At 36.4% G+C, this 72089-nt stretch overlaps 4 protein-coding genes and 1 non-coding gene across 6 annotated transcripts; all 5 read left to right on the plus strand.

Moving 5' to 3' along the window:
* The first annotated feature begins 178 nt into the window (after positions 1 to 178).
* On the plus strand, positions 179 to 3811 carry LOC113069054 (uncharacterized). The gene is made up of 8 exons (XM_026242026.1): positions 179 to 325; positions 448 to 547; positions 649 to 818; positions 1120 to 1250; positions 1889 to 2027; positions 2299 to 2398; positions 2668 to 2761; positions 2879 to 3811. Exons 2-8 carry the CDS (start codon positions 492 to 494, stop codon positions 2996 to 2998), a joined length of 810 nt encoding a protein of 269 aa, XP_026097811.1. The 5' UTR covers positions 179 to 325; positions 448 to 491; the 3' UTR covers positions 2999 to 3811.
* Positions 3812 to 4226: 415 nt separating this feature from the next.
* On the plus strand, positions 4227 to 4300 carry trnar-ucu (transfer RNA arginine (anticodon UCU)). The gene has a single exon. It is a non-coding gene; the product is annotated as a tRNA-Arg (tRNA).
* Positions 4301 to 8204: 3904 nt separating this feature from the next.
* LOC113069055 (kin of IRRE-like protein 1) lies at positions 8205 to 38019 on the plus strand. 2 transcript variants are annotated; one of them, XM_026242027.1, is made up of 15 exons: positions 8205 to 8416; positions 22163 to 22312; positions 24686 to 24835; positions 25022 to 25179; positions 25955 to 26105; positions 26993 to 27098; positions 27337 to 27485; positions 27615 to 27742; positions 28093 to 28219; positions 28757 to 28857; positions 30599 to 30815; positions 31160 to 31267; positions 32034 to 32161; positions 32970 to 33083; positions 34227 to 38019. In XM_026242027.1, exons 1-15 carry the CDS (start codon positions 8368 to 8370, stop codon positions 34839 to 34841), a joined length of 2451 nt encoding a protein of 816 aa, XP_026097812.1. In that variant the 5' UTR covers positions 8205 to 8367; the 3' UTR covers positions 34842 to 38019. The 2 variants fall into 2 exon arrangements, with proteins under 2 accessions (XP_026097812.1, XP_026097814.1); XM_026242029.1 differs by having other exon boundaries at positions 8206 to 8416; positions 33006 to 33083.
* A 1311-nt stretch (positions 38020 to 39330) lies between these two features.
* LOC113069056 (NADH dehydrogenase [ubiquinone] iron-sulfur protein 2, mitochondrial) lies at positions 39331 to 49214 on the plus strand. Its single transcript, XM_026242030.1, has 14 exons — positions 39331 to 39495; positions 40229 to 40332; positions 42017 to 42207; positions 42392 to 42512; positions 42722 to 42834; positions 43206 to 43280; positions 43403 to 43480; positions 44712 to 44797; positions 45147 to 45266; positions 45753 to 45882; positions 46265 to 46360; positions 46848 to 46931; positions 48145 to 48202; positions 49049 to 49214. Exons 1-14 carry the CDS (start codon positions 39395 to 39397, stop codon positions 49084 to 49086), a joined length of 1395 nt encoding a protein of 464 aa, XP_026097815.1. The 5' UTR covers positions 39331 to 39394; the 3' UTR covers positions 49087 to 49214.
* Positions 49215 to 49522: 308 nt separating this feature from the next.
* On the plus strand, positions 49523 to 56573 carry LOC113069057 (high affinity immunoglobulin epsilon receptor subunit gamma-like). Its single transcript, XM_026242031.1, has 5 exons — positions 49523 to 49668; positions 51585 to 51682; positions 52320 to 52352; positions 54431 to 54460; positions 54998 to 56573. The coding sequence occupies exons 1-5, from the start codon at positions 49596 to 49598 to the stop codon at positions 55058 to 55060; spliced, it is 297 nt and encodes a 98-aa protein (XP_026097816.1). The 5' UTR covers positions 49523 to 49595; the 3' UTR covers positions 55061 to 56573.
* The last annotated feature ends 15516 nt before the right edge of the window (positions 56574 to 72089 follow it).

Here is a 72089-nt window from a genome sequence, read left to right on the forward strand (position 1 = left end):
TTTTTGTTAAGTGTCTCATCCTTACTCATAATGGAGTAATGCGCACTCACACACACACACAGTAACACAAAATGAACACAAGTACAAACAGACTGTATTTTATTTTGATAATTAACATGAAATTCAATGTCGTCAACAGGACTGTTCTGAAAGAGACAAAAATAAGTCACAAGACAGACAAGTTTCCAGGAGAATCAAAATTTGAGTTTCAAACTGGATATCTCCAATGAGAACGGACTGTGCATCAGTGTTACAGTGAACCCTGAAAACTGTGGAATCAAACGACAAAGTCGACCTTCGGAAATTAGCATCCCTCCACCATCAGGTACTCTGCATGATAGCCACCAATCTGACGTAAAATGCTTTTTGGTTGTCTTTGTCCCTTTTTTAATCGTTCATAAATTTCCAGTCTTGAGGACTGATTTGAAATCTCCACATTTATTCCAGTGAGGCTGGTGGAAAACAGGAGTTTCGAGTATTCCCACAACAGGATGAAGTGCACTTGGGAATCTGATGTTTATGTCCCAGACCTTGGTTTTTATTACTCGTATGTAACTGTTTTTCTTAACATTGTTTTATATATTTAACTTTAATTTGTTGTTTATATTCCTTTCATCCATGCATTGTTTGTAAATATATGCATTTCAGGTCAGATCAGAATAAAACGGTAGTTAAGTGCAATCAGATGAAGACCGGAGAATGCGTCATACACGATACAATTCTCAAGGACATGACAGAAATGTTCTACCTGTTCAATGGCACTGTTAATGGTCAACCTGTAAACAACACATTCATGACTAAAGGTCCAACAACTTTCGGTAAACATGCACTTTTTGCATAGAACATATATATATTTTTTATTTTACCTGCACAGTAAGGCAGTTAAACAGACAGTTTTCTCAAATACAGCATACTATGTTGAGAGTTGTCATATTCACAATAGCAAATTATTTGAGAAATATTATTAGTTGATCATGTTGCTCTGCATATACTACATATTGCAATAGTTGTATTAGAGAATATGAGCTACATTTTTCACATTTTCTAATGGCAGTTGCTACTCTATTAGTTTGTTTCACTAATTAATAGTCTCTTTGTGTTTTTGGGCTTCCTTTGCAGTGAAACTAGACAAACCTCAGCTTACAATCCAGAAAGTTGGACATGACCTCCATTTTCAAACACATGGATCACTTTTAGAGTTTAAACCTCACTGCTACAAATACAACTTCACATTCAGCAAATGCAATGAGGTAAATCATGTTCTATATTTTCATATGAAAGTGAAAGTGAAAGTGAAGTGACATTCAGCCAAGTATGGTGACCCATACTCAGAATTTGTGCTCTGCATTTAACCCATCCGAAATGCACACACACAGAGCAGTGAACACACACACACACACACTGTGAGCACACACCCGGAGCAGTGGGCAGCCATTTATGCTGCGGCGCCCGGGGAGCAGTTGGGGGTTCGATGCCTTGCTCAAGGGCACCTAAATCGTGGTATTGAAGGTGGAGAGAGAACTGTACATGCACTCCCCCCACCCACAATTCCGTCCGGCCCGAGACTAGAACCCACAACCCTTTGATTCCCCATATACTATTATATTTAATAGTATAAGGTCTTTATTCAATATTAAGTACTAATCATTCTCACTAAAGATTCTTTTTAAAATACACATAAACTGCCATCTTTTAATAGAGTTATAGAATCAATGAAAAAAGGAAAATGAAACAATGCAGAATGTACCAATCCACATTTTAAGTATTGCCTTGGTGGAGCTATTATTGGCGTCATGTAGTGTAGCACATAATGTCATGTTAAACAAGATCCAGCTTCTTTTATTCTGTGATTTTCTAATCCTTTATTTTTCTGTTGATGTGTTTATAGGAAAAACAAGTCATACAATCTAATGAAACACTTACAGTGGAACATGACTCAAACTGCAAGTACAGAGCCAGAGTGCAGATCATCTTCTCAGACAAATGTGGTGATGGGAAGAGTGACCTGAGTGACGAGGTGGAATATGGTACGTCTGGTCCTAGAAATAAGCACATGATAATCACTTGGTTTAGATTGTCAAAGAATTAAGAAGGTTATTAATTATTTTATGGAAAAGCAGCAGGAAGCCTACAACAAAGGTAAAACAGTAAAAATAAAATTTAGTTTCCAGGACAGTCTTGCTGAGCCTAAACTTGATGTTAATGATAGTTTATGTACAATTACTTCACATCCTGCAAATGAAATTCATCTGGTCTTTGATAGTTGACTTGAATGCTTTTCTTTGTGCCGTTTCGTAGGAGAGGACCGATATCCAAATTTGCCTGTATTGCTGGCTTTCATTATTATCCCGCTCATAGTTTCCTGTTGCCTGATATTTTCTCTTGTGCTGCTCAGAAGGTGATGAATGATTTTCATTTTCATTTTTCTGCCCTTCAATTGAAAAGAACAAATGTGAAACAATATTAGTGCATTATGTTATTGCATGTGCATGTTATTGAATATTGATATTTTGAAGATTTCTTTATATCCTATGTCCTGTGGATCACAGATGCTATTGAACCTAATCAGTCTTCAGTTAGAAGTTAAAAATGGCCAAATCTTTTTAAAAACATAATATGAACTGAATATTGATTACCGAGGTCTGAAATTCACTTCTCTTCCTTTAGACATAAAGACATCATATTCCCGAAAATCCCAGAGCCAACGCTTATCTTTAAGGACATGCTTATCAACAACATCAGAATGGCCGAGGATCTACGGGTAAATGATGTAGCCCATAATTATTCGTTAGTTTCCCAATCAGAACCATTTCAGATTAACGCATTCAAAGGGAATGTAAAATGTCATTAATATTCTTGATTCAATCTGTTCCAACAGAGTACTGCAGATGGCAGACTGTATATCCCTTTTGAAGAAATCGTAGAAAGCAGGATAAGTCTCGAACCTGAGACACCACTTATACCAACCGCCACAGATATGGCATTCAAGAAGGTATAAATATTTCTGATGACTAAAAATATCTGGGTAAATCAGGATGGACTCAGGGTGCACTGAAAATTTACACTGTCGGGAAAATGTCTATGCAAGGACGAGGACTAAACTCCTGCTGTCTGTTGATAAATAATGAACTCAGGCTCCATATACCTTTTTTGAATGGACTTCGACCTCATTTATTGCAGTTGCTAGTAAACTGCTCTTCTTGGCACCACAGTGGCTTGTTTTCATTGAATGTATTGTGAAGATAAGAAAAGCAATCCAGAGACCATCCTGGGGCAGGTTGGTTGGCTCTGATTATCTGTTTTGTGAAGCTCGCACTGTACCCACTCAGTGTATCCAGAGGCCGGCAGACGACAAGCAGCTTCGTAGAGGAACACTCCAAAAAAAATCATGGAATATGGAAATTGTGACCTTAGATCTCTTGGACCTTTGAACTCTTGTGCACCATTACTGAACTTTCCATGCTTGTTCATTCAGCCACAATTAAAAAAAAGATTTTGCAAAAAATAAAATAAAAAATGCTTTTAAGAAATTAGGGTTTTTTTATACGTTGTGAATTGTTACTTGTATAAAAGTGTGGTTTACTGTATTGCAGAAAGAAAAATGTTCTTGACTATAAATGTTTGATTATAAATGATACAGAATGTCACATGACAAATATTCAGACATTCAAAAAATAAATATATTATAAATATGTTTTTATAAATTGTATATAAAATGATCCAAAAAGTGTATATATTTTCATACGTTGTTTCATGTCAAGATTATGTGAGCATTCTATTTCCCTGTAATTAAATTGCTTGCAAAACTGGGCGCCCTGTTTAGAGTTTGATCATTTAATTATTCAACGAAAAAAAAAGTTTGTCAGTAAAGGAAAGACTAGGATTTAATAAGAAGGAAAAAGTATTGTAACATTTTGTGGTTTTACAGTTATAACAGTGTTAGTTCCTATAGTAATTATTATATACTCTGTTTTTTATAGGAACTACTTTAAATATTTGCTTTTCTGAATCTAAAAGTAAATGTTATTTAAGCAGCATAAAACAGCAGTCGGAGTCCGCCATGTTGGCTCAACACTGCTGTGTAGTTGTGCGTAGAGCTCCCCCTAGCGGCAGACGGCGGAGAACCAGAATGGCGTCAGCGTGGTCCTGATGCTGCTGGATGCTGGTGAAGCCATAGGCTGTGCAGTGTGTCTCTAAAGCGGGTCTGATCGATTTTTATTGGCTCGGTCTCTGTGGCGCAATGGAATAGCGCGCTGGACTTCTAATCCAGAGGCTCCGGGTTCGAGTCCCGGCAGAGATGCAATGCAGCTCCCAAATGGGGCGTGTTAGTTGCTTTTATTGTGCATTGTGTACACATGGACGATATGAGTGTTAAAGTATAAGCAGCTTCCTATCCGTGTGCATTGACTAAAAGCATACAGAATAATTTAAGAAGTGTGAACCCTGAAAAATGAAGAGCATTTAAATAACTGATGAATTGAATAAAAAAAGAATATCCAATCACTGTAATTTAAAATGAGTTTAAATGAAATTGCTTCTTAATTTTATAGTCATATTAATGTTATATATTGTTATTCTAACGCCTAATACTAAACTCAACCCTGTCATATACTGTATGCACATATAATTTTATTTTAATCCCGTAAAACATATCAAGTAACACCCTGTTATTCCATTTGAATAGTAATTAATTAAAAGAATGTGTGTTTCTTGGCTGACAGTTTGACATTTTGGCTGAACACACTGATGCTTAGACAGAGATATATATCTGATTCTGACATTTCAATTAAATTATTTAAATAGCAAATATTTAATTTTGCATAAAAGACTCCTAGCCACCAATAATTACAAATGTATCTATAATAGGGACAATGCAATACAAATTCGCCAGAATTGTATTTATTATTCCCATATGATATAGGTTATACGTTGCCTATATCAGAAGCGAATAATGATAAGTTATAAAGTTATCACACTAATATCCCATTTAATCAGGTCACTAGTCCGGGTTCAGTCCTGTAGTTTGAATTCTGTCCAGCAAGTGGCAGATCACACAAACTTATGTAGGCTATGCGTTCAGTAAACGATACTCAGAAAGAGATGATGACAGTAACCCCAGGGTTTCATGTTTGACAGTCGAGTGATCTTAAACATCCTTGTACAGTTGTACAATTGCCAAACTGCAGTTCCACCTCTACGTTTAAATTCACAACTGTGTTCACTAGCAAATTACAGTTCATCCAGTGACCATCAGTTAGCCCATGACATGTCAATATTCTGCCACTCTAAATCCTTCTCTTTACAACAGGACAGTAATAAGAAAAATGCGAGTCTACTCCGATGCGTTTGAAGGAGAAGGTTTATTTTCTTTGCACCCGCGGGGTCTATTCTTTTTGGCGCTGTAGAGTTCTAGAGAGGGAGGCCAACTGAACTGATCTGAGCAAAACAATAAATAGCGATGGGCAGTTCGACTCAGTTCAGCGAATCGGTTCTTTCGAACGTTCGTTTTTAAGAACCTGATCAAAAAACTGTTTAGCGAATATTTTAAGCTCTTAAAAGTATAGAGATAATTATTTTATTTTTTGTTTACATCAAATCATTTTGGAACGTGTAGTGTATTCTCGTAAAAATACGAAAAAGACAAAAATAAAATAAATAAAAGTCTAAAGAATTCCAAAATGATTTTTTTTTCTTTACAAAACAAACTCTTAGGTAAGACGGTATTAATTAATTAATTACTTAATCAATCTTTGAAATGTATAAATTTCTCTTAATTTCCATTTTCTATAAATGTTTTTCTCTCTGGCTTTTTCTTTATCTTTATTATATGTATGATTGTAGGCTATGTATAGCCTACCTATTTAGGCTACTTGTTTAAAGTTGTTATTGTTTAATTCTAGTTGATATGATTTTATATATCCAAAAGTATATCTTAAATAAATATTTCAATAAAGCTACATGTCTACAGGGGAAATAATTATACATTCAAACTATTCATAAAATATTAATCTACATTCAGCATCATCACGTCTTAGACATCCCGGCTTTTTAATTTTTCCTGTGACTACCTTACAAGCTTTGACAACTGATGGATGATTAATCTCATAAAAACATAAAGTCTGTGTTTTATTAAAACACATTAAAGTCTTTTTTAACACTTTTTAAAGTCTTTATGTTTTATGTCTTTCTCATTCTCATTATGTAAAAACATTTCTTCTGCTGTCTTTTGTCGAGACACGTCTCACTGCTCGCGTCCGGTCTAGAAACGGTTTAAGTATCATACATAAACCTGTTAATAATGCAAATCTGCTTTATTCATTCCGTGATTGGAATCCATGCTGATGTTTTGCATCGTGAACAAACATTACAGTATAATCATTAACTTCCACTTATATAATACACATTATATATATTATATAATATAATATAATATATATATATATATATATTGTGACATGCGTCCCGAGCGCTCGTCAGCGTCGCCCTGGCAACACACGGGAATCACCGGCACGAGCTCATCACGGGCTGAGCGGCCGCACCTGCAGCTCATCAAGCGGAGCCTTCTTAAACAGAGGAGGAAGACAGAGTGGTGAGGAATGTCTCCCAACAAGGACGCTAACCCTTTCCTCCTCTGTTACAGAGAGCAGCGTGTGACCGTCAGCCCCACCAAGGAGAGCACAGCACGGGATCCACCACGCAGGACACAGCGAGCACGAGGGACTTGAAGCGCCACAGGAGAGCACCGCCTTCACCCAGAGCACTTACCTTAAATAAATCCACCCTTCGGGGACTTTCTCTGTCAAACGGTTGTCGTGTAGTTCCTCACCCCGCCACTATATATATATATATATATATATATATATATATATATATATATATATATATATATATATATATATATATATATATTAATTGGTTAAAGTCATGTAAGAGGAGGCAATGATCATTTATGATTCAATGTGATTGGTTCTTCATACAACAAATCCTGTGTGTACTGCCTGAATAGGCAGAATTCTACTTTGTGTCACGTCAAAATAAAACTTGAAATGGTCTGAAAACAGGATGACTGCAACAGATTTTTAGTGAGCATTCCGGGGGCTTGGCTTCTCCCTGGTCTTGTTTGGTATGGAAGGTTGATTTGTGATTATTTTTTAAGTTACTGTAGGCTATAGTGATTTTATAGCTACTTTTAAGCTGTGAAGAATATCAGCAGTGACATTTTTGCGAGTATGTTTTGATAATGAGAAAAGGGGGCCTTGGGAGTAAAAACAAAATTGACTACAAATGTTTCACATGCTTAGAATGCTAACCTAACATATAAGTAGCCTATATAATCCATAAATGTTTAAGAAACACTAAAGGTAACTAAGGCAATCAACTAAGGCAACCTAATCAACTAAGGCAACCTCTGGGCGATTTATGATCAGTAGATCTTATACCACATACTCACACCAGAAAACTAGCCTAATAATTGGCCAAAACGCTTCGTTTGACTTTTCGGAGATCATCTAGCCTACTCTTCCATAAATCTGACCTACTTTCTATAAGATCTGAATTTTTTCATATTGAGTTTTAGAATTTTTAATTTGATGTTCCGAATTTCCTCTTCATCTTGAAAACTTGAAGCTGTATAAAAAACAAAAAAACAAAACAAAAAAAAAACAGGATATTTGAATAAATACTCAGTCATGTTAAATTTCAAATGTTTTATATTCAAGTAAAAAATAAAAATGAAAAAATTCAGAACTATTTTAAATGACACTTGTCAATAATTAAAATGTAGCCTACACAATATATATTCAGTTAGTTTTGTCATATTATAAGCTCCATACAAAAGACATTACCAGCGTTAAGGATCAATGTCCGGGGATGATCTTAAAGGACACACCGGCGAACTTTTTTCACATTTCTGACGACTTTCTGCTTCGAAAAACAATGTTCGATTCAGTTACTCGGTTTGAGAACCGCTCGGATTCCATTCGTATAACAAACTGTTTCAGGCAGTTTTGTGAACCGACTCATCGAAAAGATTCAGTTCAACAGAATGACGATTCGCTCATGAATTGGACACCTCTGAAAAGAAACAGAGAGGGAGGGAGCAGCTGCTGACACGAGCAATAGAGAGAGAGAGAGAGAGAGAGAGAGAGAGAGAGAGAGAGAGATGAACAAGGAATGTGCCACTAATAAGAAACCGGAGCGTTGCAGTGAGGAGGGCAAAAGAGGGAACGGCGGAGGAATAACGACTAGAAATGCGTTAAAAAGTAGTGCAGGGGGATAAAAGTGCCAATACACAGCCAGCACGTGAATGGAAGGATTATAATCCACCGTTGGAGTGATTTTGACGCTCCCCATGCGGAGATTTGAACCATGCAGGGACTGCTGCTGCTTCTGAGTTTGGCGTTGAGTTTTCACAGAGGTACGTGACTCCGTTTAATGAAGCGCGAGCTCCAACTTAGTGCATGCGTGAGCGTGTATGAGAGAGAAAAGGGGAAGAGATGTGCAGAGGATTTTATAGCGTTCATATCTGACCAAGTTGCAACGTGACCTTTGCATTCCACGCGCAGAGTTAACGGTGCTGTCGTTCAATTCCGTTATGACGGGATGAGTAGAAACTCTGCCAGCGGCGTTCCCTCCCGTCAAACACGCTCTCTTCATGAGAATACAAATTAGACAAGAGGCTTGAGGGGGGAAAGGACACGCGCACATGCACACGCTCATGCACACGCACGCATGGGGTTCTTTCACAGACACCCGCATAAAGAAACGCACCACTTCATTTGCTTTTCCCGGGGTCATGCAGGTAATCTCAGCACCTGCGTCCATCTGACACTCACAGTCAAGTACGCAGGATCACAAATAACCTGCTGCACATAACGAATGTCTCGCATCGTGCAAATCCAGGTGCGCCTGCATTAACGCATCCAGCGAGTTGCTAGGCGACAGCACCGAGCTCTACCTGTTAGATTACAGCATCTTTTCCCGTGATCGCGCCTATGCGGACATCCTCCCTATTGTCTACTGTCAGACACTGTGTGTGTGAGAGAGTGAGTCAGAGAGGGAGAGCAGGTACAGTCCCCTCCATCAGAGGTGAGGGGCGTGTTTATGTCCCGGCAAGGTAGAACGGATGATGTAAGCCATTCTCATAAGGTCCGCAATCAAAGCAGAGACATGCATATTCATCGAGAAATACCTTTTGAAAACGGGTCCAGGTGACACTTGATGGCTGTGCGAACGCTTTGAACGACAAAGATCTGGGAAGATTTGTCTTCCAGGGATTCAGACACGGCTTTGTTCAGCATCACACATTTGTTTAAACAGAGGTTATAAGATAAAGCAGGACACTCTAGAATGAATGAAAACAGTGAGTGTGCATAACAGGTTCGTCAGGTTCTCAGCCTTGGCGTTGTTCCAGATTTGTATGACTTAATTTTCTCTGTAGAAAACAGAATGCATAGTGTTATGTACTGACAGTTTATTTGTTTATTTATTTATATTTTTTTATTGATTTTAAATGACTGAATTTTCATTTAAGTTTTGCCCTCACTGGTTTTGTTGCAACGATTTAGTACAGTAATGCACATGCACTGATGTCATTTGTAATGATTTAGTGCTATTGTGTCTTAAGGTGGAACGTACTAAGGTATCGGTGCAATAAGAGTGCTAATATACTCGGGTCAATCACCTCAGCTCTTACAGAGCAACATGACTGTGCATGTAAGTTGGCCCTTCAGAAATCTCTTTTAAAGAGGTGGATTACTCTAAAGACTTTTGTAAGCTTAGAAGACGCAATTGTGATGACCTCACAACAATGCAGCCATTGTCTTCCTAATAACTGTTTGAAGGTGCTGTACGCAGTATAGTAATATATAGGTCAACATTAAACACACATTGTGAAACATAGTAACCTGCCTCAGTGAGATTGTTGTGCGACTACATCTGCACATACTGTAACGGATGTTCTTTGTTGTTATGTTTGAACTCGCTACATATCATTTTGATCCTACTGTGTGCACTTTATTTTCATATGCATTAGAAATTTGATCGGGTTGCAGATCAGAGATATTAACTTGTCTGTTTCAGTTTCCGTAGCAGTATATTTATTTCTATCATGTTCATTATGGGTTTGTCAGGCACCCTTAAATTTGTCAGTTGTTATTTTATTTGTGCATTGTGTACTTGTTTATAATGAAGATGTCTATCATTTTACCGTGACAAACTGTTATAATGTGAGTTTAAGCATCAGGTCCACTCCATCCTGGCAGCCAGGAGTCATTCAGAAGCAATACATCTAATAAAACCTGCAGTCGTCTCATGAATCACACGGTGACACTGGTGTATAGGCATGCCCTATATTGTTAACACTTTACAATCTAAGAACTTTGTTTAATGTAAGACCATATGCTGTTGTATGTCTTAATATTGTGTATTTTTATTATGCATGCTTTATACCCATTTTTACAAATATTGCCTTTAAGGAATCCATATGTCATGTCAGTAGGGTGACCGTGGGCATTTGTGTGGCATCAGCATGATTTCCTACAGTATCAGTATTTCTTATGGGTAGGTAGGACATGTAAGTTTATAAATTGCTTTACAGCTCAATCTAAAGAGTAAAGAAAGAAGAAATAAAGCTACTTTTTACCCCCAAAATGTACCTCATAGAGCCGTTGAATGAATGTGCAGAAGTGGATATTCAGCTTCTGTTCATGGATATTTGATCTGTGCTGTCTGAGTTCCATCTAATCAAACTCACCTGAACCATCTCAATGTTTCCCATACATTGGTTTATTTGTGGCGGCACGCCATTATCAACACGGATCGCCACAAATAGATTTTCCAAAATGTTTTGACTTTGTTGAATAAATATGAGCACTGCACGTTTTAAAGTCAAAATGCAGCACGGGTGTTTTTATATGAATGTATCTTTGAAGGAAACTGTTTGTCTTCTGAATAGTTTTGATGCCATTTATTTAATCTTTCCTATAATGCCTGATAAAGTAGCATTTATGAGCGCATGGACTGCTTTGTTTACAGCCCCTGCCGGGGAAGCCGCTAGTTCTGCCGCTTCAAAAGTGCCTCCTGCTGGCACAGAGTGAATTTGCATTCTCAATCAGCCTGATTGCTGTTTTGTATTTATATCACACACATATATATATAAATCTCCCTTGGGGGAAGTGCCGCCGCACATAGAGTGTAAGTCTGTGGGAAACAGCTGGTCTTCAGTTTCACTTGGAAATTACAGGCAGGTGTGTATGATCAGGGTTAGAACTGAAGGTGGATCTCCATGAGCTGTATTGAGCCCAACTGCTCTATTTGTAATGAAGCGTCTCGTTTACATGTTATTCCAAACCCCTTTGCAGAGCCCTTTTTTCCCATTGAACACTTAAGAACACTTAAAGAATTTTAATAAAGTTTGGGGACTTGTTTTGGGCCGTTTTCCAAATTTTCAGACTTTGTGTAACAAACTGAAATTGGAGACTGAAATTATGGTCCCATTCTCCATCATGTATGCTCAACCAGTGTCTCTTTGTTTCAGTAGTGTGCCGCACTGCTTCAACGTTTTTGTATCTGAGCATGATTGAGAATGAGATTTGAGATCTTTTGCAGAAGGGAAGAGTATCAGCATATAACTTTCAGCCTGTTCCTCATGAGAGAGAGTAAATAATTGAGGGATAGTTTTGTAGTCTGTAGCTTATCGTGCATATTATTATGTAGTAATGCAAATTGCAGTGTTTGGTCTTTTTAATCATTCTTGCATGAGCACTGCATTTTTTACTTTTCAATTTTCGACTCCACTCTTTTCATTTGCTTATGTTTCATTTTTTGTTTTAGGTTCATGTTTTGGTTAAGTATGTTTACTTTTGTATTGATTTTGACCTTGCATATCTTAATCAGAATGTCATAGCTCAATTTTGTTTAGTGAAAATGCCAGACTTCTCTGATGAGGTATGCTTGATTTAAACCCTGACTCTTTCTTACAGTCAACCAGCTTGTATTCAGATCTGCCTCCAATCAACAACTGATGATAGAACCATGTCCCCACCCGACCTCTTTTTCTTTTTCAATGATTTGTTTTACTCGATTGTGTTACAGTATGGAAGTTTTTTTCTTTTGCTACTTCTGGTTCAGTGCAACTTTAAGACTAATAAGGCAAGTCATTGTTCAGTTAACCCACTGACTAGTTGATTTTGCAAATAGGTAGATTTTAATTTTCCTAGTGAAAGCTAGTGGTTTGTTGTGTCTAGAGGTGAGTCTGTAAGAAAAGACGGCACTGGGACAGGTGGGTGAGGTTGAGGGACTGAGTTGACAAAGATTGGAGTTTTCTTTTTGTTGTTGTTGGGGGGTGGGTTTGTGGAGGGGGAGCTGGAGGAGGGAGTGCTTTAGGCCAGAGGGAGAGAAAGGCATTATTACTCATGCCTGACTGCTCTCATAGAAGAGGCTGCTCGCACCCTCTCTTCTCCGATCTCTCTCTTTCTCTTGCCTCCAATGAATATGAGGGGGGAAAAGTTCAAAGGCCCGGCTTAGACGAGGATCTTTGAACCCCCTTCGCATCTTTTAGGGGCTCCCACATCCCTTCTCATTGAAACGGTTTTGAACATGCCATGTTTCCCTTCACATGAACAGCCTTCCATTCATTCACATTGTGTTTCTTCAGCATTAGCTGTTTTTTGTCATGTTTTAAAGAAAATGAAAATTCCTTCTTGTTCTCTCATGTCATTCTGAGGTTTTTTCTGCAATATCTTTTTCTGTAGAACACAAAAAGAGAATTTGAGGAATGAACTTGGCATTTTTCCATGCAGCAGTAGTGACTATCGTTTTCAAGCCTCAAAAGGATGCAAAAGCACTATAAAATACATAATAATGTTTTAATTGTGAACATTATTCATAATCTAGTCAGCTCTTTTTAATGATTGGGTTGATCCGGTTCACTGAACCCAGCTGAGTGATTTGTTCATGAATGAGATTGAATCAGATCTGACTCAGTTGTATTTGTCAGAAATTAATAAATTGTCTTTTTAAAATGTCATGTAAACACTAGAAGTTATTTCGTTTATTTATTTTATTTATTCATTTATTTAGCAAAGTCTGTCTTAGATAACCTAGTAGTACTTAATCCTTAAAATATATGATAACACACTGTTTAATGTTTTCTTGGATCAATGGAGACCGCAGCTCCATTATAACAGCTCTTATATATAACATAGTGATATAGACTTCTTTTGACACTTCTAATGTGTTTTTGTGTTCTCGTTGAAGCTTAAAAGCTCCAGATCCCATTCTTTGTAACTGTATGGACAGAAACCAACTCTAACTTTATGCATAATTGCACCTTTTGAGGTTTGCGATAGAAAGTAAGACATACAGGTCAACAAAGAGATATGGTGGCAAGTAAATAAGACAGAATTGATATTTTCTGCTGAACTGTGTCTTTAAAAAGTGTCCTCGCTCCTGCATTGCACATCTCTTTCTTCCCAGAAATGGTTTTGTCGAGTGGCCCCTTGTTCTGGCCCTCGCTCTGCTTTTCATTCTTTTGTCGTTCCTCACTCCCTCAGTCTTCTCGTTTTTCCCTTCTCCCTCTTTCCATCCCCCAGTTCGTTTTCCCCCTTCCCTCTTTCTAATAAGTTCCAGATGTGTTTCTTACATTCCTGTAGTCAGAGGAGAGGGGGAGGGGTCACGGAATGGGAGAGGGAAACCGGGACAGAAGAAAAAAAAGAGAGGGAGTGAAAGAGAGAGAGAGAGAGAGAGAGAGATGGAGAAGCACATGAATTAAAAGAGAGCGCATGATGAAGAGGCCACTCTGTACTGTAGACACTGATGAGATTCTCCTCTGTGTGTGTGTGTGTGTGTGTGTGTGTGTGTGTGTTTATCTGTGTGTGTGGTGGGGAGTTTTTCAGACACCCCTCCCCCACTGCAATGGAATGTTGCTGATGATGATGATGTCATTTCTTGTTCTCTGAAGTTTTCAGATCAGGGAGGGCTGATCGTCAAATTCGGCCAATCAGCCGGCCTGCAATAAAAGCTGTTCACAGTTAGGGGGGACAGCAGGCGTTCTGCATCAAAAGCATTATTACCGGTCACCCGGTGAGGTTGAAGACTAAAATGTAGCGCAGTTAAAACTCTAGCTGTTTTCAGTGCTGACTCAATACAAAGACGCTTTGTGAGTGTCTTTTTTTTTGTACTCTAAAGTCAACATGAAATAAAAATGGCCCATTTGACTTTTCTAAAGCATGTTCCTTGGCTTATTGAGAAAATAGTTTACGCTTAATTTATATGTTCAATTAAAGGAATAGTAAACCCGAAAATGCTAATTCTGTCATCCTTTAGGCCACCTTTAGTTGTGGCCTAATGGTTAGAGAGTTGGACTTGTAATCCAAACGTTGCAGGTTTGAGTCTCAGTACCGACAGGGATTATTGTTGGGGGGAGTGAATAACCAGTGCTGTCTTCCACCTTCATTACCACGACTGAGGTGAGACCCTTGAGCAAGGCACCGAACCCCCAACTAATCCTCTGGCACTGCAGCAAAAATGACTGCCCACTGCTCCGGGTGTGTGTGTGTGTGTGTTCACTACTCACTGCTGTGTGTGTGTGCGCTTGGATGGGTTAAATTAAGAGCACAAATTCTGTGAATGGGTCACTATACTTGGCCACATATCACATCCTTTCCTTTTACTTTACTCACACTCAAGTTGTCCCAAGCATGTATAACCTTCTTGTTCTGAGCACAAAAGATGATATTTTGAAGAATGTTGGTAAACAAACAGTTGACGGTAGCCACTGAATAAAAACTACTATGGACTATGCTACCGTCAACTGTTTGGTTACCAACATTATTCAGATTATCTTTACCATCTTGACATGTAAAATTAGTTGATTACTGAATGCTGTAAAAGTGTTGTTCATTGTTGCTTTGATACCTAATGCAGTAACTAATGTTAACAATTTGAACCTTGTAAAATGACAGCAAAAAATCTTTGATTACATAATCTTATATCAAACTCTAGTAACTAACTTCACATCTGAAACAACTCCTCCACCAACCACTAGTTTCCATTTTGGTATGTGACGTCCACTTTTCACTATTCACTCAGTAAGAGTGCAACAGTTGAGATCTGTAAAATTGATTCAATTGAGTAAAATGGGTTGTGAACGTTGTGTTTCACGTTTAAATGAAGCTAGTGATGAATACATTAAGAGAGTGTAAACGCCAATCAGACATTAGTTGCTCACCATTGTTCCTCTTTAGATCAGCATTGAAGGAGATTCCCTCAGTTGAGTTTTATATGACTAGTGTTTTCCATTCTTTGGCATCAAAGCATGTCAAAGTCATAAAATAAAAGGCATATGATGAAACGGCAATAAATTCTCTCTCTGTCTTCTGAGAGCAAGTTTAATGTCTGGTACACACGAGCACACACACAAAACACATCTGGCATTCCCAGTCTCTTGATATTTGTTTGGAAAGCCAAATATTTAGTGCATTTAAAGGACGTCTGTGAGGTATTAAGTAATACTTCAAGCCTCGGCCCATTGGAAGTGGACAGTCCGTCCAAGCATTAGCATAGCACTCTGCTGATGACCCTTGAGGTTGCCATGGTCTCTGTATGTAATATTATGTCAATGTTCCCACAGTAGTCATGGCAACAATAGCTCCGGCAGCGAGTCGCGCAAATAAATAATGTTAAAATCAACTGTATAAATGCTGCAGAAGATGAGACCCGGTGGACGAGAATGGAGCGAAATGGGGGAAGAGTAGGAAGCAGCGAGAAATAATTTCCCTTCCCTCCTATTTCGAATAGATTGGTTTCTATAGCAACTCTGGGCTGCACAGATAGGGGGACAAAGAGCGCGAAGGAGAGGAATGAGGGATGGAGGGGGAGAAAAGGATGAGGAGAGAGAGAGGTGTGAAGAGGGAGATGAGAACGAGAGAGAGCGACACAGGGGAAGAGGTGTTTCTCCTTGCTGTCAGGATGGGCAAGGGCGAATCAAGAGAAGCAAAGCGGGAAGATGATGGAGAGAATCCACCGGATGAGGCTGCAGACAAATAAGAGATGACGTGAGGAAATGTTGACGAAGGAGAGGGACACACAGACCTGTTACAAAGCAAAGCATTCGTACATGGTTAGCTAGTAACTGTAAAAACAGGCTGCCTGGGTGGATTGGACTTTTATTGAGATTTTTTCATTGCATGGCATAACTGTTCAAATGTTAAAAAGCACAAAGAGGCACACAAACACATAATCAAACCACATGCCTGCAAACATGCAAAAAACTTTTGGGGTAGTTTTTTTGCATACGTCAGCTGTTGCTATGATGACGCAACACTATGAACCAGTGAAAGTGCCTGATTGGTTGAAGAGCTGGAGAGCAGGGGATGAAAAAAGGCATGGAGAATGGGGTTACGATATAGGATGCATTAAAACGGGATGGATGTAATGATTATGACAGCTTTATGTGTGCTAATAAATAACATGGTGCTAGTTTATCAATGACAGCAATGCACAGAGCGGTTTAAGAAGCCAGCGACCTCTGAAATCAGAAACGGCCAATAAAATCATTTGAGCATAGAAAGCATTGAAAGTGGCTGTCTGTTCTTCGTCGAGGTGTCAAATGTTCACTCCGAGTCGTTTGTTTTCCCGTCACTCTGGCACAGGCACCTTGACCGCAGCAGGTGACGTATTCCTGGTCCAGACATACTCCTTTGTTGTCTGAGAGCGGTTAGCGCATGAAGTCACACAAGTGTCTGGTCCATTGCGCTGCATGTTTGTCTGATGTTGTGACGGTGCTGCTTTTACTGGTATCTAGGATTTTTACCTCGAAGGGTCTGTTTTGATTAAAGTATGCCAGGGAAGGTAACGAGGACAGTCCTTTTTTTGTCTTCGATTCTCATTTGCCATCTCAGAAAACACTGGGTGATTGTTTAACTGGTACTAAAAGAATGGAAAAATGAAAATAAACCAAGATGTGATGGGACACTATCACTGCTGTTTCCAGATGTCTTCAATTTTGCAGAAAATAAAAACAGTGAATTCACAATATTTGTGTGAAAAGCAAGTCAAAAATACTAAGTGGATTTTTTTTTCCATTAAAGATCTCCCTTCTCATCATGTAATCCACAGAGTTCTCTCTGGTTAATGGGAAAGGGGTGGAGCTTTTCCATTTTTATCTCTATTCATGAAGGGGTTTATATTTAAAATGACATCATCTCAGTCTTTGTTGGAATTTTTTCATACTGTAACACGCATCCGAAGGCATTCCATTGGATCCAGTTAGTCCTGGAGTGCCAACTGATAATCTTCAGGATTTATGTTTGTTGACAGAAGTGAGTTTGCTAATGTGCTTGGTTTGCAATCCGACGGTCCCTTGATGAGAGGCTGTTCTCTCAGGTTGGTCAAGTGGTGTGTTCCTGACACGAGTGTGGTGTGTAAGTGTGTGTGACCAAGTCTTCGTGCGGTCAGGACATTGGCAGTGTGGCACGGACTACTGCTGTTACCCAGGGATCAGTGACTCAAGAAAATCAGGCCACTCTAAATTTGTCACTGCAGCATAACCCACATAATGAAAACTATACAAGCCCTCTCTCGCTCTCACTCAGGTCTTCTCTCATTAGTTGTCTCTTACTCCCTCTCCAGCCACGTCTCTCTCCCTCTCTGTATTTGTGTTTCTGCCCTAATCTCCCGTGTGTCTTTTCTCTTTTCCCCCTTTCATCCTTTTTTGTTTCCTTTTGGTTGATTCATAAATAACAAGCTCATGTAGTGAGCACGTATATGGGAGACTGGGGCTAGTTATCACAAGGGAAGTTGTCAGACGTGTTTTATCTCAGTAAATATGAGGTTTTGAGTCAAAATGTATAATGTAATGAAATCACTCATCCAATTTAAAATAACAATATGATATTTTTTGCTATAGGCATTGGGTAAACAAGTGAAAACAATAAAACAGCACTGACATGCATTCAAGCAAAAGTTAACAATATACTGTATAATGAAGGTAGATTTGAACTATTTCAGGATAATTTTTTTTTATAAATGTCATGTGAAATGTTATACATTTATAAAATTTAATTACAATATTTGTTGGCCAAAAGACTCTTCTCTTTTTATGAATTTTGAGTTTTACAATTGTTTTATGTTTTGCTGAAAAGCCTACAGGTTAAGTTGATCCAAAAATGAGCCTAAGGCAATCCAAGATGTAGATGAAGTTGTTTCTTCATGGGAACAGATTTGGAGAAATTTAGCATTACATGACTTGCTCACCAGTGGATCCTCTGCAGTGAATGGGAATGTGCCTTATGGGCTTTGGCTGCACACCTCTCAGCCGCGTATTGTTCTTCTACTGTTTCATGCATACTTCTCATTTGACTGCTTTTCGCATGCTGTACACAGGTTTGTACTCCCTCTAAATATATCGAAGCCTTCAGAGAATCATTAATCCGCCAGCTTTCTCATTTAAGGAATATATTCTATTAATGTACCATTTCTATGTGCACAAAACCCTTTAGGTGGAGGATGAATGCAGCTGAGTAATCTTCTATAGAAAGGAATCATAAATACACTGTTGCTTTACAGGACGGGCAGCTGTAGACCACTTTGTCACATTGGGTTGTATGACCTCCCTGTGGTGTAATACTGTTAATGGATAGATATGGATTTTAGTGAAGGCCAAATACTGCCCTGTTGTATAATAACAACAACTATTATAATTTGGGGCTGTATTTTCTGTAGAGCATGCAACGCAAAACAATGCATGAATGTTTTCTGTTTAGTGAATGTTTAGTGAATGTTTGAGTTATAATGCAGTTGTTACGGTGTTTTAAGAGTGTGTTTATGCCATTGTTAGGTGGTTGCCTACTAGATCAAGTCATGAGAGACCACCCATAAGTCTCTATGATATGCTGGCCTCTTAAGGCGTCTTTTGTAAATTGTAAATATTATCACGATTGATTTTTCAAGTCTCTTAAGTGTTTGAATTTGTGCAAAAATGTACTTTTTACAAAATGTTTAATTATTTATTTATTTTTGTCATTTTCTCACCCTTACGTTGTTCCAAACCTGCATAACGTTTTTCATTTATTTTTTATTTTTCATTTTTTTAAATATTTCTTTTTAGTTAAATTTTTTTTTAATTCTGATTTCAGTTTTAGTCATTTTAGTACTTAAACGTTAGGTTATATTATATCAGTTAGTTGCCAAAGCAAACTTTTTTTTCCCAAGTTTTTCATCTAATGTTTATGTTTTATTTAATGGCAGCTTCATTTCATCGTACACAGAGCGATTTAGTTAACAATAACACATGTTCTACAGAAGAGAATCAGTCAAACAGGTAAATGCAATGACATGAGGGAGAGTAAATAAACTAAAATGTTTATTTTTTGGGTGAAACTGAACATTTTACGAAGTTCAAAGCGCGTGACACAAAGGAATAACATATTAACTTCATTATCCTACAGAATATTTGATGTTTTTCATGGTCATTAGAGCATTGTTTCCTCTTGTTTGCCTTCATTAAATTTCACCCAAAGTGATCACGGATGTTGCATGAGAAGGAGAGGAAACATACATGAGAGAAATAGAGAGGAAGAGAGAGGGATGGGGTCATGGGGGGATGAGTGGGCATATGCCAGTTGTTAAGAAACGTAGAGAGATGGGGAGCTACAGAGGAATGCTGGAGGGCTGAGAGACGAGAGAGAGGGAGCGAGAGAACAAGAGAGGGCTAGAGGGCTGATATTTAATGTGATAAATGGATTGTGACAGCGTGTCTCTAAACCCCCTCCAACCAGAGAGGAAGACCACAGAAATAGAAGGCAGATCTGGGGAGAGAAAAATGTATTTAAACAAAAAGGATAGAAAACTGCAAGGAATTGAAAGTGCAAAAGTAACGGCTGTTCTTGCTTATATTGCCCCAAACTAGATGATGGCATTACCAGGGATTCCCATAGGAATGTGAAGTTAAAGGAAAAGTTCATTCCTGTCTTCATTTACTCACCATCATGCCTTTAGTGGAACAAAAGGAGAAATACTGAAGACGGTGCTTGTTGATCTTTTCCATGAAACATCTCTGAATGGCATTTCAAGGTTCATAATAAACACAGATGAACTATAAACATATCACAAACATGGGCCATGTGACATGATGCTGGAAACTGTGTTAGTTTAGCATTATTTATATATGATTATACTATTTATTAATGTTTTCCAATAGGCTTTTATTTTTTATATTTCCAATATTTTCTTTCAATTTAATATTTTTGATTTTGTGCTTTTTTGCCTAAACAAAATGTCTCATTTTTGTTTATTTATATTTTGTTTTGTTTTATTTCAGCTGTATTTCAATTAACGAACATTATTTCTAATAGTTTTAGTTAATAATAGCAACACTGGATTGAAGCCATGTAAATAATATGTGTGAGAATCAGAAATTGAAGTCGTTTTAATGAAAATTGTTACAGCCGCATTCATAAATTGGGTTTTTGAGTCTTGATCTTTGCAGTGAATCGTTTGATCTGGTTCACAAAACTAGTCCGAGTGATTCATTCATGATTCTGGTTCTCAGGTTCAGCTCATTGAGTTTATGATCCATTCACAGAAGTTTTCAACTCACTGGAGAGTTGAATGTTGTTTGGTTCCCAACATTCGTCAAAATTTGGACACGAAAGAAATGCATTAGGTAGGGAAAAACATTTAGTGTTATTGTAATATTATTTGTAGCAATTTTAGTAACTTAAACTTATTTAACTTACATTTTAACTAATGTTAACATTTAATATTTATATTTTATTTATCGTATATTTACATTTCATTATATCTTTATTTTAATTTTATTTTATGTATTTTTAACATTGTTTTAGCTTAATTAACAATTAAATGAAGCCATACGATAGCTTTGTGTAAGAAACAAAATAAAATTTAAGTCCCGAGTCCTGAATCAGTTGTTCCGGTTCACAAAAACAGTCAGAATGATTTGTTCATGAATCAAACTAATCTGCTTCTAAAGTTCAACTCACTCAGTGATCCGGTCACAGATGTTTTTAGCTCACTGAAGAGGAAGATCAGTAAAACATTAAACAGGTCAATATCTCAAACATGTAGCTAAAAATATAGCACAGCAGCTTTTGTGATACTTTTCTGATTTACAAGTGTGTGTCAATTTCCAATCTAATAAACTTAAAGAAATAGTTCAGTTCAAAATGGAAAATTCTTACATTATTTTCTCTTTCTTTCTCTCTCTTACACACAGATAACACACACACACACACACACACATTTTTGGGTGAACTATCCCTTCAAGCTCCCATTCCTGCACGGAAAAGTGAAACTGGTGCACTTCATAAGTTCTCTTTTTGTGTTCTACAGAAGAAAGAAAGTCATATGACATTGTGAGGGTGGATAAAAATGATGACAGGACTTGAATTTTTTTAAAGGAAGAAAGAAAAAGGGAACAAGGAAGGTTGCAAACTGCTTCCTTATGGACTTGGAAAAGGGAGGAAAGACAGAGAGGAGAAGCATTGAGCGAAGAAAAGAAGAATGCAGGGAAAATATGAGTTGCCCTTAGTTAATTTACAACATTCTTGATTTCAGTCCAATTTAAGATCCACAACTCAGGCTCTGAATGAAAGCTTTCCTTGTAAGTCAGCTCTTCAAGCTGGAAACTCTGGAGTATCAAATATCCTCCTGTGTGTCAGAGAAAGAGAGCGATTTTGGTGGATACCATGTTTTGCGGGTGAAGAAATGTGTCTGGAATTTGGTATCAAGGGACACGTTTCTTCTTCCAAGAAACCACATTGACTTATTAGAAGAGTGATTGTAAGCGTGAAGCTGCTCAGTGGATGTAGGTGTAATGCTGCGTTTCAGTCATCGGTTCTTACGATTGTTGCTTGCGTTTAGTCACGTAGGCTATTAACTTTTACCTCTCTCAGTTTTAGTTTGAAATTCTCTAAATAAATTGTCACCATTGACTCACCCTCATGCCATTCAAAGACTGACTTTTCTCCATGGAATACAAAAGAAGTATAGCAGAATGTTAATGCTTCTAAAGACTTCTAAAGGTTTTAAGTATGATATTGTTGTGTTTTAACCTTCACAGCATTGAACACATAAAGTAAACTGAACTAGAGCCTCAGATCTTTCAGTAATTGAACTGTTATGCTTGTTCGTTGTGTTTCAGTGCGGACGGCGCGGTTTTCTCAGGAGCCTGCAGACCAGTCAGTGGTTTTGGGCCAGAGGGTGGTCCTGTCCTGCGTGGTCTTCAACTATTCGGGCATTGTGCAGTGGACCAAGGATGGACTGGCCTTAGGCATTGGAGAAGACCTCCGGGGTTAGTGATACACAGTGCTCTTTCTTTCGTTCTTTCTTTCTGTATTTATGTGCTTTTCCCTTATTTCTTTTTTTGTTCTTTCATGTTTTTCACTGTTTTACACTTTTTTTCTCTCCTCATCCACATAGCAAAACACTACCTTAGAAACTGCTTAACCTATGTACACTCTTTCAGTTCCATCTCTGATCTCTCTCACTCTTTTCCATGTTTCCTTGTTTTTTTTTTTTTACTTTTGTACTCTTATTTAACCACATAATACACTTAACCCACTCAGAACACGTCAGCAACAACATAGAAAAACACTAAAACCACCCAAGAAGACACCTTTGTAAGCAACTAACTTTTCTAACTTTTCTGTTTTCACTGTGTATACTTTCAGTTCCATCTCTCATCTTTCTCACCGTTTTCGGTTTCCCTGTTTGCTTGTTTTCTGTCTCACTTTTGTCCTCTTTTCCCCTTTGCTCTTTTGCTTTCTGCTCCACTAGCTCATCTTTTCTCACTCCTTGTGGACTGTCATGAGAACAGTGAGGGCAGGATGTGGTATTTTTAACCTCTGCCGTTATAAATGGATAAATGTGGACCTGATAAACTACATTTGCTGCTTCGTCAGATTCGTAAAAAGGCATGAGGAAGATTTCTCTCTCTTGCTCTCTCACTTTGTCTCAGTGTAGTTGTATTTGCACTGTGATGCTTCACTGGTTTGTCCCCGTGGCTTTTATATAAAAGCATGTGAACAAATCCTGCAGTCACATACATACATACACAAAAGTGCGCACGGCAGAAATACACGCGCATCGCACACACTGAAAGCTCAGTCCCACATTAGAGAGAGGGCTGTGTGGGTTGGGGATGTGTGATGTAATTCACAGCAGAATTATTGTCATTTCTCTAGCAGCAGAAGCTGGAGATGTCCATGTCATAGCGCTATCATATATTACCCAAACTCTACTGCCTCTCAGTGGTGGATAACATCACTGCATACTTATTTTTTTTTACTCGTAAGTAGGCAAATGTCACTGTTGATATTTCTTAGGAGTTTTTTTTCCCCTCAAATATCATATCTCTAAATATTAAAGGAATAGTTGAATATATGCAACTACCACTTTGATGCTTCAAAACATTCATTAAGAGACTGTAAACTAATCCATATGAACAAGGTAATCAATTCAGCTGAATATCAAACTATATAACAGTTTGATATTCAGCTGAATTGATTACCTTGTTCATATGGATTAGTTATTGTATATGGATATGTATTGTAATATTGTACAATTTCATCATTTCATTATCTCCTTATTATTTACAATACAAATGATTTTATTCACAACATTAGCTCTCTTGAAACACCTTAGTGTTAAAATAATCAAAACAGTACTGAGATAGATCAAGCTTTTTTTTTTCATTCTCTAATAAAAAGATTTAAAATTATCTAGTTCCGCACTGGAGAGTTGTTGGTGAAAACATACCGACATCGCTTTGACAAGATGCTTTCTTAACTGCTGTTTTCTCACCAGTGTCATGTTTGTTGCATTTACTTTTACTTTCTGTTTGTTGCAGCATATATTTACATATTCATCTAAACTCTAGTCTCAGCAGCATCTGTTGTGGCTGTGTTTGGACTATTGGTGTGACATTTGAACATTTGAGGTATCAGACCTTGTGTCAAGAACTAAGGGGCCTGCCAGATAAAACCTCGATTAGAGACTAGTGTTGTTAGCGTCGAAATCACGTGACAAATGAGAAACAACGCCTCATTTTTTGTCCAATCATGTGCACAATTCACTTTGCGTGTCAAAATATTAGAACCCTCAGATCTTACTCTAGGAGTACGTTTTCATTCTGACTTATTCAGTTATATTTTTAAATGAATAATATAAAGAATACAAATTATTTTAGGAAAATAAAATATTTGGCATAGGCAATTACATGCATATGCTATCATATTGAAATTCATACTGGCATTAAATGCCACAGTTTAATGGGTAAATTAATTAATTAGAGAGAGAAATTCAACAAACAAACACACTGTTAGGATTTATTTGTACATGTAACATGAATCGATCTATGGACTGTGTGGTGGCTGCTTGGTCCGACTCAGCTTCTTTCACAAGCTTTTGGTTGCTTTATTTTTCTGTTCTTTTCCCGGAACAGTTGAAGGAGAGCCTCAGTGCTTCATGAACACAAAACGCTCTCGTTGTGTCATGGCAACACAATGAACATGACATGTGACTGACTGGAACTCATTAAGGTTGGAAGTGGGACATTTCCACTCAAAAGTTCCCACATCTGACCTTGTCTCGAGCTCAGCATACCTACCTCCAAATCCTCACCAAAAGTGACAAGTTATGGTCTGTGTGTGCATGTCTCTTGCAGCCTGGCCGCGGTATCGTGTGTTGCGGCTGGTGGATGTTGGGCAGTATAATCTGGAGATCTCAGCTGCTGAACTCTCAGATGACTCTCTCTACGAGTGCCAGGCCACGGAGGCAGCGCTGCGCTCGCGACGGGCCAAACTCACCGTCCTCAGTGAGTGCTGTGTGTATGAATGTGTGGGTTTGCTTAGAAATGGGTCTAAATGGTCAATGCATGCTAAAAGCTTGTTGTTTTAGATGCTGGCTGTGATGGAATGAATGGGTTAATGTGTTATGAAATGAATAGATTTATGAGATGCTGTTATTAATAATTTAACCTCATATGTGTTTGTGTGTGTAGTTCCTCCCGATGAGCCGGTGATTGAGGGGGCCCCGGAGATCCTCCTCACAGCAGGGGTCCCATACAACATGAGCTGCGTGTCCCGCGGAGCCAAACCCGCCTCTGTCATAGATTGGCAGAAAGACGGCCTGCCGATAGAAGGGGCCTTCAGCACCACAGTGAGACACACACACACACACACACACACACACATGTTGGTATATGTGGTTTATGGGGACTCTCCATAGGCGTAATGGGTTTTATTCTGTACAAACTGTATTTTCTATTGCCCTACCCCAACCCTACACCTAAACCTAACCCTCACAGGAAACTTTGTGCATTTTTGGATTTTCAAAATAACTAATTCTGTATGATTTATAAGCGTTTTGAATTACGGGGACACTAAAACTGTCCTCATAAACCACCTCCTCATTGTAATACCTGTGTCATACCTATGTCATTATACAAATTTGTGTCCTCGTTAACCACATAAACAAGCACACACACACTCATGCACAACAATGTTTTGACTAATCTGAGTATGAGTGCTTATTCATTCACATGCACGTGACTCACTCCTCAGCAAAGACAAAAAGATACTGAAATCAACATTAAACTGTATTCACCACCTAATTTGATATTCATAATCTAACATAATTGTGTAAGAAGAACATTTACAGTGAGATTTTATTTAGTCTTTGAGGAATTCATCAGATAATGAAAGATGGGTGAGTAAAGTCATTTTGAAAACAAATGATTACGTTTTGAATAAATAGCAAATCATTTTTTCTTTTGGAATAAAAGTGGTTAATTGTGTACAACTCCAGAAACATGCATTAATGGTGCAAATAGGATCCTTTATTGTTCTTGTGTAAGCATCTTAATATATACTTAAATGTAAAATGAAACAAGCATGAGTTTGTTAGTACTCAGCAGTGTCATTTTGTTGTGTAGGAGCTGCTTCCAGACAGGAAACGCGTGACCACACGCAGTTACCTGCCCATTTCAGCAGTAGACACAGACACAGGGAAGAACTTTACCTGTGTTGCTACTAACCTGGCTGCGCCAATGGGCAAACGGACCACCATCACCCTCAATGTACACCGTAAGTCTAGAGCCCTTTCCAGCTTCAGTAAAATTTATGAGTTAAGAAAAAAGGAGGGAGCCAACGGTTTTTCATTTTATTTTACTTTATTTCCTATGATGCAGTGTGAAAAGTATCTATTTTAGACATCCAAAACTACATTGAAAATTAATAATTAAAATAAAATCTCCATTAAGAATGATTTCTGAATGATGTCTGTGACACTGAAGACTTGAGTAATGATGCTGAAAATTCAGCTTTATCATCACAGGAATAAAATACATTTAAAAGTGCATTAAAATAGAAATAGGTTATTTTATATTGTGAGAATTCTTCACAAAATTACTGTTTTACTGTATTTTCGAACAAATGAATACAGCACTAGGAGGTGCACAAGAAACTTTTCTCAAAAACATTTTTTTTTTTTTTTTTTTGCGTACAGGGCTTGATCTAACTCTTAAAATGTATTTTGTTGGTGTAACCTAGTTTAGTCAGGTGGATTGAGTCATATTAAATAATATTTTTGACTTGGATAAAACATGTTTGTTTAAATGCTACCATGTGAACCACATTTTTAGGGTGTTACAGTGTAGGAAGAGAAATGTGAGCGAGAAGGACCAGGTGCTGTCTTCTCAACCCACAAGATAGGACAAACTGTTCTAAAGCAGCTTTGGAGAGTATAGCACATTTAAAACCTTCTAAGAGGTTAAAACCCCTTTAAGTAGATAGCAAGGAGCATTAGGAGGAACCATGATGTTCATCTGTGTTCTGACACTATATCAGTAGTTTCTGTTGCGTTGACTTCCACGGCTTCAGTCCACTCCAGCTCCTTACTGTCAGTTCTTCAATGTGCCTTTGGTCTAATGAATGGCTATGGCTTTATTATGTATTCTGAATGCCCTCTGCAGACCCACCGGTGGTGACGTTATCCATTGAGCCTCGCTCCGTATTGGAAGGAGAGCGAGTGACCTTCACGTGCCAAGCTACTGCCAACCCACCTATTATGGGTTATAAGTATGTCTCTTACTAAATGTGATGATTAAAAAAGGGGTTTCTTTTACATTCTGTGAGATTAAAAATTAATGACTTGTTTTATCAGGCAGATAAAGACATCCTATAAGTAGTATTAAGTCCAATATATCTTCAGTTCTTTTCTGTGACGGCTGTTATGCCCTTGAATTCAGTTCTGTACATGCTTCATGGGCCTGTCTTCTGCTTATGCATCACTGATTGGCTCTTTTGGCTTTGCTAGGTGGGCAAAGGGAGGTGTGGTCATACAGGGGGCGAGAGAGAGTGCTTTTGTCACCAAGGCTGATCACTCTTTCTTCACCGAGCCTGTGTCCTGCCAAGTGTTCAATGCTGTGGGCAGCACAAACGTCAGTATACTTGTCGATGTCCACTGTGAGTATTAACTGTAAAATTCAGTGTTTAAAGCGTGCAACCTAGCCTAGAATGTCTGTCTGTCTGTCTGTAGATAAATAACCATATAAAATGCAAAATCCTGACCTGTTTAATCTCTGTTTAATGCAGTTGGTCCTATCCTGGTTGTAGAGCCTAAACCAGTAACGGTGGATGTAGACGCAGACGTCACTTTAAACTGCAAGTGGGCGGGAAATCCTCCCCTCACACTAACCTGGACAAAAAAGGGTTCAAGCATGGTGAGCATCTGCTTGTGGGTCCGATTAGTAAAACCTCCTTTCTGTTACATGCTCAGATTTTTTCTTTCTTCTCTCTTACCAAGATATACAGTAGGCTATCCATTTTTCCTCAACAGTTTATTTTTTTGTCTATGACATTTTCCCTCTGACTTTATCTCTCTTCAGTGAGATCTCCACATGTGTCCTTCTTTTCCTGGCTCTGCTTCTCTTCTATATTTATCTTCCAATGTGTTTTGATGTTGAAGCTGCAACCCTTCGTTCCATTTGTTGCTTTTTAGATAATGTTTAATGTGAACAGGTTTTATATAGTTTTTGTCTTTTCTCTCTCTCTCTCTCTCTGTAATGCACAGGTTTTGAGTAATAATAACCAGCTCTATCTGAAGTCAGTCAGTCAGGCAGATGCTGGTCAGTATGTGTGCAAGGCCATCGTGCCTAGGATCGGAGTGGGCGAGACAGAGGTCACACTCACCGTCAACGGTCAGTACAGTACTTTTATCTTATTGTACTAAGAAATAGCAACACCTTTGACCTTGAAGGGGTCATATTATTTTTCCTTTTCTTTAGTTCGTCATGTAGCTCTTTGTGCATGTATAAGATCTGCAGAGTTACAAAGCTCAAAGTCTCCACACAAAAGTATTGATTCTATCTAAAAGTTCATGCATCCTCAGACGATATTTTGGTGGAAATGAATCTGTCATTTGGTATAAGTTAGTTAAATAAGGCAGATGCCAGCATAGAGAGTAGTAATCGAAAAGTATCTTGAAATTAATAAATTTCAGTGTATATTTTTTTTTTTGTTGTTGTTGTTGTAGTCAAATTCAGTTCTGGTTCAACAAAAATGAGTAAAAACTATAAAGACATATAAAAAAAACATAAAAAAAAAAAAAAGGGCAAAACAAAATTATTAAAACTTTTAAATGAAAATTAAAACAGACAATAAAACAAATATTCAGTAGTTTTTCTGATAGTGAGGTGTCTTTTGTTTATGCATTTGGTTTTGAACATTTTGTGCAGGTCCTCCCATCATCTCGAGTGAAGCGATCCAGTATGCAGTTCGAGGGGAGAGAGGCGAAGTCAAGTGTTACATCGCCAGCACACCTCCCCCTGACAAGATCGTAAGTTACATTGCATTCTCTTGATTTTACATTTATGCTATTTTCCACAGAAATTGACAAAATATTCCTAAACAATTCTAATAACAGATATTTTACTGTTTTCCTATTATTCACCATCTGGATACGCATGGTAAAGCTGGTTTCATAATGTAATTAGCCCCCTTAGAAACCAGATGAGCTCACCTTAATCCAGTTTGAACAGGAATTAGACCTGAAGCCAAAGTACTCTCTCTGCTGTAGATGGTTGTGATGTAGCTCCCTGTATGTGGCTCTCATACGCATCCGTCTCTGAAACTACTAGTGAATCTAATTTAAAATGACTTGTAGCTCAGTCCTGATGCATCTCCAGGATGAGATTTATGAAAAATGAAGTATGGGAACAGCGAAGTTGTTCTTTTAATGCTGTAGCCTTTTCAGATGTCTTGGTTTGTGAGGTAAATGGAAGCTTACCATGAACATGTGGAGGTATGCATTTTTAAATATTCTCACAGCTCAGCATTAATAATACAACCGTTTCAGTAGTTTTGAAAGGAGAACTGGTGCTTTCTCGCCATTATCCAGCCCCATGTTTCAGCACGGAAAGGCCATATATCCCATTGCTGGTGTGAAATATGTGTTCATGCGGGCAATGTGAAGCAAATATAGTTCAGGTGGATTTTATGCACTTGAATATGCTTTTTAAATCCTAAATATTTATAAAGGATTTCCTTTTTCACTCCTGTATGAAATGTACTGATTGTACTGTTAAACTGTACTGGATTATTTTTGGTCCATTTGCTTCTCGCAGGACCTGCAACTGCAGATGTATTTCAAAATATATATATTTTATCCTATTTATTTCTCAGCTATTACTTCATAGAATATACATGGTTTTCCTTTGAAAATGTCATCAATTTACTGTTCATGCACACAATTTTAACAGAGTGAAAAGTTTGGAATAATTTGTAAATGTTTTTGAAAGAAGCATTTATTTGATCAAATATACAGTAGAAACTCTAAAGCTGTTGAAATAATAGGTTTCTATTTTAATATATATTTTAAAATTTCATTTATAAATTTTTGTGATGGCATAGCTGAATTTTCAGCAGCCATTAGTCCAGTCTTTAGTGTATGAAGATAAAAATGAAATTTAAATATGAAAAAAAAACTACAGTATTAATTTTCATTTTTATTATTATTCTTTTCATATTATAAATTGTTAATTTTATATTTGTATGTATTTTTAAATTTTCGTGTGGAGCCCAGGAAGATAAGTGACCGAATCATGTTGTGAATCCAAATAAAGATTGTATATTTTAATATTTACATATCAATATCTTATGTTATTGTATATTTTTATACTTATTTCTAGTTGTTTCTTTCTGCAAATAAACAGATACTTTGGTACTTGGAAGATTTCTATGAATATATATATATATATATATATATATGTATGTGTGTGTGTGTGTGTGTGTGTGTGTGTGTGTGTGTATATATATATATATATATATATATATATATATATATATATATATATATATATATATATATATATAGATAGATAGATAGATAGATAGATAGATAGATATACATATATATATATATATACATATATGAGAATAATTATAGGTGTCATCTTGAACCTGCAGCATTTCTTGCTGCAGGTTTCCCAAAATTCAGCCTTTTGCTGCTAAATATTAGTGATTTAAAAGTGAAGTGCATGTGAGTGATCTCTCACACCATGTGTGTGTTTGTTCTTCAGGTGTGGGCATGGAAGGAGAATGTGTGGGAGAAAGAGAAGGGGACTCTATCAGAACGATACACGGTAGAACAGAGCAAACTGACTGTACAGGGAGGAGCAGTGCTGTCCACCCTCACCATCAACAACGTCATGGAGTCAGACTTCCAGTCCACTTACAACTGCACCGCCTGGAATTCATTCGGACCTGGGACCATGATCATCACACTGAATGAGACCGGTGAGGATACGTGCCTGCGTATGCACACTTCTGAATAAGGACAATCTCTTATATTGTATTTGTGATCGAGAAACATCATTTGTGTTGTCAATCTGGCTTCAAACTTTTTTTCTGAAAGAAAATAATATACTGTATGTAAGTACATTTAAACTGGTACATTGAAGCCACAGTGCAGCAGTAAATGCACATGCTTATGTCTGGTCTGATAACATTCCCTCATTCCTTTCTTTTCTTTTTCTTATCTGTCCTTTTCTGTCTTGATGATTAAAGGCAAAAAGACATTCAACAAAAAGCTAAAAATGCATTGTGGTGCTTATCTTTCTTTGTCTTTTTTCTTGCAATAGAAAGAGTGCCGCTTGGGATCATTGTGGGAAGCACTGTCGGTTGCTCGATTCTACTTTTCCTGTGTTTACTAGCATTAGTGCTGTTTTTGTATCGGCAACGCAAAGGAAGTAAGTTACAAATCTACAAATGACATTGAGTTTTCTTTTCTTTTTCACAATTATTGAAAATTAATAATGTGCTACCATTCAAGAGACAAATTTGAGGTCATCATTTTTTCTTATGCTCATCAAGCATCAATCTCATCACAGTAATATTGTGAAATGTTATTACAATTTAAAATGACTATTTTAATTTTCTATTTGAATGTATTTTAAAAAGTCATTGACTTACATTTTCAGCAGACATTACTCCAGTCTTCAGTGTGGCATGGCCATTAATAAATCATTCTAATAAGATTTGGAGAAACATTTCTTAAAATTATTAATGTTAAACACGTATAAATATGTTTCATAGAACCCATGATAATTTTTTCTTCTCTGATGAACAGCACTGAATAATTTGAAATTGCATAGTTATGGTTGACTGTCACTTTTGATCAATTTATGGCATCCTCTCTGAATAAAACCCAAATGTTTGAACAATTAATTATATTATTAGAAAGATTGTTTTATTAATTTCCTACTCTTATAATAATTTCTCAGCCTGTCTACTGAGCTGTGTAAACATCACCTAATTTAATAAACAGTAATCTGAAATAGCAAGTCAGTGCAAACAGCGACATGCAAAGTTTGTCTTTGAGAATGTAGACATAGACATAAATCTCTAAATGTTCACAAAACCCAAGGGGAGGCTTAGCCAGATTTAAGAACATTAATAATAGTCACAAACACCTCAAAAAGCATGGTGGTGATGAATCAGATGTTTACTTTCCAGGTCGTCGAGGGGTCACGCTCGGCAAGCCAGATATCAAGGTGGAGACCATAAACAAAGAGACCCACAGCCTGGAGGAAGACTCGGGGAGCGTCTCCACAGCCACACGCATGGTGAAGGCCATGTACTCTGTGAGTACTTCTGACAACACACACAGCATTAACTCAACGATGGAGAGGGAGATTGAGATTGTGAAGCTTTTTAACATCAAACAGAATAGTTCAATTATTTCAAGTAAGATATTACTTATCAGTATTGCATTAAAAAAAGTAGTAGTTTAAACTCGTGTACAGTTTGGCAGCTGGGGTTTTTTGACAGTATAATAATTTATCATGTATTATTCTTTCAAGAGCTAGACTATTTTGTAGGAACATAGGAAGGGAAATTTACATAGTTGATATTATTAAATAAATTAATATTTAAAATGATTACGTAATATCACTGTGCTAATATTAAGGGAAAGTGTATCTTGATGTAATGTTGTGTCAGTGGTGATTGTGCCTTGTCTTGTGAATCTTTGTGAAGCTGAACAGCACTGACCCTAAATAATTAATAACTCATACAGTTATTAACCACATGATTTGATCTGAACAAATTGCCATTAAAATAGGTCAAGGTTAATTCACTAACACTTGAGTTACACAATGCTTTCAGTAAATAAAAACTGGTAATGAATATCTGAAACCTGCTTAACACATAACAAAGACACTTCTATCTTTTACAAAAATTAATTATTAATCATCTTTGCTTCCTCCAATGTATTTCCTCTTAAATAACATTTCCAAAGCTGAAATTAATCCTTTTTCTCTCTCAACTTCCCTCTCTTCCTTTATATCCTTCTTCTCTTCTCCTTCTCTTATCTCCTGTTGGTTTTCCTCCCCTCTTTCGTTGCATCTCTCTCTCCCCCTCTTGGTTGCTCTCTTGTCGTTTATGGTTTAGTTTTTACCTTCTGTGACCCTCTCTCCCTCCTCCCAGCCTTTTAAAGATGACATTGACCTCAAACAGGAGTTACGCAGTGACACGCTGGACACGCGCCAGGACTACGAGCTCAAGGTGGATACACACACTGATACTTGTGCACACACTAATAGAAGTGATGTACCACCTATACTTTGGTTTACAAAAACATGCAACTTCTATAGACCTCAACGGTCAAGTCCCATATCTACAAATCCTATTCACTATAGAAAAATTAGCCACATCATATGAACCTTTTTTGAAAGAACAACCGTTAGGTCCAAGTTAGTTTTTTATTGGGATATGATGCTGTAGAAGCCATAATTTTCCCTTTGAAGAACTTCACTACCAATAATATTTAACCCACCAATCAAGAGTTTTATAGATAATAGTCAGTCTCACTAATATCATATAATATTTTTATAATATTTTTGCATGAAAATTTTGCAAATTATACGTAAATAAATGGTTTAGTATAGTTACAATAAGAAGTATATAATGCACTGTACACTTAAGGTAATTAACAGTGTACAATTAAATTTGCAATGCTTTGTATGATAAATATTTCATTCTAAAATAAAATACTTAAATATTTACTTTAAATACTTAAAATAATTATTTTATGAGTCAAGAAAGACTTTTCTCTTATTTTCAAATGCTTTTTTTGTTTCAGATTTAAGCTTGTAATGTTATTCGTTCAACTGGTTTGTTTGGATTGGTTCATAACTTAAAAATCTTCTTTTTTTTTAATCCCTATGGAGAAACTGAATGGGGAAAATTCTTCTAAAATCAAGACTGTTGAAAAATGTGACACTGATGTGCTGTGTTTTTGGGCATACTTTTAGAATGATATATTGTTTTTAAAAGTCTACATTATTACACTTCCTGTCTTCAGTGTCCCATGATCCTTCAGAAATCATTCTAATATGCTAATTTGGTGCTCAAGTAACATTTCTCATTATAATTTTTTTTAAACAGTTGTGATGCTTAAGATTTGTGTGGAAACCAAAAGAACAGCATTTATTTGAAATAAACTGTAACAATGTAAAACTCCTTACAGTCACTTTTGATTAGTGTAATTAATAAAATTCCATCTCTGGTATGCAGGATTCATCATAAAACACCAACAGAATTATCACAATGCATGATTTTACCTGTGTACCCATGTTGAACAAAAGTACTTGAAATCGAGTGTTCACGTATAAGAGCCTCACTGAAGATGCCTGTTGTCTTTTTCAGGACCCAACAAATGGCTACTACAACGTGCGAGCTTCCACTCATGATGAGGGACGTCCCGCGTCCCGATCCATGCACTACTCTGACTATCGCACCTCCGGCCAGCCAGGGGGCGCTGCAGCCATTGTGAGCAGTAGCTCAGGAGCACCCGGAGCAACCGCAGGCCCGGGTACACCGAGCAGCTTGGCTCCGGGGTCCCGAGCGGGCTGCTACGACCCTCGCCCTCCCTCTAGACTCTCACACAACAGCTACGCCCAATTCAACACATTCACCCGCGCCGGACAGTCCCAGCAGCCTCCACCCAGTTCTGGCCCACAGACTAGCGACTTCACTGATTGCAGCCTCTTGGACTCCACCGCTCAGCTCGGATACGAAAATTATGGCTACCCTCACTATCCGACATATCGGTTGGGTTTTGGTCCACCTAGCCTCGCCCCGTTAGAAGGCGGGCCGGCGTATGAGATGTATGGAGTCGGGCCGAGCATCGGCGCAGGAGGCGGAACCGGAACCCCAGAGAATGGACTTGGGAAATACGGCAGTTCCACACGGTTCTCCTACACTTCCCAGCATTCCGATTACTCCCACCGACACACACAGAGGATGCAAACACATGTGTAAACGAGAAGCGACACGTGTACGTAACAAGTTACGCTCATGTTATGCTGATATCGGCCATTTAAGTACACACACTCACACAGATACACAGGACGGGAATAATGAATAAATCTGAGATGAAGGTGGCGGGTGAACAAACAAAAGGAAGCTCAGAGTTAACGGAGGCCGAGAAATGAGAACGGGATGCAGGGCAGGAGCATCTAAGTGTATATTTCTCAGCTCCAGGAGCTGAAAGCGAAAGTCACAATCAAGAAAGACTGGTGTCTAGAAAAGATCTAAGATCTTTATACCATTCACTAAATCCTGAATGCTTTTAATAAGCACGATCACAAAGGTAGTTCCTGAAAATGAAGGGTGCCTCTTATAGGCTTATAGTCAGTTTAACAGCGGTCTCTGACAGAGATGCAGTACATATATGAATTATCTTCAAAGGCTTCTTCAACTTCTCTCCTTAAGCTTTGCATAGTTTAAAGGGCTTTTAATGACAAATTGCACAATACACAGTGGAGTCTAAAAGTAAAAAAAATATATATATTATTGTTTTATTTAAAATTGAAACTGAAAAACTGAAAATTTCAGGATGAAAAAAAATGTAAACCAGGAAATTAAGCAAAAAATATTTAATGTTCTACACATTTTTTTTAGGTCACTAATCAAAATTACATTTTGATCATGCAAACAACTTTTTACAAATGATTTTCTCGCTTGCACTAAAGCCCAAGATGCTGTTTGAAACTTCCTCAAATCATGCTGGATTGCGTGGATCATCTTTAGAAAAATCTGGAGATGTTTCGGACAAGCTGCAGAATTCTGAATGACGGATATAAATATAGTAATAATCTGTTTACCGTATTTAAATCCATTACAGCAATGGTTCTCAACCAGGGTGCCTCAGCAAACTTCCAAAGTGGTTTCAAGAAGACTTCAGATTATTTAAAATAAGACCAAACTAACATTAAATATGATTAAAACTACTAGAAATTGGGGAAACATTTGTTTTTTTTGAAGAACCATGGTTCTTACTGCTTTAAAACATGGATGCTGTACATAAGGTAGCCTAATTTTATGAGTGATTTATAGACATGGAAAAATTACAAATAAATAAACTCCTTGCCCATTTTTATAATGAATATACATGTTCATTATGTTTTTTTTTCTTAATCTTAATCTTTATCCAGTAATTCAGAATGATTGAATATTAGAATGTAAGAAAACAAGACTTTTAGATCCCACTGTACATGGTTACCAATGTCACAAAATCTCCAAATATCTTTATTTTTTCATTCATTCTCAAATGAAGGTCTGCATTCGACAAAAGAAATGAAGAGCACATTTAAGATTACTCGTACAACCTTGTTAAACATTTTACTAGCCTTCTGTATTTGCGCAGAAAGGTCCAACTCGATTTAAAAAAGCACTTTTTAGCATTTGCAATAATACATATTACCCTTGAAATTTCAACATTATGACAGAGACAAGTTGAGGAAGCCATTAAACCGTTTTCAGACATGGTCAGCGACAGCCATTCAGTTCACTTTCCTACAAATAGTTCAGAACCATGGAATATATATATATATATATATATATATATATATATATATATATATATATATATATATATATATATATATATATATTATAAAGTCTATATACATATTCATATACAGGAATGCCCCACTCTTTTCCATGGTGCTTTTGTAGTGGGGTCATTGTTTGCACTGCATTCTAGTATTCTAGCTTAGATTACCCTCATAATCAATATGTAATCTCTCATTTGCACACTAGGCTAGAGCGTTCTTTCTCTATGTTTTGAATATTACCTTCCTTTTTTGTCATATTTCTGTAAGTGATTCTGGACCAAAGGTTCAACGTTATAGATATCAGTCTTTATTTGGGTGATATTCACCTCAACGAACAAGAAAATATGCAGATTTGTTTGTTATCGTTGTTTGCAAATGTATTGGGTCGTGAGTGACCTAGAGTCTTTTTGTTTCGTTTTATTTTGATGGTTGGGAACAGCAGAGAAGGTCTTAAACTGATCCAGCCTTAGGTCTCCAAACTCACCCTTACTGATCTAAGATCAGGCTGCTATCGCATTCGTCTTAAAGATTACAAAGATCAGATTGGAACTAATTTAAGGTCAAAGATCTGGAGTGGTTTTTAACGCCTCGCGCTAGTTGGACTTTCGTGTGAAGTTTGAGATCGGAGAGTCTTTCACTCACTTATTCACACAGACACACGCCTGACATTTGTGCCAAACACAAACGACTAACTTGAAGTATTGTTCGCCAATTAAGAAAAACTACCTTACAGGGGCCAGAGATGTACTTTGGCTATGAACAGTCTTCAACGGGTTTTGAAGGATGCCATTATCAAAGAAGAAACATGAGGATGAAGACATCGTCCACTTTTCGAGCGAGCCTTGTAAATACTTACCCATGTGTAATTCCACATTCAAGTATTATTTTACATCATCCAATGTGATGCACTCTTTAAATGCAGTATTGCTATGTTTTCAATTGCGTGAAGAAGGTTGACAAACACTATAGCGATGGTACTTTCGGACTCTGTACAGCACAGAGAGGATGATGAGGACCTGGAAACATCTTGACGACCTGCTTGAGCTGTCAGTCACTCATCCTTTGAATTGATGGACTGGGGAAAATCGTGTGGGACGTGTGACCCACTGGACAGTATTTGCATTCCCTGTCCCATCTAAGAACTTGAAGCTCCATGAAGACCAGAAGAAGGAATATATGAAGGAGTGAACAAAATATAGAGTGGCCTTAGGAAAACATGACTTTTATATTCCCTCACTTTATAAACTGGCTAAAGACCAGAGGAGTGCGTGTAGGTATGTGTGTTTTTGTGTGTGTGATTGAGTGCAAGTGTGAGAATATGAAAATCTTTATGTAATCCGTTCATTTACTTCTCTCACGTTCCTGCTCCAAAACTTTTCTTCTGCTGGTAGGAGTGTATCCTGTATAACTGTGTCTTAGAAAATAAACGTTGACCTTACTGTACTGTTCTTGGTAGCTGAAAAATGTTTGACAGATGTACAACAAAAGTTATTGATTTTTTTTTATTTCCCTTTGATTTTTTCCAATATTTTTTAAAAATGTTACGTAATTATTTTTTCACAGTATATCAGAAATAAAAGCACTGTTTTTCTAAGAAATCACTGAAGCATTGAATGTGTGGTTTATATATATATATATATATATATATATATATATATATATATATGTAATATAATACAATTACTGTTCATTCTTGATTTAGGGTAAATGTCTTAATTAGTTTAAATAAAAATTGGTGTCAGCGACAGTAAAATAGGGAAATAAAATTGAGAATATTGTTTAAATAAACTCGTACAAGTAAAATATGCCCAATATTAACACTGTTTTTAAAGTTAGGACCTGTCCATTACACATACACAATAAACATAGCAAAAACCATATTATGAAATGATTACAATTTAAAACAAACGTTTTTCTTTTAAACACATTTAAAAATGTAATTGATTCATTTCATGTTAAAGTTGAATATGCAGCAATCTTTTTTGCTCAAAGAACATTTATTATTATTATTATCAAAGTTAAATCAGCTGTGCTGTGTTTTTGTGGAAACTAGGATACATTTTTCAGGATTCTTCGAGTTCAAAATTACGGAGCCCCGCACATGCCATGCAAGAAAAAAATCATTAAAATCATGCACACGATTACTCTTGCGTTCCCTAGATTTAATATTGCGTTTCCTCGATTTGCTAAATCGTGCGCACAATTTATAAATCCAGTGAAATAGTAAATCGAGGGAATGCAACAGCACGTTTTAGTACAGTGAGGGAACAAATTGGTGCACACAATATTAATATAGCCTACTATTTTTTCCTCCACGTCATGTGCGGCGCTCCGTACAAAATGACAGCATTTATTTGAAATAATAAAAATCTGTTGTAATTTTATAAATATCTCTCCTGTAACTTAATCAATGCATCTTTGTTAAATAAGAGTAGCTATGCATTTCTTAAATATATATATTAATTACCCAAAATCCTTTGACTGGTGAGGCTGTCTGCAATAAATATATAGCTACATACAACATTATACACAATCTGCAATATACATAATCAACTACAAATATCACTAACATTTATACTAGTAAATGTATGAAAATTTACCATGTATCATGCCAATACCATGTTTACCACAGTATCTGTCGTAATGTCGATTCGTGAATGAATGAAAGGAACCGACTCAAAAGAACGATTAACTTATAAAGGTAAAAAACAACAACGATTCTTCAGAAAGATATTGAGTGCATTGATGACTAAATATTTCACTTTTAAACAACTATTTCCACACTGAAGCTGTAATTATCCATAAACTATAACGACTGAGTCGACTGACACCTACTGGCTGTTTGTGGGTAGTTATAATACGCCGGAGCCATGCGTTTAAACCTCCTGCAGGCAGGTGGCGCCAGAGCGCAGTAAAACCATCCACCGTGAAGCCTTCTCCGCAGAAGCAGCAGCAGGGTGACAGACAGAGGGGAAGATGGCGGCGTCTATGCTGAGGTCGCTCTCCAGGCTCGGACGTCCTTCAGTCATTTTAATCAGTAATGTCAGCACTCCAGCCTGTTCTGTGCTTCAGAAGAGGTACACACTTTACAGTCGTTAATGCTGTCTAGTTAAGACATGGCTGTAGATAGTTAGTGGCTTACTATTGGCAGTGTTTCTGGGATTAGATAACCTGTGTTTTTTTCCCAGCGATTTTTTTTGACAAGCATAGAAATTTGCAGTATTACTAAACTATCCTTTTCAAATTCTAAGTATTACACGACGTTATTTGTTAATCTTTTCCCTCTCCACCAATGTTTTGATCAATTGCCTAAAAAGAGCCTGACGCTGGTTGAGACGCGAAACATTAGCAGTAAAGACACAATTTACATTTTCACTTATATATCATGGATTTCAAATAAACTTCCTTGCACATATGCACAGTTTGTTTTGAAATTTCTAACCAAACGCACACATTGTAGATAAAGTGAGCCAGAAAAAAGTACTGAAGCCACACAAGAACTGCATAAAAGTCATTGCATTAAATAACAAAATATTAAACCAAGAAATTCAGCACAAGCGCCATTGTCTCGCAAGCATTTCACTCGAACATGTTTTGTTTGATGTGTTCAAATAATAATCGAATAATGACTTTTCAAATTAATTCTTAAAAATATATATTTTTTTGCATTAGATCATTCAATCTCGCAAATATTAAGTGATGCCACTGTGTAGAGTACATGCTGACAAATTCACATGTCTTCGAGCGGATATCTGTGTGCATTTTGTATGCAAATCACACCCAGCTGTGTTTTTTTCGCCTTGTGTTCAGGCTGAAGCAGTGGCAGCCAGATGTGGAGTGGGCAGAGCAGTACTCTGGAGCTGTGATGTATCCCAGTGTCATCACTGAGAAATGGGCACCTCCACCTTGGAACGGTTGGTTTCCTTTGGCCTAGTGATTTCCATATTTACACTCCGACCAACCACGATCAGGGCTGTAGCTGGGGTTTGCGGCCTCCCAGTGTAGATTGTACCAGTGGGCTTTGTTTGAAATTGTTCATTTGTTTGTTCGTTCTATTTATTCATTTGTGCTATTTACACAATGTTTACGTTTTTCTTTAAGTTTGTCGGTGTCCAGGTACAGAAACCGAATAATTAAATGTAAAACAGCACTGCATAATCTTCACTATAAAAATGAAATATACAATCAAACTGAAATTTATTCAGACACCTTCAATATTTCTCACTGTATCACCAGTTTTGGGCAGTAACGCGTTACTGTAATTTGATGACTTTTTTAGTAACGGAGTAATCTAACAAGTTATAATTTTCTAAATAGTAATTAGAGTATAGTTACAAGCCTACGTTACTGCCGCGTTATATTACTGATAGAATGCAGTGTTTTATAATTGAGAGATTGTAGAAATACAAAAAATATCTAAAACACAAAATTGTCATTTCGTCTATTGGACAAAAGCAACATGAACTAATATAAAATATAAACGATTAGCAGGTGCAAGTGTTTGCAGCGTTGAGCGATGCAGTGCTGAAATTTGCGTGCTCACGTTTCCTCTCATTATAACACACGAATTGTAGACTTTATGAAATTATTATGCATATATTTATTAGGTTTTTATAACAGATGTGTGAGATTGCATGAACTGAGATCATAGGCGGAGGGTGAACCAACTCCAGCGTAAGACTAAAAGCAGCCAAATTTATTAAGAGGGTGGCCACCACTAACGATAGCGTGGCCTCTCCTTTGCAGTTTTCGTCCATTTTTTTTCTTGACAAGAAATGTATTTATTTAGATGCGGAACCGCCGTATCTCTTTAGGCTATGACCACATCAAACCGGAGAATTTTTAGGCATGCACTTGAGCTTCACCTCAGCGTCAGGCACGAGTCAAACGAGCGCAGAAAAGATACAGCAGCCAAATGAGCTTCAGTAGAACAGCTGTGAACTGCGGTCTGATGAGATATTGTTAGACTATTTGTCAGTAAAGCTCACTTCCCTGTCCCATCAGCCGTTTCACTGTGCTCAGCGCACACTCTACAACAGTATGCAGATATGTGACGCACACTCTATATCACTTCATCATAAACAACATGCACAAGAAACTTTGAGCATAGGCTACATACCTCGTTCTGTCTCAACTTAGTCATGAAATTACCAAAAAGGCGATTAAAACTGCAAACTGCATGTACGCAGCACACAAGAACGTCTCTCAAATGCATGTACTAAAATCTATTCTGCAATTCGAGATTACCATAAGGCACAAGATGAAACTGTATGTATTTTTTATTTGTAATTTAATGCACAAATAAATGTGAGCACAGTGCACTTATGCTAGAAAATATGCTAAAATGAAAACATTTAAATGCATATAATACTGTATTTTCCGGACTATGTCACACTTTTTTTCATAGTTTGGCTGGTCCTGCAACTTATAGTCAGGTGCAACTCATTTATCAAAATTAATTTGACATGAAATTGGCCACAGCCAGACGGTTGAGATCGCCGGGGGCCCCCCTCAGCCTTGGGCCCCTATAATCATCACCTTTCATCACACTAGCGACGGCCCTGACTACGATATCAAAAACATCATCATCTTTTTCAGATAAGGACCCACCAGCGGAGAAGGAGGTGTCCAACCTCACCATCAACTTCGGGCCTCAGCACCCGGCGGCTCATGGGGTGCTGCGTCTGGTGATGGAGCTCAGCGGGGAGTCCGTGAAGAAATGTGACCCTCACATCGGCCTCCTGCACCGCGGCACTGAGAAACTGATTGAGTACAAGACTTATTTACAGGTACTTAAAAACCACAGACCCTGATGGATGACACTGTTTTTAAATGCTTACTGTATAAATAACTTCAATAAATTGTACATACATTGTAAACTGTGCTGTTATATGAATCCATATGCTTGGTGCTGTTGTCTGCGATGAAGCATTATTTGCTGTGATGTTGTCTTGTGTGTTTGTGTTCCTGCAGGCACTTCCATACTTCGACAGGCTTGACTATGTGTCCATGATGTGTAATGAGCAGGCATATTCTCTAGCCGTAGAAAAGCTTCTTAACATTCAGGCTCCACCACGTGCACAGTGGATTAGAGGTGAGGAACAAAAACTAAAACGCTTTCAATCTGGTTGACGCCCATCAATCTTAAATTAGTGTACTTAAAATGTACTTTAAAAAAATCCCCAAAATTGCATTGAAAGATGTTGCTGTTACACAATTGAGATTGCATTAGTATTTTACTTTGAATGTATCTAATTGGCTTTATCAGCTGCATAAATGTATTACTGTATGTGGCCTCTGCAGTGCTGTATGGAGAGATGACCCGTATCCTGAACCACATCATGGGCATCACCACCCACGCCCTTGACATCGGAGCCATGACCCCCTTCTTCTGGATGTTTGAGGAGAGAGAGAAGGTAACAACTTTGCACTTGTCAAACAGAAGTTAAATGTGCATTTTGTTGGACAATAAATGTTTGCTGAAAATGCTACATGTAACACATAACAATGTAGATAACTGTACAGATAAGTGAATGCTTAGTCTGAGCTTTTGTTTTACCTCACAATCTAAATAAAGGCTCGGGAATCTTTTTTTTTTCTTTTCTTTTTTTCATTTATGGTTAATACATTCTTCCAAAAGAGCTGCTGAAAGCGTTTTTAATCACAATCATGATTTTTTTTTTTTATGTGAATAATCACAGTTATTTTTTCCCCCTCCCAAGCTGCAGGCCTACTATTGAATATTTTTTGGAAGCTTGTTACCGTTGAATTGGTTGATATCTTGCAGATGTTTGAGTTCTATGAGAGAGTGTCTGGAGCCAGGATGCACGCTGCATACGTCAGACCCGGTGGAGTTCATCAGGTACACTTTAATAAAACCAACCTTTCTAAATGAAAAGTACTTTTCTGGTTATGCTGAAATGCTATAACTTATATTAATTTCATCCTTAATTTCATAACCATAACTTTTTTTTTTTTTTGCAGGATTTGCCTCTTGGTCTCATGGATGACATCTATGAATGGTGCAAGAACTTCTCTATTCGCATTGATGAAGTTGAGGAGGTACGTAGATTGAAATGCAACCGGTTTCAGTCAAGAATAGTGCTAGTTGATGTTATGTATACAGTGGGTATAGAAAAGAATCACCCCCTTGACAATAATCCCATTGTGTTGCATTCCATCCTGAAATGAAGACCGACAAAGTTTTTGTTTTATCAAGCTGTATTTACTCAGTGCAACTTACAACATTCATTACTTTGCACATATAGACTTGGCAGAACTGCTCAAGTTCAGTTCAGTCTGATGGTGAGTGTTTGTGGACTGCAGTCTTCAAGTCACTCCTTAGATTTTCACTGGGGTTTAGGTCTGGGCTTTGAATAGATCATGCAAGGACATTCTCTTTTTCCTCTTTCAACCACTCTGTGCTCAGTTTTGCTGTGTGCTTTGGGTCATTGTCATTCCGTAAACCTTCTTCCCTTTGACAACTTTCTGGCTCAGTGCAGCAGATTATGCTCAAGAATTTGTCAGTATTTTGCCCCATCCATTTTTTCTTCTATCCTGATAAGTGCTTCAGTCCCTGCTGCAGAGAAACTCCCTCATAACAGGATCTCTCCTCCTCCATGCTTTACTGGAGGAATGCTGTTATTTGTATTGTGAGCTGTATTGGATTTCTGCCAGATATATTGTTTGGTATATTGAGGCCAAATAATAAAATTTTAGTCTCGTCTGCCGCAGAATCTTCAAGGTGTGTTTTCTCAAAGCTCAGTCTGACTGCATGAGGCCTTTCTTGTGGAGTGGCTTTTTCTTGCAACCCTCCCATACAAGCCACAGTTGTGGAGAATTTGTGATGTTGTTTTCACATGCACACGATGACCACTGTGACCACTGTCAGTGTGTCATAAATTCCTGCAGCTGCTTCAGAGTTGCTGTAGCTCTTTGTTGCCTGTCTGATCGGTTTCCTCCTGCTCTTTCATCAGTTTGGAGCGATGTCCTGATCTAGGGAGGGTCTGTGTTTTACCAAGTACCTTCCACTTCTTAATAACAGACTTCACTGTGCTTCTAGGCATTGATAAAGCCTTTGAACTTATGCCTGTCCACAGCTTAATCCTGGAGATCTTTTGACAGTGCCTTGCCACCCATAGTTGATCGTTTGCTTCAGTTGCAAAGGACTGCTTAATGACAGCTTAGCACGGTTTAGTGATCATGTGAACGGATGTTTCTTTTTCAAAATGCATGCATTTTCAGTTTGAATGCAATAAATTGATTTTTTAAAATGAATGTGATGTTGTTTCAGATGCTGACCAACAATCGTATCTGGAAGAACAGAACTGTTGGTATCGGTGTAATTGGGGCAGAGGATGCGCTCAATTATGGGTTCAGGTAAAACATTGTATTATTATGAAAGAAATGAATCTGATTGGTAAGACCTGCAGCTCAAGTATCTCACGCTCTCTCACCCAGAAGATGCTATAGTAGATGATCTATCCGACAGTAAGCAATGGAGATAAAAACATCTTTATAAGTAATTTAAAAGTCAAACCCAAAGGGAACTTCTAACAGAAGTGAAGTCATTTGCAGTCTTTGTGTGGTTGGATGTAATCAGACTCATCATCGTAGCTTAACTAGTGAATTCACCCACACGTGCAACACTGTAATGAAAATAGATTGACCAGAGAACTGTATGTTGATGTGTCAGACTGGCAATCATGTGTGTATCATCTTCCTCCAGCGGAGTAATGCTCAGAGGTTCTGGTATTAAATGGGATCTGAGGAAGAGTCAACCGTACGACAAATACGACGAGGTGGACTTTGACGTTGCTGTGGGAAGTAATGGCGACTGCTATGACAGGTGACCACACGTGTTACATGTTTTAGACTGAATTAAGAGCTTCAGGAAGCTCAGAATGACAGGAAATCCAAATGTGACCACAGGCTATAAATTGGTCATACACTTTGCTAAGCTTTCTCACCACATGCGCTGATAGTATCGCATGTAAAATTGTAGAGAGATGTGCCGTGCTTAAAGATAAAGTTTGTTTTTGAAGACTTGAGAACCATTAAGTTATTGATAATAATAATAATATTTACATTTACTAAATAAAATCAGAATTCAGTTCACATTTTGTAATGGACCCGAGCTAACATGAAATACCAATAAACGGTTATATTTTTATTAACTTTTGTTAACAGCGATGAATAAATATTGAAAGAAATGTATTGCTCATTGTTAGTTAATGCATGAACTAATGGGACCTTATGGTAAAGTCTTACCATAAATATTGCCATGCATCTTTTATATCGAATGTTATCATTGGCAAATGTGAACTTTTTTTAGATATCTGTGCCGAGTGGAGGAAATGAGACAGTCGCTGCGCATCATGCTTCAGTCTCTCAACAAAATGCCTGCTGGAGAGATCAAGGTAGATGATGCAAAAATAGCCCCGCCCAAGAGATCTGAGATGAAGGTAAGATGGGTTTTCGTATGTTCAAAAACGTTTTTAAGTTTTAAGAATCAAATAATGATTTTGACAAGCTTGATGAGCTTATTTAATGGTGCATGGTGTCAAACACTCCTCTCATATTCTTTTAGTCGGTCAAATACCATAGTGTTGCCTCAAACTCACGCCCCTGGTTGGGCCAGTATTGCATGGTTCAAATGCTCTCACATTTTGAAGTACTACAATGTTTTCGAATGGCGTAATTATAATTGTATGTGAGAAGCTATGAAGAATTGTTTCTATATAGAAGATACACACTTCAAGAATAAAGGTTTCTTATGTATTAATGTTTGTTTGCTCTGTTTATTAATGTCGCTCTCATCCCATGACTTGTTTTGTTTTCTTTCAGACGTCAATGGAATCTCTCATTCATCACTTTAAGCTGTACACCGAGGGCTACCAGGTTCCTCCAGGAGCCACGTACACCGCTGTAGAGGCACCGAAGGTGAGTAATGCACATGAGTGCTGTTCACAAGAGAATGTTTTTGCGTTGGTGGTTTTTGGTCATCTTCTCATCCAGCATGGGGAGGTTTTTTGGTGAACTGGCACATGTGGGTTTCTAAAGTTGTTGTCTTCGTGGTGCTGTTTTTATTCAGCAATGCTGCAACAACTGAATCTACAGCATGACCGATGTCTGATTTCAGAGTTAATGACTATTATAATATGGTTATTTTTCAGTGAATCTAAACCACACAGTGCAACTGGTGTATCTTACTACTGTTTTGTTAAACTTCTACTGAAATCTGAACTGAACTCATCTTTTGGACTGAAAAATGCATATATTTCTTTTCCCCAAAAACGTGCATGTAACTGCTAAAAGAATAAACTAATAGAACTATGAAAGAACTGTTTTTCAGAGGAATCAGGATAAGTGTTATTATATTCCCATTCCTGTTTCAAACTCAGCTGCGTTGTGTTGTGTTGTGCTGCAGGGTGAGTTTGGTGTGTACCTGGTGTCTGACGGGTCCAGCAGACCTTACCGCTGCAAGATCAAGGCACCTGGCTTTGCTCACTTGGTAATTAAGTCACGTTACTATTGTGATTTAATTATTGTTAATGTATTCATTCACCAACTACAAAATAAGCTATATAAGATGTTCAGCTATATCAGAAGTTTTAGGTCAGTAAGTAAGATTCTTACTCTCAGCAAGGCTACATTTATTTGATAAGAAATACAGTTGAAACAATGATGTGTGTGTGTGTGTGTGTGTGTGTGTGTGTGTGTATATATATATATATATATATATATATATATATATATATATATATATATATCTATCTGTGTGTGTGTATATATGTATGTGTGTGTGTATATACATACATAGATACATACATACATACACATTCATATATATATAGTATACAGTATATACACATATATAAATAGTTAAAATAATATTTTAAATGTTCATGATACTTCATAAATCATTCTAATAATCTTTAATACTATTCTTGATGCTCAAGAAGCATTTCCTATTATTATCAATGTTGAAAATAGTTGTGCTGCATAATATTTTTGTGGAAACCATGATACATTTTTTGTTTCAGGATTCTTAGATGAAAGCAAAATACAAAAAAAAAAAGCATTTATTTATATATATGTATAAATAAGGGTCATAAAGGTCAATTTTTTTTAAATTGAGATTTATAAATCATATTAAAACAGAATAAATACGCTTTCCATTGATGTATGGTTTGATAGTGTAGGACAAATATTTAGCCGAGATGCAACTATTTGTATATTTGAAATCTGAGGGTGAAAAAAAAAATCTGAATACTGAGAAAATCTCCTTTGAAGTTTTCCAAATGAAGTTCTTAGCAATGCATATTGCTAATCAAAAAGTGAGTTTTAATATATTGACAGTTGGAAATTTAAAAAATATCTTCATGGAACATGACCTTTACTTAATATCCTAATGATTTGTGACATAAAAGAAAAATCTATAATTTTTAGCTGTACAATGTGTTTTTGGCTACTGCTACAAATATACCCCAGCGACTTAAGACTGGTTTTGTGCTCCAGGGTCACATATATAATGAGTGTCATTCTTGATCAATTTAATGCAAAATAAAAGTATCAATTTCTTAAAAAAAAAAAAAAAAGAAATTCTACAACTTTTGAACGCTAGTGTATGTAGAACAGCTGCAAATACTGGAGGCTTTATCTTTTATCTTTGACCTTTTCCTGTTTGTGTTGTGATGTTGCTCAATGATGTGGTCTGTTTTTAGGCTGGTTTAGATCAAATGTCTAAAGGACACATGCTCGCTGACGTGGTGGCAATCATCGGTAACTACTATTTTTCTCTCTCTCTCTAATTGATACACTGCTCTGTGATTTATAGTTCAGACCAGTAAGAAGGTCTTTAGTATAATTCTGAAAATGTTCACCTTCAGGTTGTGGTACATATCTTTATTATATGAAATATTTACTGATTTGTAAAGAGTAAATATAAGAACTGTTTTTAATATTTCAAGATGAACACTTACTGAACAAAAGCGACTTGTGTATACATACATTTTTAGAAATATTAAATTGAGTTACATTTTTTTGCACACACACACACGCAAAATAAAAACTACAGAGCTTTGATCAAAAACACAAGCATTTACTCTAAGCATATATAAAAATAAAATAAAACAACTAGCAGTTGATATTTATGTGCATTTTATATTAATAGACTGCTATACTGATTTACATTACAAGCATTCAGAATTTCAACTTATTTTTTGTCCATATAAATATCAGCAATTGCACCACATTGCATATTTTTTCTTAGTTTGCTCATGTGTTTTTCCTTTGAGCTCCATATTCGATATTTTACCATACGAGTCATAAAAGTCTGATGTATCAAATATGATACTCAGCAAAAACACACATGCAGATTATTATTATTAATAGATTATTTCTAAAGGGTCAGTTAACTCTTACCTTTCACAAAATTAGATTTGTAGAATAGCTTATTTTATTTTGTCAGGCTTTACAGGGTTAATACTCTGTGAAAATCTCTGTGAAAGATTGATCTGACATAGGAGAAAGCATATCTTACAAAAATCTAATAAAATCTAATAATTTTAGTGTTTTATTAGTGATTTGATGTTGCCCTGAGCCTCATCCTGTTGTCTTTATCTACAGGGACTCAGGACATTGTGTTTGGTGAAGTGGACCGTTGAGGACTCCAGTGGTTGCTCGTGTTTCTGTCTTTGAGATCCATTCTAGTGATGTTATGACGGAAGTTACTCTCATTTCTCTATGTAAATGCTTATGAAACCGAATAAATATTTTAAAACCTTGAAAAAAACTCAAATTCTGTTTGTTTTGTTTTAATCTAATGTGATTTGCAGACAAGGAATGCCACACCATTACAAGAGCTGGTCGTAGAAGTGTGAACTTTTGACGTAATATTCGTGCATAAAATGTTTACATTTATTTATACATATATATGAACTTTGCTGAATCAGCATTTCTGAGGATCAGCAGTCTAAAGTAGCTCTCATGATTTTTGGCCCTTTTTCCTCTTCGTCACTCGGGGTGGGGGTGGTTTAAACTTTAGATCTGACATATTTTCACCACAACTTCCCTCTTGTCTGCCTCTGATGTGCTGTTCACATCGGTTCACTGAAAGTAGTCTTTGGAGTTGAGCGTCCCGTGAGGTTGTACGCAGAAGCAAAGCCAAGTTTATATGATGATGACGATGATGAAGGTGGGGTTGCCCTTCTCTCTTCTCTCTCTTTGGCTCAGCTTCGGCAGCGCTGGTAAGTGTTCAATATTAGCGCTCTTTATCTGAAGCGAACGTTGTTTTTTGTGTGCTGGTGCGTTGATACAAAAGTTACCGGTGTACATAATCAACTAATTTAGGTTTTCAAAATTCAACTCTATAAGATGCTTTTTTATGTTGCAAATATACTGAATAAGTTTAATTCTTTTGTAAATGGCAATTAACGATTGTAAATGTATTAGGTTGACTTTTCCTTTTTTAGTAAAGGCCTGAAGGCTATTCTAAATTTCTTTTTTTATTTTATCTACAGTATGTAACAAATGAAAATCTTGCGGGAACGATGGAAATGGATCTTTTCATTTATTTATTTTTAGTTTTCAGTAGTCATTTTGTCCTCTAAATGTGAAGATTAACACATTATGCTTCCTCGGAACTAGTTTTGGTTCATAATTTGTTGGTAAATTATAAAATAATGTCACTAAGAAAGTGCGCTTTGGTCACGTCTTGAATATGGAAGTATGTGGGGACTTTATAAAAGGTTTTCATTGTGTATTTTGAATGTTTGTTGGATGTTTACAAAACCAATGCACATCTCTGTAAGTGTCAAAATCCAGCTATCATAAAAAAACAATTCAGAGTCAGAAGTGAGCGCCTTGATTAGTCAACATCTATATAAAGTTCACTCTTCACATCTCTCATTTTCACAGTCCTTATATCTGAACTTGTGATGTTGGAAACTTTGTTGCCAGGAAGTAGCCTCTTCTCATTCTGTCAACAAAGCTTAAACCACACAATATGAATCCATAGTACGATTACAACTGCTTAACCAAGCTTGCATTAACAGAAGAAAAGCACAAGGAACATTTTCTCATTGACTCGTGCATGTGAAACCATTGCTGCTTCTTAAATTGAGGTTTTGGCTCCGAGTTTCATTGGTCCACTTCCCTTCTGCATCTCTGTAAATGAGGATGCTACGTATATACATTGAACTAAACAACAGGGTTTAAGGTTGTTTTGAGCTTTTGTGGTATTTTCTATTCTTTTTTAATGCCTTACGTTAATTCTCATAGATAAAACTGTGGTTGAAGGGGATGCCTAATCTAAGTTTTCTGATGCAACACATTTTTGGCATCAAGATGAAAGACAAAAATCATGCATTCTGATCAACCAACAGTGTTTTAGTCAAAATGCTGAACTAGAATGTATCCATTAAACCCCAAGCGAATAAAAGAACACCATTTTTTAATGTAGTTTAATACAGATAGTCACATGTCTCTCTGTTTTAGTTTATACAGTGCTGTATATTTATTTATATGTATATATTGTAACTGGTTTCGCTGTAAGCATGCGGTCAGCGGACTTGTGTCTGCAAATTTATGAGAAAAGAGAAGTAGCACTATTCTTTAGGATATGATACTAGGTGAGAAACATCACACATGCTCTTGCTATTTCTTGAAAACTTTTAGCACATTATTAGTCTCTCACAAAAGCTTCTTTTTTCATATCCATGTTTTTTTTTCTTTTTTTTCGTATAATTAATTTTTAATTATATAAGTATTTTACATATTATTAAATATTGTCCAATGATAGTCTTTAATGTTGTGTATCAATTTCTGATCTTTAAAAAATGTATACAGTTTAAACACAAGTGATGTCTTATCTTAAGAGCATCAGCAATGCTTCTAATGAGGTGATGCATCAATTTGTGCGATTTAACAATAACCATAAATTTACAGAGAATATATTAAGAGTATATATAGTATTTATTAAAATACAGCATGTAAAGCGTTTTTGCACTAATCCAATGTAGGAGACGGCTATAAAACTGACTCGTGGACCATTTTGTAATAATAAAAACATATTTTCAGTGTAAGTAGTTTTTATAAAATACTTTAACTGTAGCACGATATGTTGAGTTTGTTCTTTTCCTAATTAGCTTCATTTTTTTTAAAGATGCGTCGGGTTTGAAAGAGCCACAGATATGCTACATCTTGGACGCGATTCTGTTCATCTATGGGATTGTTCTCACGGTCCTGTACTGCAGAATGAAGGTACTGTATATATAAATTAGTAGAAGTTATTATATTTAAACTATCAATTTTATTACAAACATTTAATTTTTTTGTCTTATACAGGGAGTTGACAAAATAATGTGAACATCCGTTAAATAGGCAGTATTTTTTGGTGTTTTACCACAATTTGCCTTCAATAAAGCTTCCGGCATTATTAGATCAGATTGATACGGTTTTGTAATATCCTCCATTTAAATGTTTTCTATAAAAAGACCTGCAGATGTGTTGGAGGAGGGAATCCGTGTCTAACTTTTCTCTTCAAAACTGTCCATAAATAACACACAAAGAAAAGATAATCAGTGTTTGTCTATCATTGTAGTCTACAATCATTATAACCCCAATATAAAAGGGTTTTCACATTATTTTGTGTACACACACATTTTCTTTAATATAATACACACACACACACACACACACACACACACACACACACACACACACACACACACACACACACACACACACACACACACACACACACATACATATATATATATATATATATATATATATATATATATATATATATATATATATATATATATATATATATATATAATTACAGAAGACTAAAACATTATTTTATTTATTCATTCATAAATGCATTTATTTGCAGATGCGAAGTAAACAAGCAGAAAGATATCCAGGGGTAAGACATCTATCTATCTATCTATCTATCTATCTATCTATCTATCTATCTATCTATCTATCTACTTTCTCATATTTATTTTCATTAATAAAAATAAATATAAGGAGTGTGCGATATTGACAAAATAGATCTCAATATTTGAGATTTTATCGATAATGATAATTAGATGAGTTAACATTAGTATAATAGTGTTATTGTGCTGATATCTTAAGGACTACCGTGGACAGCTGACTCCTAAAGTTTTTGATATATTTCATAGACTGTGTGGAGATCTGTTCACAGCAGTGATAGAAATTAATATTTTCCAATAAGTTTAAATAGATTATTACCTTTTACGGGCAGTTTTACCTTTATAAAGCCTTTTTTTTTCTAAAAGTATGCATCAACTTTTCAGTGAAATTCTTATATTGAGTAAGTCGATTAGAATAATAAGCCACTGTTACCAAGCAAATGAAATCAGTATCGACAAAATTCATCTTTGCAATTCAGAGAAGCTGCATTAGAAGTGGTATTTAAATGCATTTACACCATGTTTAATGCAGGGCATGAATGTATTTAACCTGCAGTTACAAAGGCATTAACACCGTTTTGTTATTATAAACATAAAATGTTGAATACTCCAATTTGAAAAATGTAAAAAGAAAAATAAATAATTAAAAGCTACTTTAAATGTGAAATTAAAACTGTCAGTAGGTGGCAGCCAGTCACTGTTAATAAGTGAATCGATTCGACTGAACCGAGTCATTTAAACGGTTGATTCATTCAGGAACAAAACACCGTCATGTTCCTCAGAGATGTAAATTGGAATTATATTTGTTGGCGAAATAGAGCAAAAACAGTCAATATTGTATCTAAAACGTAAGTGTTTTAATATTCAATTCTTGTTTATTGAACTGCTGTATAAAATCACCATCACATTTGTAATCATGCTGCTTTTTGGAGGAAAAAACGTAAGTCGTCGCGTGATACTAATTAACTATATGAAATTATATAAATGTATAGATTTCTGTCACCATATCTTGAATTTTGCTATCATTCTGAATGCATTTTAGTAAAATGAATCATGCAGTGAAAGGATGCACAGTCTGAGAGCTAAACTTGCTTTCGTGAGTCATGGATGTTAGCGATGCAGATTAACTATATTTTCCTGTTTGTCTTTTGGATGGTTAGCTGTAAATTCGAGGCACAGGTAGCTTAGTCTGTTGTTCATCACCACTCACCTCCACACCAAAACAAACAGTGAAAGGGAGGGAGAATCACAAGCACACATGTATACATATACTCATTTGGTAAAAAAAAAAAAAAAAAAAATACTCTAGAGGAAGAGAAAGGGCAAGTGCTAAAGCCCCCTTTGATGTGTGCACGTGCCTGTTTATGTGTGTTAACTATTACTATCCCTAAAGTAACCCAAATGTGAGCAACATACATTTTACAGCTTTCATAAGACTTCATAAGTCTTATCTCCAAAATTATCTGCTTTTGCTAACTGTCCCTCTCCTCCCCTTTCACACTTTTACATCCTGTCTTGAACTGTGTGACTCCATTTTAAACATGATTATATGTGTATGAAACCTTTCACACAACATATGAACTCCGTATGTGGCCTTTTAAGGTATAATCGACATGTTCCGCTATATATATACGCTCTTAAAAATAAAACTAAGACTGTCACAATTTTTTTTTCAAGAGGGTTTTTGCAAGATGCCATAGAAGAACAATTTTCGGTTCCCAAAAAAGTCTTTCAGTCAGCAGTTTCTTAAAAGAACTAATTGTTTCTGTTAGTGTTAAGAACCTTTTTTTTTTTTTTTTTTTTACTTTTTGTCCAGTGGCAAGGTTCCATGGATGTTAAGGGCTCTTCATGGAACCACAGATGCAAACTAAACACCGTTATTTTTAACAGTGTAATATGATAAAAGAACACCGTTTGAACATAATTTGTCCATATGTGACGCATTTCATTCTTCTTTCCAAAACCTTTGAAGCTCTGTGCGCACATATTTCTTTTTTGTGTGTTTGTTTGTTTGTATTGTTACAGGCTTTCTAATATGTTTTTTTTTTCTTCTTCTGATTGTTTATAGAAGAAAGATGCCGGTGAAGGGGTTTATGAGGTATTTTTGTATTTTATGTTGTGGTTCTTTAATACTCTGCTAAGCCATAATTTAGACCTTTATTGTGCGTATGTGCATATTCTTTATTTGTACTTTGATCATTGTATGATCATTGAAAGATACAGAAAAACTGGTTAACAGACTTAAACACTAACATCATTTAAACACACACACACACACACACACACACACACATATGTGTGTTTGAATATATGTATGTATGTATGTATGTATGTATGTATATATATATATATATATATATATATATGTATATACACACATGCATACGTGTATATTATTCATTTGTATTACCACATAAACATATTATTCATATTATCATGCAACTCTTAGAAGGTAAAGATATATTTAAATCCAGTAAGAGGCTGTTATATATAAGTAATGTGGTGGTAACAAGCTGCAGTTTCATAGCATTTAACTGATGCGCCTGACATTTCTGAAGCCTTGTGGTTGATCTGTTGAGCTTCTATTGACTCTCTGCTACATCCGTGTTGTCCTTCTCTCTCCTCCACATCTCAGGGTCTCAAGCCTCACGATCAGGACACCTATGAGACCATCAAAATGAAACAAGGAAAACAATGAGACTTTAGGCGAAAGGAGAGAAGAAAGTTTCTGGGCTCAATACCACTATCATCTTAAGCATATACCTGTAAATAAGCTGTCAAGCAATTACAAGAAGAATGTTTTTTGCTTAATAACTAATAATATATTATAATAACTAACATCAGGCTTTTTGTTTGCCGTTAGTTTGGCAGACAGACTCCAAAGAGAGATAATTAAATAATCAAATAGAATGCCAAAGGAACATATATTTTTGAATGATCATTCTACTGGTGTAATAATTTAAATGTAGTAGTAATGTTATTATTTTTTTTTTATGAATGTATTTTCCATTTCGCCTTTAAACTACATTTTAAGCTTCTAACATATATACCGCAGCTGTGTGTCACTATTTTTCGATGCTTACTTCCTGCTCTAGCTTCTATAGCAACATGCCACCAACCCCACAGAGTCCGAGTCATTTCCTGTTTTAAAGAGTGCATGGGGGGTATGACAAAAAAGTGCATCTGACTTTGACCACAGGTGTGACAGATGGAAACAAAGCCGTGTTTGATTTTATATGTGTGAAGGCCTTTTGTTTTTCCATTGGTTTAAGAGTAAGCACTCATATTGTTTTGCTTTGTGGCAATAATAGGGTTTTTTTCTGCTTCATGTGGCATTTGAGAAAACAACTATATATGAACCAAACATTATATACCACTCATGGTCAGGATTTACTTTAAATTTATTATAAGAGTAAATTAAATTATATATATTAATGTAAAAAATTATAAATTGGGATTGTTTCTCTAGTTATGCTTACACTGTTTTTTGTTGTTTTCAATATCTAATATCATCATTATATAATGGTCTGATTTCCTTTGCATAAAGTAATCTGTTTTCGGTTCTTACATCAATAGATTTCCAGATTAAATTAGTTTTTTTTTTTTAATGTTTTTTATTAGTAGTAGTATTTTTTTTTGCGGTTTAATCAACTTGGAATTAAAGCACACTTACAGTATGTGATATGAAAAATAATGAGACCACTGTATTTAGACCGTGAAATGACATGGTCTTCTTTATTTCAAAATTGTCTTTTTTTTTTAGTCGATAGATTTGAAGACCGTGCTGATGATACACAATCCTACTATCTGTAAAGTAAATACAATGGTCAAAACAGTGCCTACATTTCTAATCTTTTATAATTAAATTGTTGGGTTTTATTTTGTCAAATTATATAAACAAATTTTTGAATATAAAAATAATGTAGTTGGACATTTTGAAAACTAAAAAGAATAAAATGTTTATTTTTATGAATTATTTCCTGATATTTTCTATATTATTTGATCATCTTGTAATGTAATCCCATTTACAGTAATTAAGAAGAAAACTCTTTTTTACTGTATATAGACAGCAAGATTACATTGTCTTATTTTTTTGAGACAAAATACAGTTTAGCAGGTCTGAATATGTGTTTGTGTGTGTGTGTAATCTATAAACAAGACTGGAATCAAATAATAATTAAAAAAAGTGATCATTCTTACCACTGCAAATATAATTTGGTTAACAATATTTCATTTTTCACTAGATTGTCACAACAGCAGCAAATGCACTATATGTTTTGCCTACTGAGTATATAGTTGACATCCACGTCTAGTCACCTTTATTTCTATAGCACTTAATACAATACAGATTGTTTTAAAGAATCATCCAAGTAATAAGCAGGAAAATAATAGTAAAGCTCAACAACTATGAAACAAGTTCAATTCAGTTAAGCAACTCTACATAAGACAATAGTGTTGTTATTCAGCTCAGCTCATGTCAATATCCTCCAGCTTTTATTTGTTCTCATCCAATAGTACCAGTGCTATCAACTTGATAATAGTTAGTGACAGCAAAAAGAATTTGAATTTGCATTGATTTAAATATTGGTTCTTTATTGAGGCATGGTTACTTAGTAGGCATGACATTATTGTTACACATCTCAAACTGATTTAGTTACTGCTTCCTTCAGCTGTCACTTTATTTGTCTTGAGACAGTTTTTTTTTGTCTTCGCTCACAGTACAGTTGTCAGGTTTCCAAACAATCTTTTTTTTTTTAGCAAACATTCAACAGCACCAGCCCTTATATTCAATATTATTTCCATTTATTCAAAAACAATGACTTGCTGTGAACTGTAGACCAATCCACACTCTCTCATTATAAGATCTGAGGTTAGGCCAGTTAGATCAACGTGGTTTTGTCTGCAGTATTCCATGGCCTCAATCCATGTGTTTTAAAATACATGTTCCTATAGTACTCAAAAGGATATCTTAGGCACCTTTAGTTTTTACAGTGTAGTATCATCTCAAAGACCTCCATACAATAAAATGCTATAGATAAAAACCAATTGACATCATGCATTTGACCTTTTGATTTTAGGACAGCAGCACATTGTTCATGCAAAGCATCAGGTTTTGCAGTGTCCCACATTACAATGGATGCATTCTCTCCTTCGCTCCATTTTCACAGCAGGGAATCTCTCAGAAGTGATTTTTGGATTCACAGAGAGTAGTTTCACTTCTATATTGCTGGTGGTGGAAACATCATGGTTTTTTCTGCAGTATTGCATTCGTCCACGTCAAGTTCTCATTCACATAAATCTGTAGAGGCTTGTGTTCACAAATAAAGAAACACAAAAACAGACACACTGTCACTGTAATATTCATAGCCATATTGTCAATGTATCCAGTGTTGGAAAATCAGCAGAAATGCAGTTTTCAAGCCCACATTTATTTGTTAACAATGATTTGATACCACACCTCCCCAATAATTATCTACATAACCGGCCAATAAAAAGCAGCCCTGACCAATTCAATGTTTGGCTCCTCCCCTTTTCTACTGTATTGCACTCCCCACCATTGAGAAAGGTAGGCCTATATATCACAGCACAAAAACAAAATGTAATTTGCCTTACAAATGTGTGAAGTGGAAATGATGTGTATCTTTCATATTGCAGTTATCATAGATCAATGCTGTTCATTTACATCCTCAACCACTCAAAATGTACAAACACTTTTATGCCTAGTGTTGCTGTGTCCAACAGGCCATAGCCAGCTCACGCCACACATCATATGAAATATGTTGCAGAGCGAAGGGAACACTGACCAAAGAAATTCAAATTTTGAATCAGAAATTATAACTTTAAGCATTATTTTGAGGACCTTTAATGTACACCATTTTTCAAGTTCAAACCTACCTACTTCAATCTCCTCTCCTGTGACTGTCTGGTTGGTTGGTTTGTCGGACAAAATGTCAGATTCAGTGTTATAATTGGTCAGATCGCCTGTCAATATATATATATATATATATATATATATATATATATATATATACACACACACACACACACACACACACACACACACACACACACACACACACATATATATATATATATATATATATATATATATTCAAAAGAAACATCTCCTCAATAAAAAAAATTGTATATAAAAAAGTGGATATATGTGATATATTTTAAATGACTGTATTTTACTAATGTTCTAATCCAATCTAAATTTTTATCTTTAAAGTTGATTAAAAAAACTATTTTCTGTAGCAACCTTTTCAAGGAGGCAGCATGCAACACGCCCTGAGAGGCAAATCAGATGACAGAAAGAATTATTGTTTAACCTTTAAACTGCAGGACAAGACAATTAGACAAATTTCCCCCAGAAACAAGTTTAATGGCAAAATGTTTCCACGTATGCAAAAACAGGATTTGGTTACTGTGCATGTTTTCCGGCACACAGTTGACATGAAGAATCAAAGATGGTGATGTGACTCAACACACTGTAAAGATCAAAGATCTTTCAAAGCAGCTACCAGTAAATCTACTATGGCGAAATGCTTTCACAAATGTTATTTCTCATTTATTAAAGTGAGCACATTTGAATGTATTTAGATGGAAATGATAAATGTAATATAAAGCAATAAATTTGGAAAATTAGGAAATTACACTGTTGACATTTGGGGATTTCCAATATGTAGAAACTTTTTTCTCTTGCTGCATCTCGTTTTAGTTCCCTTTCTCGTGAATAGGCCATTAACAATATCATAACATCACATCAACAATATCTTTGTTGAACAGTTTAGGCTGCACATTTCCCCTATGTCTCGGTTTCATCTATCATTTAATTTACGATTTCACTTTAAGTTCCTAAAGTCATTTTCTTCAGAACATCATTCTTTGGAAAGTAACATAATTTTTGTGTGTGAAAGCAACAGCCCAAGTAGCTCCTCTATAAGCATTATTTTCTTTAAATTGTTGTCTTAATTTGTTATTTTATATATCTTTGTTGTGAATTCTCGAAAGAATTGAAAAATCTTCTGATCATTCCATATCCATTTTAAAATGATAAATCAGTCAATATGAAAACCCGTCTCTATCCAGGTCTCGGGTTCATCATGCCTCAGATCCGTTTGCAGAGGTAAACAACAAACTGGACTGGAGGTCAGTAAATGGCTTTCTTTTTGGCCTTTTGGTCCCACAAAGTTATCGAATTACTTCAGAAGACTTGGAATACAGCACATACAGTCATGAGGATTACGTTTGAGTCATTTTGTAAGTTTGAAACCTTCAGAACCAGAAGAAAGTTCCGTGTGGAAAATGGAAATTCCACTTTAGTGTTGATACAGAAGCAAGAATGCCGTGTGTCTAAAGTGTTAGGGTGCATAAAAGATGACAGATTTAACAGGTATAGCTTTTATTTAGCCACTGAATTATACCCCACCTTTAAAAATTCAGACATTTCAGCAAATGCAAATGATTAAAATGACTCGCACACAGGCTGTTTTTGATTGGCTAGTCAGTGTATGGAATGTAATAGTAGATAGGCCTAGTTATGATTCTGTTATGAGCCAACAGCATTAATATCATTTTTACTCTTTGATCTGCCTGGTCTTATAATAACTTGTTGCTTCTATTAGAGATTAACTTTAAAGCAAGGAATTTTTTTTTTTTAATTATAATTTTTTTTATTGACATGGGGAAACTCTAACAACAGTAACAGAATACATTAATAAATGATAACTGACACTAAACATGAATAAAGACAGTAATAGTAAAGTAAATTTGAAATCACTTGACTGGAAAATATAAATTCCAAGACAAAGAAACCACATAAAAGGATTCTTCAGGATTAGATATTTTTAAAATAGAACTGTGTTAAGAACCTTTATTTATTTTTTTAAATTTTTTTACAGTTGTTTTATTTAATGGTTTAAGAAAGCAAAATAAGTACAAACAGAAAAAGTATCCAAACAGAAAGATTAACCTATAACACATCTATTAACTAATTAACTAAACAGGTTTTAAAAATAGTTTCTATTTCAGAGTGATTTTAATGTTTGGCTCGTTGTCATCATAAACAAATCAGATATTTCATTTCATGGTTTATTGGCACAGAGAAAGCTGAATCTCTGCTCACAGTCCACAGGTTTCCAAACCATACTATTGCGGTTCAGAACTGCACAGCGCTTATTCATAGCAGGACACTCCAGCTCTTCACCTGAAGACCAGACCTTATATTCAAAATCTTCCCCATTTGCCCAAAACCAGTGCCCAGCGATAAAGCGCAGACCAATCCACAGGTCATCAGTCAGGGCTGCACTGCTCTTAACTCTTGCCTCTTTCATGAGCTCATCTGAGTTCAGTGTGGCCAGATCTTTGTAGTTTTGTCTGCAGTATAGCAGGGCTTCTTCCCATGTGCTCTCCTGCTGCACCACAGTCAGGTCCAGGACATCCATACAATAAAATGGCATAAGCCAATCACAATCAACATCATGCACCTTAGAAGAGGACTTTTTGACAGCACAACAATATTCACCATTATAATTTGGTTGTTGATTGTCCCACTGGATATCAGTCGCAATCTCACCTCCGGTCCATGTCCACCACCAAAAAGACAGCCGATTATGTCCCCTGAGTCCAATCCAGTACAAATCCTCAGTGATCTGCCGATTATCCGAGAGTGGTTGCAGTTCATCCTTGCTTATGGCGGACAGATCATAATAGTAATTCTGGCAGTACAACCGTGCATCTGACCACGTCATACTTTTATTCACATAATAGTGTTTTCTGTTGAGGCTGGTGTTCAGTCCGAAGAGACTCAAAAACAGAAAAACAGTGACTGTAGCTTTGGTTGCCATATTGCCAGTGTATCCAGAGTTTTAACATCAGTAGGAATGCCCAAAGTGAGGATCACAAGTCCAACTTTGTGGGGATTTCTTACTTATTGACCAGTTAGACAGCGTTGACCAATCAAAGTTGTGTCTTTATTTGTAAGACTCCTCCTCATGGCACTTTTTTTTTCCTGTGTTGCTTTTCAATGGACTCCTCAAAGTTTTTTCTTTTTTAAGCTTTGAATGAAGATAATGTGAACTGACATAGAATAATGCACAAAATCTTTCATGAACAATATGTCCACCTACACTTTAAGGCAAATCAAATGTTTTTGTGTGCTCAAAAACAAAACAGTGATAATTTCCCAATCAATTACTATGAGTCACAGTAAATTATTATTATTGCAGCAGACTGATCAACTATTTATCTGTTCTGGCCCACTGTAGATATTAGCTATATAATGATCAGTGTGCCTAAAAATAGAGGCAGACTTCTACACGTTTTTAGTGTGTTATTTAAACTGAAGAAGAGTCCTTTAAAAAAAAAAAAAAAAAAAAAAAGACCTGTCATGCAAATCAGAGGATGCAAATATTGTTTAACTTTCAAACCAAATGAAGGGAAAAAAGAAGAAAATTCAAATTGACCTCAGAAACGGGTAAAGTGCTTCAACTGAAAACATTTACTGCATAATGTGGATTAATGTATTTAATATGAAAAAATTAATATACATTTTGAGATTTGTAAAGGATTGTCACAGTGTCTGGTCTGTGTATCCCTGGGTGTCCACTAGTGGTCTCACTTCCCTATAGAGTCACCCCACTGCAGGCACTACATTTCCCACAAGTCTTTGTCCGATTCATCACTGTTAATTGCACACCTGTTAATTGCACTCAGCTGTTCACACTTTCATTGTTTTCACCTGTCCATATATACCCTCTCTGTTTCTATCAGTTTTATGTCAACTTCCTTTCTTGTGTTTCCTAGTGTTTTTCGTGGTTCTTGTTTTTTTGGACTGCCCTCCTGAAATTGACTTTTTGCCTTTTGTGACGAGTGGGGCGGGGCCGAGAGATGTGGGAACTAGCGAGGCCGGTAGAGTGATTGGGAAATCCGCGACACCTGCGCCCCACCGCCGGTCTTGAGTCCCACAGAGGAGATGGATAGATATAAAACTGGAGCGACGATGAGAGAGGACCAGGCCTGGGCCATTATTTTATGTTTTGCTTTTTATTTATGCGCACCAGTCGTCAGTGAGGGGCTGGTGCGCTGTTTTGTGTTTATTTGTGATTATTAAAGTTTCATTTTGATTGTGCACCGGTTCCCGCCTCCTTCTTCCGGATGAATATGGAGATTTTATTATTACACCTTTTGATTATGATTTTTGGATTCCTCTATTAAAACACTGCAACTGGATCTCTGTTTGTGTGTGCGTTTGTTACTAGGATACAGTCAGCATTGTTATTAAATTTGAATGTTTTTCAAGAACTTTTAAGAATATCTTTCAGATAAAGACCATTTTGTGTTAATCAGAAAAGAGTATGATCTCATTAAGTTATCTCTACATGATTCAGTCATGTTAACTTTACTCCAGTGTTAATGTTTTAGGTTGTTAAAGGGGGGGTGAAATGCTATTTCATGCATACTGAGTTTTTTTACACTGTTAAAGAGTTGGATTCCCATGCTAAACATGGACAAAGTTTCAAAAATTAGGTTGTATGTTTGAAGGAGTATTTCTGTTCCAAAAATACTCCTTCCGGTTTGTCACAAGTATCGGAAAGTTTTTTTCGAGTATGGCTCTGTGTGACAAGTATAGGTCTCTGCAGGAAAGTGGAGAGTTACGAGATCAAGGTGTTTTTACACCATGATACCTGCTTAGTTGATTTAATAGTGACGTTAGGTTTAGGGGTGGGGTTGGGTAAGGGGGATCATTTAGATTGCATGATTCAGAAACACCCAGCAGTTTCAAAACACCCACATGGTGATAAACGCCCACTTTTGCTCTGCAGAGACCTAAGTCTCCTGTGTGACGTTAGATGGAGCGGAATTTCCTTATATGGGTCTTAATGGCACGTCTGCCGGAAGAGCGTGCTTGTATAGCACAGCACTGAGAGCACAACAGACTTCACTGATCAGAGCGAGAGCGTCGCGAAATGTCACAAAAGACGTGTGTTTTTGGTTGCCAGGGCAAGACAACCCTGCACAGATTACCAAAAGAGAAACAGCATTAAGGGACCAGTGGATGGAGTTTATTTTTACAGAGCATTAACGGAGTTGTGCAAGTGTTTGTGTTTGTTCCCTGTATTTCGAAGATGCTTTGAGGCCGTTTGACGCCGGGTTTGCACATCGTTTATTTCTTAAGGATAATGCAGTCCCAACGAAAAAGGGTCACGATCGTGTGTTGGAACCGCATGCGGTAAGTAAAACTGCTTCAAATATCTCTGTGTTGTTAACTTAGCTATAGGTGCGTAAGCACATCAAGTAAACAACATGCGATGTTGTCATCAAACTGCACTTTCCACATGTAACGTTACAGCTTAAAAAAAAAAAAAAAAAAAGACGACAAAGTGGAACTTAGTCATTTTCCAAAACCGCTAAGCAAATATATAAAGTTTCAGTACATACCACATAGAGACATTGTTGCTGATGCTGCTCTTGTTAAATTTCAGCCACTGGATCTGATTCTGGATCAGAAATATACGCTGAATCTGACTGTAAGCCATGGTTTGTTTTGGTTGGTTTTGTCCTCAAGGTGTCACAGCTTCCAGACGCACTCGCAAAAGCCTACTGGCGCTCGTGATTCTTTAGCTCCGCCCACACGTCACGCCTCCAGCAGCCTGTCGTATTTTTCCGGGGAAAATCGGTACAGACTATCTTTCTCTTATGAATATAATAAAACTAAAGACTTTTTGGAGTTATGAAGGATGCAGTACTACTCTATAGGTACTCAAGATTAACAGGATATTGAGTGAAAACGAGCATTTCACCCCCCCTTTAATGTTCCATTTTTATCAGTAAAGGAAATAGCTTCATTTAGATATGAATACTTTTTACCAGAGATCTGAAAAAAACTTTATACGGTGCATTAAAATATAAAATACAGTGATCAGCAGGGGTGTCCATTCCTAATCCTGGATGGCCAACATGCTGCAAAGTTCAGATCCAGCCTAAGATATTCGCCTGGAAGTTTCTGGTGATCCTGAAGGCCATGATTAGCTGGTTCAGATGTTTAATTGGGGTAGGAAATGAACCCTGAAGAACTGTGGCCCTCCAGGATCAAGACTGGACATCCCTGGAAGTGAAAGTGCTTATGTACTGTGTACAAACACATAACTATTTTACAAAACTATTTGAAGGTTAGACACATCAAAAGCATCTCTGTTAATAAAACCACAAATAACATACAGTATATTACATCTCACATTTCTGCAAAAACATTCAACTTAATTTCTCTACAAACAAATTGTTACATACAGAAGTTGTTTTACTTAAAATGCATAAACTATACCACAAATTCTGTCATCATTTACTTTCTCAACAAAAAGTTTTCCTGTGTATTTTTTATTAACTAATGATAGTCACTAGGCACCAAAACTGTTGGTTAACACAGAATAAAGTTGTTCAGGTTTAGAACAATCATTTATTTGTGAGATATAATCCCTTTAATAAAAAAACTTAATTCTCTCTCTTCTGTACACTGAAAACAATTCGTAAAACCGCAGTATGTGACAGTAATTCAATTTTAAAGAGCTCACCCCAGCCAAAAACAAATAAATTAAAGCCTACTTGTCTAAAAAGTTACTATTGGATTATTTAAATTTCATCCTACATCTTATGAAAAACAGGGAATGCAAAATATTGGCTCTGGGGTAGGATGAGAAATGCTCAGTGTCTTGAAGTAAAAGTTGAAATGTGCATTAAACCAGAAGCAGTAAAATTTAAAGGTCTGAGGGATAATAACTGATCATTATTAATTTGACTGTGGCTTTGTCCTTTATTTCATCCATGAAAGTCAAGTTCATAAACTGCTTATCAAAGAGGGCATCCATGAACTGAAGTCATTGACTTTTCATCCATTTCTTCCAGTTCTGTGTCTGTTTCATGGAAGGGATCTGCAAAAACCTAAAATTATTTTGAAGACCTAAAAAGTCATTTTAAATAGGCAGATACATCCAGTTGATTAAACTTTTTTTTTTTTTCAATTTTGATGTTCTTGACAATAGCACTTTATGGGGGAAAAAATATTTGTTGCACAGCTGTATTGGCAGTAAGTAACTGATATTTAATAACCATAAAATGTTAAGTTTTAAAACCTTTTTGGTAACACTTTAGAATAAGGTTCCATTAGTTAATGTTAGTTAACTACTTCCGTTAACATGAACTAAGCAAGAACAATCCTTCTACAGCATTTATAAGTCTTAGTTCATGTTAATTCCAACATTTACTAATGCATTATTTAAATCAAAAGTTGTGCTTGTTAACATTAGTTAATGCACTGTGAATAAGCATGAACTAACAATGAATAACTGTATTTTCATTAACTAACATTAACGAAGATGAATAAATACAGTAATAAATGTATTATTCATTGTTTGTTCATGTTAATTAATACATTAACTAACATTAACTAATGGAACCTTATTCTAAAGTGTTACCACCTTTTTTTCCTAATATATATTTAAAGGTACACTTTGTAAGATATTTGCAGTAAAATTTCCAAAAACCACTAGGCTAGTGTTATATATTTGTGCAGATGATTACTTACAACATCTCTAATGTTTTCAACTACTTGTAAATCATGAGAAAATTCCCATTCTAAACAGCGACACGGGGGAGTGCAGTCGCCTGTCAATGATGTTAGTTACCCTTTGACAACAGTGTCGTGGACAAATGCGGAAGTAGCTTTGCGACAAACTTCAACTGGAAAGAGATGCCGATCTCGCTTGTGTTTTACTCGACAGGTGAATTGTTTTGATTCGTATCTTTACAGAAAACGTATGCTATTATAAAGATCAACAAGATTAGTATTATGAGGCATACACACCAAACGCGGGGCATCGCATCTGATCCATAGTCTGATCGCGTCTTTGCATTGACTTTGTATGTAATCTACTTGCGCAAATTGTTGAACTCGTGTTAAATCCATGATTTATCTTTCCGTCTCATTGATGGCCGTCAGTGGTTGGTAGAAGACAACAAATCCCATCATTCCACGCTCCTTCTTAGCCTTAGCGTCATCAAACCACGCGATTGTTATTGTTTTGGTAGTGCGACCTCTAGTGGAAGGTCCTACAACCTGTACCTTTAAGTCTCTATTTCTTATCTTTAGCATTTGGGATGACATTTCAAGGGATAGTATCTCATCATCTCACCCTCAAGTGGACGCAGATATAAATAAACATCATGCACAGAACATGTTTCTTTTTTTTATTCACAGTTAACACAAACTGAGAAAAAAAATCCATCTCTGTGAGTCCATTTAATGCAAGATGGTCCCTCAAAGTTGTCCCACAAACCACAAAGTCACAATGTCTCAAGAAAAATGACACATTACACACAATTACACAAGTCTCATGCTAATTGTTAGTGACAGAGATTGTGTCAAAACATGTGGCAATCACAAATAAGCTGTTAATTATCTACATAAAACTAGCACATAAAAAAAAAAAAAACATCTTAGCAGTGGAGCAGTGGTTTTTATTTAAAGAGCCAAAGAGATATTTCACCAGAAGGTGAGCTTAAAAGGTCTCTCATTTAAATGTCTAGATTCACTTTGACTACCACAATATATGGTTGTACATTATACATTGGCTTGTAATCATAAGGGAACCACTTTAAGTGCTATATAAACAGCTTTCTTTAAAGGTGCTGTAGAGAATCTTTGTCAGATGTTGCTATATAGAACTGTAAGGTGAATTCTATTCTCCTCTTTAGATTTTAGACATGTTATTCCACTCTCATGTTTGCTATGAATGGGAATTTACTACAATGGCAAAAACACTGTAAGGTGTTTACGGTCTACTCAGATTCAATTATCTATGTTAAACTAAGCTAAAAGTGCTACCACCAGACCCGGAGATCAGCTGAAGGATTTCGAAAATCTAGGGGAATCTAGTGGAGTGGGAAAATGAGGAGTGTTCCTTTAACAGTGCTTCTCAGTGTCAGTGTTGCGAAGTCTGTGGTTTTTATTGGGCTACTTTAACAGGTTTCCCTAGGTTGTTTTTCATGTCCGAGGGTTGGAACGAAAGCAATAATGTGATATTTAACCCCTTGAATGAGATTTCTAACAGTGGAACCCCCTTGACACGTGTTTGGCCTAATTTGGGGCTGGTTTTGAGTAGCGATTGGGCAGATTTTGTTATGAAAACCTGTCAACACTTTATGCCTCTTGTGCAATCCAAAGGCAGTGTTTTGCCAGTGTTGGCGTTTCCTGGCAAACTTTATCACTTAAATAAGGGTCTGTGAAACACTTCATGGTTTTGGGTTAGTGTTTTTTCATGCTGTTACGTTGGTTGTTCCCTGCTATTTTTTAGGCAGATTTTGTGATACAATTGACCTATCGGTAAGCCCCTGCACTCAATCGCAGATGAGCCAGTGGCAGTGGATTATCAGAACTTGGACATCTGTAGGTTTCGGCACCATAAAGAAACACCGGAAGATACAAAGCTTGCAACGTTTTATGGTATTTATGCTTTGAAACTGGAAAAAACAATGTACCTGGCATACTTGTAACAGTGATTCCAGGTATCTTGAGAGGATAAACAATGGAATTTATTTTATTCCATTTCCTAAACGTTATGAAGCGAGGAGAATACTTTTTGTATGCGAATAAAACAAAAATAATGACTTTTTTCAACAATTCCTTTGCCATCAGTCTCCTCTGTGTCTCTGCACATCACTCTTACACACATCGGCTTACAGCGGGACCATGCTACTGAGGACACTCAACGTATTCGACCTCTTCAATGGCAATTTATCCAGAATCGTGCACCCCTGTGTTGCACACAAAAAGCTCTTAATCAAGTCCAGTCTTTATGTAGTCTGCTGATTTTTGTTAATGGTGTTCAGCTACAACTGAGACAGTTCACCTTCCTGGATTGAGCTATCAGGTGCTCCGTCGAGGGATCTTCAGCAACCAGGACTTCACCTGGATTTGGTGTAGAGGATATATCGGCAGCAGTTTGGTAAAGCAGAAGTGGATCTGTTAGGAACAGAAGCAAACACTCACTGTCACTTGTGGTTTACGTGAACAGAGATATCCAGGCCGTTGTGGCTGTAATCGCTTTCTCACGAGTGCCAAAACTGTCTGCTTATTTGTGTTCCCTCCCCTTCCTCTTCTGTGGGACACATTACACAGTATATCTCTGTGTTACTTGTAGCACCCTGAAGGATAGCCAGGCCTTGGTTGCCAATGCTTCTGTCATTGCTAGTGGGCAGGCCATGGCAATTTGGGTTTGGTCTCTGGGTCTGACTCTCTCTTAACAGATTGTGAGGCACTTTGCCATTTGTTCTTGATTTTGTCTGTCGCTATATTAATGTTTTCAGATAGCTGACCTGAAATGGGTAGCTTTAAAAACTGCTTTCTGTTGACAATTGCTTCTGCTAAACATGTAAGTGAGTCACATGCTTTGTCCGTTAATGTGTTATGCATGGTTGCCGGATGATTCTGGTGCTGTGCTATGACTAAATACATTTTGCTTAGGCTATATTACAAAATATAGTATTTTGTATAATTATGTTCTCGGCTCAAACATGAATTAATTTGTTGATTGTAAGTGTATTGTATTTTCGTTGGAGCAGCTTTCCCTTGTTTCAGTTCATATTGTCAGTGTATGCAGTGTTGACATAGCTTCACACCACATTTATGTCATAACGCTGATTTGTTACCTCATACCAATAATAAAGAAATGGCCCTGACCATCTCTCTGAGCCTTCCTCTTTTTATTATTTGTGTGATACTGCAGCTCAACCCTGGAGAATGTTTCTTCTCTGTAAGTGCCAAAAACATAAACTTAGAAGTAAAATGAATTGATTTGCATTTAAATGTGTTGAGGATGTGGAAATGTCCTGTATGACTAATTTTCATATGTTTTGGAAGTACAGTACAGTGTCTGTTGTATAATATTTCTTTAACTGTAGATTTTTTGTGTACTTTAGAAATTCCTTCTAAGCATTTTAGGTCTAGCTAAGTTTCTCATTCTGTTATATTTATTATAATTATAACAATTTTGATCAACTGTTTTGTTATATTTTGGTAAAAGTAGGTGGACTGACTTCATGTATTAGCTCCTCTTTTATCACACAGATACAGTTTAGGGATTGCGGAAACAGCATGATATCCCTGTCTTGTGAATCCCCCGTCTTCTGTTAAAAACATTCACTTATTCACTGTGCGTTACACCGTGTGAAAAATAAAACCATGCAGAGATCACAAGGTTAAGTACTTCACATTACTCTGTAAATCACATTACTCTGTGAGTGTGACTGAAACTCTTTTTTAGAAGATGGTCTGAGATGCAAATCAGACAATGCAAATATATTGTTAACCTTCAAACTAACTGAAAGACAAAATAAAATCAGTTTGACAGATAATGTATTGCTGCTGCATATGCAGAAATAAATATGATTGGGAAGGTGACATTTCTGCACTGACAGAATGATTTAAACATACTTTATTTGACACATTCCTGAATAGACCTAGTAACAATGACATTGTAACATTACATTGTTAACCATATTTTGTACATCACACCTGCTAACAAATGCTACTTTGAGTATTTTCTGCAGTTCCATTTACTGAAAAGGGATGTACTTAAAATGAGGAAATTAAATAAAACCACAGTCAGCAGAAACAAACTGATATACAATTTTTTATTCTAACTATAAAAAAATGTATTCGAGTATATTTTCATATATTCTTTAACAATTCCTTGAGTCCTTTTATAAGCTTCCTTTCACAATTCTGCATTTCACTTCATTTATGCAACATTAGTAAATAAATATGATTTAAACTTACTATAAAATAAGTATGATTTACATATTGATAAGGCATTGATAAGGAAACAGTATCATGTGGTTCGGGATGATTTACATAGTGATGTTTGTAATAATGTGAAGGTGAAGCCAGCCAAACAAACATTTTTATTTCATTATTATTTATTCCACTTTGTATTGCACATGAATTATGAAAAGGTTAAGAGTAAATGAATCTGATATAAATTACACGTTCTATTTTATGAATAATATCCAACAATACATCTTTTAGGATACATTCATACAAATGTATGCACTTTGACTTTTCATAGTGCAACCAGAAGGAGAAAAAAAGCTGCATTCTCATAATTCCCAGTGGAGGGCGTATAATAACATGCTGCATTCAATACAAGCTCATATTATGCTTTTAAGTACCTTAAATCTGTATAAAATAATCATTCATGTGTAAAATGAACATCTGCTGTAACATAATAACACACTTTTGATGTATATGCTTTTTATGTTTGTGTTTGTGTATTTGTAGGGTTTTTTTTATATATGAGGAAACACAACTACTGTTTACTACTGATCTACTAAAAAAGATCTGGAAAAAAAGATCTATTTATATTTTTATAGTTATATATTATAAAGATCTATCTAAATATCTATCTATCTATCTATCTATCTATCTATCTATCTATCTATCTATCTATCTATCTATCTATCTATCTATCTATCTATCTATCTATCTATCTATCTATCTATCTATCTATCTACCTATCTATCTATCTATCTATCTATCTATACAGTATATACGGTTTCCTAGTCACACAGTTAACATTGTGCCATTTACAGAAAAAAAAATGGAGTCTCTCTTGACAGTTTTTGGGGTTCCAGACCCTCCTGTCTTTATCCAGAGCTCCACATCGCTGATTCATGACAGGACACTGTAACTCTCCCTCCTCAGACCAGGCCTTGTATTCAAGATCACCTCCATTCACCCAGAACCAATGGCCCATCAGAAAGCGCAGGCCACTTATTCACTGCCAGATCCATAATCGTACTGGAGTTCATACTAGCAAGGCTAGTGTTGCGTTCTGTGCAGTAGTCCAGAGCCTCTTCCCAGGTCTTGGTCTCCTGGATCTGGTCTAAGTTCGTCATACAATAAAATGTTCATTGTTCTTCGTTTTTTTGTGGATTTTCTTATTGCTCCACAGTTTTCGTTAATGTCATTTCCTTGACCAAAATCCCATTCGTTAATTGTTGCTGGTTCACCATTAGACCACATCCACTGTGAGTTTTGAATATCTCTCTGAAGCCCACAAAAGAAATAATCATTTGTGATTTCTGAGTTTTGACAGAAGATTTCTATTTCATGTCTGGTGATAGTGGACAGGTCATCATAGTGTTTTCTGCAGTACTCCTGTGCCTCTTTCCAATCCTTTTTTTCATTGACAAAAATGTGGGTTCTAGCTGGCGTTCAGTCCAAAGAGACTCAAAAAAATGAGTGTTGTGATTATAGTTTCCACCTCCATAGCTGATCTCCCAATGCAGCCTCCTGCACACTCAGCTGAAGATCACCTTTAGTCTATTAAACATGTCACCACACCTCTCAATATACAACAGGAGGGCTCAGACCAATGAAAGTATTCGGATAAATAAATTGCAAATATTAAACAAATTTTAAAGGGATAGGCTAGTTCATCCAAAAATGAAAATTAGCCCATGATTAACTTTCCCTCAAGCTATCCTAGGTGTAGATGACTTTGTAGATGATGCCATCTTAGGTTCTAGACTTTCTTCTTTCAGACAAATCCAGTCTGAGTTATGTAAAAAAAATGTCCTGGCTCTTCCAAGCTTAATAATGCAGTGAGGAGTTTTTATTCTTTTAAGGGAGTCTGTTAGATCATCCATTGGAAATCCCAATAGGAAAACTA

The sequence above is a fragment of the Carassius auratus genome, unplaced genomic scaffold, assembly GCF_003368295.1.
Source record: "Carassius auratus strain Wakin unplaced genomic scaffold, ASM336829v1 scaf_tig00000611, whole genome shotgun sequence".
Taxonomy (NCBI): Eukaryota; Metazoa; Chordata; class Actinopteri; order Cypriniformes; family Cyprinidae; genus Carassius; species Carassius auratus.

Coding starts and splice junctions, on each gene's coding strand:
- LOC113069055 (XM_026242027.1), top strand. CDS start 8,368: ATGCAGGGACTGCTGCTGCTTCTGAGTTTGGCGTTGAGTTTTCACAGA. Junction 22,313..24,685: donor CATTGGAGAAGACCTCCGGG/GTTAGTGATACA, acceptor TGTCTCTTGCAG/CCTGGCCGCGGTATCGTGTG. Junction 27,486..27,614: donor TATACTTGTCGATGTCCACT/GTGAGTATTAAC, acceptor TGTTTAATGCAG/TTGGTCCTATCCTGGTTGTA.
- LOC113069056 (XM_026242030.1), top strand. CDS start 39,395: ATGGCGGCGTCTATGCTGAGGTCGCTCTCCAGGCTCGGACGTCCTTCA. Junction 42,208..42,391: donor AGTACAAGACTTATTTACAG/GTACTTAAAAAC, acceptor GTGTTCCTGCAG/GCACTTCCATACTTCGACAG. Junction 46,361..46,847: donor CCGCTGTAGAGGCACCGAAG/GTGAGTAATGCA, acceptor GTTGTGCTGCAG/GGTGAGTTTGGTGTGTACCT.
- LOC113069054 (XM_026242026.1), top strand. CDS start 492: ATGAAGTGCACTTGGGAATCTGATGTTTATGTCCCAGACCTTGGTTTT. Junction 819..1,119: donor TAAAGGTCCAACAACTTTCG/GTAAACATGCAC, acceptor CTTCCTTTGCAG/TGAAACTAGACAAACCTCAG. Junction 2,028..2,298: donor GAGTGACGAGGTGGAATATG/GTACGTCTGGTC, acceptor GCCGTTTCGTAG/GAGAGGACCGATATCCAAAT.
- LOC113069057 (XM_026242031.1), top strand. CDS start 49,596: ATGATGATGACGATGATGAAGGTGGGGTTGCCCTTCTCTCTTCTCTCT. Junction 49,669..51,584: donor GCTCAGCTTCGGCAGCGCTG/GTAAGTGTTCAA, acceptor TTTTTTTTAAAG/ATGCGTCGGGTTTGAAAGAG. Junction 54,461..54,997: donor CCGGTGAAGGGGTTTATGAG/GTATTTTTGTAT, acceptor TCCACATCTCAG/GGTCTCAAGCCTCACGATCA.